Source organism: Ananas comosus, linkage group 1 (genome assembly GCF_001540865.1).
Source record: "Ananas comosus cultivar F153 linkage group 1, ASM154086v1, whole genome shotgun sequence".
Lineage (NCBI taxonomy): Eukaryota > Viridiplantae > Streptophyta > Magnoliopsida > Poales > Bromeliaceae > Ananas > Ananas comosus.
Window position 1 is genome coordinate 20,147,024 of NC_033621.1, and position 72,089 is coordinate 20,219,112.

Below are 72,089 nucleotides of genomic sequence, written 5' to 3' on the forward strand. Positions count from 1 at the left end.
TTGTATAACAGTTGGTTGTAAATGGATACTCAGAAAGAAGTTGAAATCAAATGGGAGTATAAACAAATATAAAGTAAGACTTGTCGCAAAAAGTTATAAACAAAAAGAAGATCTAGATTTCTTTGATACTTTTTCTCCGGTTACTACAATGACATCCATCAGAGTTCTAATTGCTATTGCTATAATTTATGACATATAAATTCATTAGATTGATGTAAAAACTCCATGTCTGAATAGTGACCTAAATGAAGAAATTTATATGGATCAACCTATCGGGTTCATTGAGCCTGAGAAAGAAAGCAAAGTGTGCAAGCTAAATAAATCCATGTATGGCTTAAGGCAGGCACCTAGATAATGGCATGAAAAATTTGATTCTTACATGGTTGAGAATGACTTTAAATTAAACGAGTGTGATAAGTGCATCTATTACAAAATTTTGAAAAGTTGTATGTTATTTTTAGCCTTTATGTGGATAATTTGCTAATATTTTGATGTAACTTAAATGTTATCAATGAGACAAAAATTATGCTAAATCATTATTTTGAAATGAAGGATCTTAGTAAAGCTAACTTTATTTTGGGTATAAAAATTACCAAAACACTAGCTAAAATCTTTCTTGATCAGTCACATTATATTAAGAAAATTTTAAGAAAGTACAACTTTCTTAATTGCAAGAATGTGACTACCCTTTTTGATTCGAGTGTTCATTTATTTACTATTGAAAGTGAAAATATAATTTTGAGTCAAAATGAATATGGTAGTATGATTGCGGTTTGCGACTGATTGCACGAGACCTGATATTGTATATACAATAGGGATACTTAGTAGATTTACAAGCAAACTGGGTACAAAGCAATGGCATGCTATGGAACGTGTGATGAAATATTTTGTTGGTATCAAAACTTATGGCTTGTTTTATGGGAAGTATCCTGCTGTGATTTAGGGTTACAGTGATACTGACTAGAATATCCTATCAGTTGATTCTCTCTTTACTATTAATTATATTTTTACTTTAGTAGGTGGTGCTATATGTTGAAAATCTTAAAGGCAAACTATCATTGCTAACTCAACTATGGAAGCTGAGTTTATTGCCTTAGCTTCAGCTAGTGAGGAAGCTAGTTGGTTGAGAGACTTATTGTCTGAGATTTCATTTGTGGAAATATTAGTTTCATCTATGTTAATACACTGTGATAGCACTGCTGCAATCGATAGAGTAAAAACCTGTTATTATAACAATAAATTTAGATCCGTGAGAAGAAAATGAAGTACTGTGGATCATATATGAAAAATGGTATTAGCAGTGTAGATTATGTTAAATCTACTGATAATTTGGCAGATCTATTAGCCAAAGCCTTAGGAAGAGAAAGGATCTTATGCACATCGAGGGGGATAGGGTTGAAACCCACAACATCATGAACCACATATGAGAATATCCAACCCGATGATCAGAGATCCTAAAAATTAGGTTCAATGGAAAAAATGATCATATGGTGGTCGTAAAAAATGCACAATATATAGATTCATGTGATCACATCTTTATCTATCCATATGGTGTGGGTGCATTCATCCTGTAAAGAAAAGAAGGTTGAGTTTTTGCTCTTAATAAAATCTGTGGCTCATATGAGTAGGGTGTTAGAATTATAGAAGCACCCTTGGCGAATTTCACTTATGTGAGCATGGAAGTGGGGCCGCTCCCTATGAGAACGGGCTATTCTCAAATATGCTAATGAAAATTAGGGTCAGCACAAGGCCGTAACGTGCTAGCTAATAAAGCTCATGTCAACACCTGAATTATTATTTGTGAGCGGTGACTCCCTATTTTTTCTAAGCAGCCAAAATTTAAGTCTGACACCACTCTAGCTCTGGAGTAGAGATTACTATTTCACTAAGTGAATATTCAATGCAAAGCACACCTTCATTATGTATAGCGGTCCTTCTTTGGCCATCAAATTCTCATATATCTTTAATAATAAAAACGAGAGGGGGAATGTTGTTGCATTTTTATTATTAAATAAACCATTAATTTCATATTAATTCTTTGGAAACCTATGCATCTGCTATGAGCCGAATTCTCAAGCCATTGACCCGGTCAAAGATCTCCTTTGGGGTGCATGCAAGGAATTGATACGGCTTCACGTGATGACCCTTGAAGTCTGCGCCCTTCGCCTGATCAAGCGATTCGGCTGATAAGAGATCGGATCAGCCGAGTTCGAAAACTTATACTACAGAATCGGTTCCGCTAAATACACCGAATAGGATATTTTACAGTGCTTTGGGTCGGCTGATGAGTCGAATGGCCTTTATATATTGAAATTTAAAGTCGGAAACTCGTACAAAAGAGAGTGTACTTGTAAGGCATACAGACTCCAAAAATCTAACTTAAAGACTACTCCTAGACAAGGCAGTAAATGCAGGAAAAGAAAGATTGCAAATAGACTACTCCTAGCAAGGCAAGAAAAATGCATGGAAATAGAAAAGTAGTCATCTGTTCGCTGGGAAAAGACCTCTCTTCCAGGCGTTACTCGCATATTTATACTCTGCACATTGTTATTCGGTTATGTATGCGATCGGTCACTTCCCTAATTTCGTGGGCCATTACAAGCCAATCCTAACCGCTCAAACTGCTTGCGGTTATGCTGTGATTTATTTTGTGCTTCCAGCGCACCACATGTCAGGTTTTAAAATCCTTGGCGAGCCGAGCGTCAATTTTCCACGTGGTATTTTTATTGGCATCAACAATTGCCCTCTTGGCAGCTCCCGAACAGATGGTTCGATAGCTGACGTAATCTCTTTCAAAGGCGCAAATTTTGAAATCATTATTTCGAATTGCCTTGTACTGTTTTCTCTCAGCCGTCCTTTCACCTTTGACGCCCACGATCTCCCACACATTCCTTTTGTCTCTTATGTGGCATTTATTAGGTCATTTATTGCCGCCGTGTCGTTATCATTAAAGCCGTTTTCGGAATTCCATCCGGCGGTCTTATTTTTTTTGTCTTTTTTATTTTCTTCTTCCCTACGCTTCCCTTTTTCTCTCTTCTTCTTTCGCTTTTCTTTTTTCTTTGTCTTTGCCTAAGAATCCCTTTCTCCCTTTGTCTTCTACTTCTTCTTTCATCTTCTCTAATGGCTCCATTTCTTCCTTCTTCTCCATCTTTCGATTACACTTTACTTAGACAATATGTTGGGTCAGACCCTTCTCGATTTATTTTAGGTCTCTCGTTTACAGATGAGCCTATCCCCGAGGATTTTCCTTTCTCAAGTGAGGGTCTTTCTTTAATGGCTAATCCCATTCATCTTCACTCTTGGTATGCTTCAACTTCGACGGGAAAAAGCCTCTGGACTTGGCCGAGTATTTCAGAAGCATATCTCGCTCGGTTGGATCAGGTGGAAGCGTCGTATGCCGATCTCTGGCGCAAGATTGGGATTTATGAAGTCATTCAATTATCTCGAACACCTTCCATAGCCGATAACTTTCTTTTTGCTGCGGCTCTTTGTTTCTGGTCCCCTGTTTCCAACACCTTCTTTTTTAGAGCGGGACCCCTTACTCCTACTCTCCTTGATGTAGCAGCAATCGTTGGTTTGCGCCCTCATGGCATTACCCTCTCGATGGCCTATAATCCTTACGGCGTGACCGATTTTGAGGCCTATCTTGATCTAGCTGATCTAATTTATAGCAAGTTTATCCATCGGTTCGCAGGCCAATCCCCTGCTCCGGTTACTAGGAAGGGGCACACTGTTTTCCTTCTCTACTGGTTATGTCATAACCTCTTCTGTACTCGTTCACAGAAGATAAATCTAGATTTTGTTCTAATCGCCATAGGTTTAGCTAACGGCGAAAAATTAGCCTTAGGTGTATATTTTCTTGCCTTCGTACACAGAGAAATTTTTGATTCAATCAAACCACTGCCATCCGGAGAGGGTTTAGCAATTGGTTCTGGTTGCGGTATTCTCTGGTTTTTGCAAATGTGTTTACAAATTTATTTTCCTTCTCTGTGTCGAACCCCTTTAGATATAGATTCGGCTCCTCATTTTGATACTTATGGGTTGGCTCTCAGCTGTCCAAAACCTATATCCTCACGCCACCTATATGAATTCGGCAATTATTGCAAAGTTTTTTATGAATCGCGTCCTCATCGCCTTATCTCGTGGTCCCCATTTGCAGTACACGTCACTGGACCACCTTGGCTTCTTATTCGATATGAGGCCATTCAGGGTGAACTAGCTTCTTCTTGGGCCAGTGAATATTCAGATGTTTGGTTTTCTTTACTAGCTGCGCGAGATCTACACGTTGGACTGAAAACGCATTCTAAATTGATGCCCGGTACATAAGTTTATTCTCCTTAGTATGCTACGCATCAACTTGGATTTGTCCAAGCAATCCCGGCACCGGCCAAATTTTTTACGGCCAATACTGTTGTTAACCGTCCTCCCACTAAGAGCACAGCCGAAATTGATCGGCTTTCGGCCATGAGGAATTGTCTTCGACGCTTCTTCAAATTAGTAAGTTTTGGGCCGAATCACATGGGAGTAATGGATTTTCATTTTACGGCGTCTTGTGACGCCTTTTGTGAGCGAATCTTTGTTCCGATAGCATCACACGCGCTTTGTAAGGTTCTTCATCTGGAAGGTATGCTGCTTACTAATTGAGCTATTTCCATATTTAATTTTCATCTTCGGCTCATTTTATTTATTTGTAGCAGTCTCTTTTTCGAACAAGGATATCTCACTCGATCCCCCTGCACAAAAAGAATCAAGGGAAAACTCCGATCTAGATTCTGATGATTTATCCCGCCCCTCTGTAGTGAGTCTTGCTTTTTCATTTTTGCCATCTTTTCTGTACGTAGTTCATTTGACTCACATATATATATATATAGAGTGAGGCTACTATGCTATCGGAAGCACGGAGCCTTCCGTGCTTCCAGCTCGTTTTCGATGTTGCTACTTTCGAATCGTCGATCAGCTCCGTTAAACTTGATCTAGAGTATTTGAAGTACATAGAAAATAAATTTTATGATTTTACGATATCATTTGCCTAGTGAACAAAGGGGCTCAAAATCAACGGCTGAAAATAAAAATCTTACAAAATGTAATAATATGACATTAAAATTTTAAATCAAAGATATTGATTTTGTTTTATATAGTATAANATTTTACGATATCATTTGCCTAGTGAACGAAGGGGCTCAAAATCAATGGCTGAAAATAAAAATCTTACAAAATGTAATAATATGACATTAAAATTTTAAATCAAAGATATTGATTTTGTTTTATATAGTATAAAGAATTTTCTATCAAAATTTCACGTGATTTGGATATTTCTACACCGTTAAACTTGCAAACGGCTCACTACGACCATTGAAATTTATTGATTTTGAGCCCATTCAATCACTAGGCAAATGATATCGAAAAATAATAAAATTTATTTTCTAGGTACTCCAAATACTCTAGATCAAGTTTAACGGAGCCGATCGATGATTCGAAAGTCGCAATATCAAAAACGAGCTGGAAGCACGGAAGGCTCCGTGCTTCCGATAGCATAGTAGCCTCACTATATATATATATATATATATATATATATATTCTTATATATAGTCTGTCACGCCCCGGGACCGGCGGAGGCCCTCCCGGTAGCGTGCCCAGACCCGCCATATGTCTACACATATAAGGCGTCTACAATAAAAGCGGAAGTAAAGGCAAGAGATAGAACAAATATAAGAAATGAAATAACTAGCAACTAGAGATATCAGAGCAAGTAAAGTTCTATCATCTACACCAAAGTAAAGGAATAAAGCTAGTCAAACAAAAATAACCATAAGTAGTACAATAACTGTCTCTAGTACAAAAATGGTGGTCTCTATACATATACGGGTACAACTCTCAACCTCTCACCAAAAAGAAAACACGAGAGGTAGACCACCTATCGAACGATCCCTCGGTAAGCGCGCTAGCCCGAGGCGATACCCTTTCCGCGATCCCTGGCCTCACCCTGAGTGGAAGGCTCTGAAAAACATCGAGAAAAAGAGGGCGTGAGAACTATAATTTATAATTCCCAGTGGGCAATTACTGACCTCAGCTCAATGCACCACTAGGCCCCAAAAGGAAAGGGTAAGTACAATAATAAAAGCAATAATAACAGCAATATGGAAGCATACTTAAAAGGTTAAGTTATTAAACTCAAGTATACACGATGTCATGGTGATGTACATCTACGAAATTACAGTAGTATGTCCAATGGCAATAGGTAAGTGTCATTATCCTTTATCAATACATTATGCATAAGTTCTGTCATGGCAACCAAGTATACTGTGATGAAATAGGTAACTGTCAAATATACTACATGTCTCAACACTATGCTATAAGCATGTAAATGTAATCCAACTACTAAACCTATCTAGTAGTGATTGTTCATATACAACACCGTGTCGATTTCCATTTCCAATTAAGGACCTACCCAAGGTAGTCCAGCTTGTGCCGCCTAAGTGCCTGTGGTAGCCCAACATCCCTACTCTTGGAATGTGTCTGTCCCACTCGACCCCGTAGGCTTCTCAATACCGCACGAGCGAACATAAGTCGCGTAGGCTAACTCCGGAGTGCCGGCTTGTAGGGAGCGACCCTCACAAGCATGTGCGAATGAGCACAAATGGCAAACAAGCGTAGTCCGAGTCTCAAGTACCCAATCCTCATGTCTCTAACATGGTATAGTTACTAGCATCCCAAAGATCTAGTTTAAGTCACAATGTGAAGTTTCAATATTCTCTAGGTCTAGTGCCCCTTTATGACACTTAGACATTTGATGTTCAACATGTATTCCAAATCCCTCAATGGCCCTATCCTCTATGTTCCCACATGTCCTGAGCTCAATGCCGCTTGATGACATTAGCTCTCTAGTTCACATACCTACTAATGGCAATTTTATCACTTTCATGACACAAGTAAACTTAGGTTTAAATGCATGAATCCGAACTCACTTACACTATAGTAGCATGAAACCAAGTCTCATGAAGAATGCGAAATGCAACTATAGATCCCTCAAGCAACTCTCTATTACATAGAGGTCCAAAATTTCATCATACATAACATATGCATTTTAAGCATTCTAAAAATCACAATAAATACATTTAGTATGAATATGCATGCTTTTCCATTTTACGGAACATATTAAAACCATATATGAGAATTTCTCATATGTAGGCTAGGTCAAACCCACCGAACCGTCGCGTAGGGTCTCGTTTCGCCGAACAAAGTTGTCCCCGAGTCTCAAAATACCCTAAAAGTAATGAGCGACAAGATACACGGGCATTACGATCATCGCATAATATCAAACTTTAACAAATTTAGCAAAAGGGCTAAAACTCACCCAACGCGTGGAAAAACTCTCTCAAGCTCCAAATGAGAGCTAAATCCCTTCCAATCCAAGCCCAAGGAAGGTTCTAATCCAACCAATTTGGCCCCAAAAGCCCTAGTTTCAAAATACCCAAAAACAAGCCCTAAGTCTCAAAACTAGGGTTTCATCTTGAATCCATCAATAAAACTCAAATCTAGAGGAAAGAACATGATGCTTACCTCTTAGAAGCTTCAACTCAAGCTTTGAATCCTTTAAATCCCAAGATCTATCCTCCACTTAGCTCCAAATCCAAGCTCTAATGGTGGAAAAGCCTCCAATACCCAAAAAGGAGCAAAAAGATGTGTTTAAACTCTAAAAATCCAAGCAAAATCAAAGAAAAGGAATAAGGAGGTGTGGAGAGCTCCCTTACCTTCCTCCTTGCTGGTGCCAAGCTCAGGGAAGACCCCTAGGGCGTGGGGGTACTAATAGAGATGCCACAATTGCGAAAAACCCCCTGCAGAACAAACTGCTCAGATTCTGCCAAAGTGTTCCGGTACACGGGGAAGTGTACCGGTACACATCCTGCGAAAATGCAAACCCGAGGCTCGGGTTCGTAATCTGCCACAAGTGTACCGGTACAACCATCAAGCGTGTACCGGTACAAAGTGTGTACCGGTACGGCCATCAAGAGTGTACCGGTACACTTTGTGCAGACTGCAATCCGAGAGTAGCCTAAGTCCTACTCTTTAGTGACCTTAGCGCTACATAAAATACTACAATTCTCGGGATGCGAGCCATAGGTCGGAACACTGTCAACGACCCACCAGAAAGTCTGGAAAAACTCGGGACACTGTCCAAACACTCGGACCTCGCAATTTGCAAAGGTCCAGTGCGTCACATAGTCCATTCCCGCTATTTCATCGGTCCCTTGTTCGGATAAACGATCGATTGAAGCCAAACAATCTACTCCTCCGCCGCCCCCAAAGCGGCGCAAATCAGTTGTGAAGAAGATCCATTCTTCAGCTCCTACAGTCGTCAAAGATGCATCTTCGATTGATGTTCCACCAATATCAAAGAAAAATCTTCCTCAACCATCTCCAAATGAACCAATCAGCCGAGATAAATCCTCAGCCTATTTTGATTGACTCCTCTTATTCTAATGCTTCAAACGGATCACCTCCACTTTCTCCGTTGGTAAAACAGACGCCTTCGGGAAGACGCTCTAGCGTCCGTTTCGCCTCGTCCTTGGAAAAGAAAATGTCTGATACTGAAAGATAGGCTCGCCGAGAAGCTCGTATTGACAAGAAGCGAGAAGCGGAACGAACGTAGGCAGAAGTTGAGAAAAATATGGAGAAGGCAAGAAAGAAGAATGAAATAGAAAATATGTCAACTCTAAAGAAAATAGAAGAAGACAGAGGTGAGGGAGAAAGAAGTGGAAAAGAAGAAGAACTAAAAAGAAGAGAAGAAGAGGAACAAGGAAAAGAGAAAGAGAGTGAAGAGCAACAGAGAGAAGGGGATGGCAACGAAAAAGAAATAGGTACCTTTCCTTCTTCCGAACCTTCAACCGAAGCTTCAACATCAGCTCCTTTACCAGTGTCTGAACCAACAGACTCGTTGACTATTTCTCTTCAAGACTTATTGACTTCAAGCCGAATTCAAATGAAGAGGAAAACCTCTCTGCCTTTATGTCGGCTGACACTCAACAAAGATTAAATGAGTGTCCAAAATTGTATAGTAGTGGTCTTCCTTCTTTGGCTCAAAATACGGAACAATTCAATCGGCTTGGGGTGCTCCTGCTTGACCTAGTAGACCAGCCGGGTCTTTCTCCCACAGGTAAATATTTTGCAGAAACTTTATCTTCTCAACTGTCTTCCTTTTTGACTCGGCAACAAACCCTTTCTGCCGAGTTCTTATCTTTGGATCACCATTTCAACCGGGTTAATTATTTCAAGACGAAAATTTCTAAAGTGGCAATTCCAATTACTGATTTGGGTCAACAAGATAATTATCTAGAAAACCAAGAATCGGCTCTTCAGCAGCGTATCTCCAATCTTAAAGAAGAACTTGCTGCAGTCGAGTCGGGCCTTGCCCAAACATCTTAGCAACGCATGCTTGTACAAGCTCAACTGAAAGCCAAGAAGGATGAAGGTGCGAAGCTTCATGATCAGCTCTCCCAGTTTTATAAACTTCATCCTTTGATGAAACGTAGAAAACGAGCAGCTGATTCCGCACAAGTACACTTAGAAACTGAATGAAATCAACTTAAAAACTTATTATCTTGGTTCTATATTCCTTATTTTGATTCGGCTGTTGGCTGTACTATATTTCAAATTACATGTACCTTACTCTAACTTTATTCACTTTCCAACATGGATGGGTAGTATTTTCTCAGATATTTTCCATTAATTGGTTTGTTATACTCTGATCCATCCATATTTTTTAAGAAGTATGCATTACCTCTTGTGATTCTGCAAACCTGAAATGGTCCTTCCCAATTTAGGGACCATTTTTCATACACTCGGTCTTTTCGACCGATTGAAAGTATTAGTCTTAGAACTAAGTCCCCAATAGAAAAGGAGTTGGCTTTGACTCTTTTATTATATGCATTACTTGGCTCTGAAAAGCTTGTAGATGGTCAAGTGCTAATAACCGAGTCTCATTTATTTCTTCTAATTTTTCATTCATCAAAGTCTTGTCCTCGCTTGTCGTCAGTTCCTTTTGCCTTTCAACTCGTAAGGAAAGAACTGCTATCTCTGCTGGAACTATGGCCTCATGGCCATATACTAATTGAAACGGTGTCACTCCCGTCGCTATTTTCACTGTTGTTCGACACGCCCATAACACTTCGGAAAGCTCTTCATTCCATTTTCTCGGGTGTCTTCCAATATGTCGTTTCATAAGATTTACAATAACTTTATTCGCCGCTTCAGCTTGCCCATTGGCTTGAGCGTAATAGGGTGATGAATGAACCAGCTTGATTTTCCTTGACTCCATGAACCGAGCAAATTGTTCCCCAATAAACATTATCCCTTGATCGGTTGTAATCGTTTCGAGGATTCCAAAATGATGGATTGTAAAATTTTCTACAAAATCTATAATATCTTTATGAGTGACCAGTCTAGTAGGTTTTACTTTTACCCACTTAGTAAAATAATCGACAGCCACTATCAAGAACTTATGACCAGCCGAGGAGTTCGGCTGAATTTCTCCAATCTAATCCATAGCCCATTCTCGAAAAGGTCAAAGTTTAATGATTGTATGCATCTCAGAAGCGGGGACCTTTTGTATGGAGTTATGAAACTGACAATCTTGACATCCTTTAGCGTATTTTATACAATCTGCATGCATAGTCAGCCAATAGTACCCGAGGTGCCGAATTGTCCATCTCAATCTTTTTCCTGCTAGATGAGCTCTGCATAATCCTTCATGGATTTCGCCCATAATTAACAAAATTTCTTTAAGTCCTAAACATTTCAATAGCACTTCTTCGGCTGTCCTCTTATAGAGCTGCCCATTTAATAGACAATAGTCGAGTGCTCTTTTTCGAACATAATATTCAACCCATTTATTAGGGTTAACCAACAACTCAATCAAAGGCTTTCTCCAGTCTTCCTGAATTTCGATAAGAGCAATCATCATCGGTTCTCGTATATGAACCGATGGAAGAAGCCTTCTCTCTATTTTCACTTGATCTCTTTTCGGCTCTTTGTACCTTGAAGCCGATTGAGCCAAATCATTGGCTTGCTCGTTTTCTTCTCTCAACAAATGCACCAACTCTGCTTCCCGAAACTACAAAGTAACTTTATTGTTTTCTTTAAATACTCTTGCAGATTTTGATTTTCACATTAGTACTACCCATTTATTTATTTAATCACTAGTTGTGAATCACCGATAATTTTAAGTGATCATGCTTCTAATTCTCGTAAAACTTCAAGCCCGATTATCAGGGCCTCATATTCAGCTTGATTGTTTGAGCAGCCAAAATTCAGTTCAAAAGCGAACGGATGAGTATAACCTTCGGGAGACTGTATTACTACTCCAGCTCCCGCAGATTCGGCTGTTCTTAAACCATCGAAGTAAAGTGTCCAAGGTTGACAATTGACCAAACTTTGTTTCGACTCTTCAACCTTGACACAAGGATGATCAGCCAAGAAATCGGCTATTGCTTATCCCTTGACTGATTTTGCCGGGACGTAGTTAAGAGAGAACTCAGACAATGCTAACATCTATCGTCCAATTCGCCCTCTTAATACTGTGAGTTATGCAGAAACTCTAGGATCTTTTATCTAGATACTATCAAACACCTAGAGGGGAGGAATAGGTGTATAGGCCAAAAACCACTGCCTAACAAGTTTTAAATCACAATCAAATCTAATAAAATCAAACAAAAGGTTGATCGAGCAGCCATCTACATGATAGGCTTGACACGATCAAACCCCTCGCATTTGGACAATTAAAAAAATAAAATAAAATAAAATAAAATATGTAAAAAATAATGAATATATTTTGATTTGCCTTCTTCGTGATAAGCATTGTTCGAATGAAAAGAGTATCTAGCTCTGTATAGGGCAAATTTTTCAGTGTAACATATGCATATGTCTTCAAAACTGGATGGGAGGGAGAGGGAGGGGCGCTTGCTCTCCAAAACTTTTCAGTGTGACATATGCGTATATCCTCAAAATGGGATGGGAGTGAGAGGGGTATCTTCACATGTAGTTAAGCGGAACCATCTAAGATGTCTTTTATTTTCTTTCTTTTTTTATTTTTTTTTTTACATCTTAAACAACCTGATATGTCGTCGTTGTCGTGCACGACTGACGTAAGGACGAATCAGCATTTCACAGGTAATAATTAATTGGAGGACCAAAAAAAAGCAAAAAAAAAAAGACCAAAAAAAGCAAAAAGAAATTAAAAAAAAAAGCAAAAAAAAAGAAAGAAAAAAAAAGAATAAAAATCTCCCAGATGCAATGAAGATCTCGCTAGCAAAAATAGGATCCCCGCTGTGATAAAACCTACTTTAGGCTCACAAGAAAAAATGAGCTGAATGCTTGTGGCGAAAACTCTCGCGGGCGCTTGATGTCATAATAAAATAATAAAAATTTCGCAAACGATGAAATACTGATTCATCCCTACATCAGTCATGCACGACAACAACGACACATCAAGTTGTTTCAAGATGCCCAAAAAAAAAAAAAAGGTTATCTTAGAGGGTTCTGCCTAACTGTATGTGAAGACACCGCTCTCCCTCCCATCCCATTTTGAGGACATACGCATATGTCCCATTGAAAAGTTTTGGAAAACTCTATCAACTACATGAGAGGAGCACCCCTTTCCCTTCCATTCTGTTTTAAAATCCTACAAATTTGTCATTTTAAGGAGATCTTTATGCGTAAACTGAACAAATGGTTATCAAGTCGTTAAACTTTTCATTTTAAGGAGATCTTATAGATGGCGAATGATTTGAACAATACCTATCACGAAGATGGCAAATTAAATATGTTCATTATTTTTAAAAAATTTTATTTTTATTATTTTTATTATTTGTCCAAATGCGAGGGTTTGATCACAAAGATGGCCGCTCGATCAACCCTTTAATCGTATCGAACCTATCGCGAAGATGGTTGCTCGGTATAGGTATTAGCAATGCATACGCGGGTTTGATCGTGTTGAGCCTATCACGAAAATGGCCGCTCGATCAAATCTTTAACCATGTGGAGCCTATCACGAAGATGGTCGTTCGGTATAGGGATTAGCAATATATATGCACGATAAAAGTGGCGATTTAATGTCGAATTTGATCGGTTCGAACTTATCGCAAAGATGGTCGTGTTGATCAAACCGATAAAAAAATCGCACTTATACTATTTGTATGCATGCGTTACCCTTTGTCATTGGGGAAGTTGCCATTATCGTCGTTGTCATTGTCGTCGAAATCATCGCAGCCGTCACCATCGTTAATTTGCTTCAACTCTTTTTTTCTTCTTTTTTTTTTTTACTTTCTTTTTCTCTTGTTTTTTTCTTCTTTTTTTTTTTTTTTGTTGGCCTGAGAGAGGAGGGACCCCAAAACCCCCTCTCTCTCTCTCTCTCTCTCTCTGTACGAACGAGAGAGAGAGGGAGAGAGAGGAAGAGGCGGCCCCCTCCTAATGCCCTTTCTTTTTCTCTTTTTTTTTTGCTTTTTTTTGTTTTTATTCCTTTTTTTTTTAAAAAATTTATTTTTTTAATCTCATGTTCCTCTTTATAGTGATTTTTTGACCTTTTTATTATGGAAAATAATTCAAAATTTTTTGAAGAAAAGCTAATAATATTTTTCTTTATCTCTTTCTTTGTTAATATCTAGTCCCCTAAGAAAAGTAGCAATCAAATCACAATTCATTTTTTTTTCTTCTATATCTTCAATTTTGAATTTGAATTTTTTTTTTATCTCAAACAAAAATTTTCATAATTTAGCCCCTATTAAACCAAAGATAATGAAAACCAACAACTTGATAAACCAATTGTTTGAAGTTTGACCGACCGCTCCCGGCACAAGTAGCAAAGGGCTTGATGGTTGGTACCCGAGATCCCAAGTTCGAATCTTAACTGATTCACATTTCCAACTAAGTTTATTTCTAAATGAAATAAACGAAGTGAGAAGCATGCTACCTATCTCTCAAAAGAAGAAGAAAAAAAAAAAAAAAAAAAAAAAAAAAAAAAGAAAAAAGGTTTGAAGTCTGGATGCCACAAAGACTTCACAAGAAATATGCTTGTAACAATCCACAGCCCACAAGCATAAAATCTCACATTTCTCCTTGGAAGCCTTGAAAGCTACACCAAACCCAACTCTACTACAAGCATAATAATGAAACCTTGTAGTCTATTTAAAGAGATACTAACTAACAAGGTTTCAAAACACAACCTTATACAGGATTTCCTTCAATTTAAACATTTACTTTGCACCGATTGCGCTATTTGATTCTCTTACAAGCTTTGTTGCCATTCTTGTTTTCTAACAATAATATTAGCGACAACCTTCACAATGTTAAAGCCTTTGGCAGCTTATGTGTGGAATCAACAACAGTTACATGAGAGGGTGGCGAAATCTAATGAGCCAAACCTGCGGCGATGGATGCCGAATCCATTTTCTCTCTCTTCTCAAGGATCGAAGACAATGCCTTGTCAATCTCCGCAAACACGTCTTCCTTGCGGGCATTGCCATTTACCTGAATTGAATAGTGAAAGAGGACCAAAACTTAATGCAGTGTGATAAAACACAGTATGGTAAACGAGTTGGTGGGCTAGAATACTCTTAAGAGTAAACGGGTTGTTTTAACACAGAATCATCCTCGAAGATGGAGATTTTGAATTGATGATCGGCATCATAAAAAGTGATCTAGAGTATTTGAAATACTTGGGAACCAAATTTCGTGTTTTTTAAAAAATTATTTGCCTAGTGACTGAAGGGGTTCAAAATAAACAATTCTTTATAGCCTATATGAGTCTTTTGCTCGTTTAACACTGCAAAACAATTTAAATCTATTGAAATTTTTTATAGAATTTTTTTTTTTTTAACTATTCAGATCACGCTTGACAACTCTGATATTGAAATGAAAAATCATAACCACTACTTTCACAATGTTATTCATTTGCGATCATTTGTTTTGTAATCACATAATGGACATGGTAGCGATTTAAAAAAAAAAAACACGAAATTCAATATCTAGATGCTGAAAATACTCTAGATTGTCAATTCGAATGCCCCATCTTTGAAAACAAGTTGATAGTATGGTGGCCTGTTTACTTTTAAGAGTATTCTAACCCAACTCATAATAAAAATAAACAATGCTTGAGCTAACATAACATTGTAGAGTAAATCAATGTATATATAAATGACAAAAAAATTGCTCAGCGAGTCGTTATTAGACAAAGCAGTGAATTCAGAGAGTTATGGTTTTAACCACCAGACATTCAAAAGCTTAAGCAGCGTCTAACCTTAACCAAAAACTAGCAACAAAATCGTGAAATCAACAATAGTTTTTGAGTTCTTTTGACTAACTGCTATCTGAATCCCCAATTTCTTTGCTTAAACATATTAGAGCCTGCCGTTATTTGATTTTTACAGTTGGATCCTTTATGTGCTAAGGATCGTCAATCACACGTGGCCATTAACACATTTAGTGACCTCTTTACTCTTCGCTATAAACAAATAACATGTAAATGACGGATACAGAGCAATTAACATAATGCATAGTCCCGTGTAGAGTTCATGTAACAACTGAAATCAATGAAGACAGGAATAAACGAAATCCAGGAAGCATATGATAATCCATTACGTTTCATTAGAACAATAGATCTAGCAGATATTCCTATTACGTTTGATTAAAATAAAGGATAATTTGATTTCCATTGGAATAGAAGTATTCTAACATAAAATTGGTTAGCCCCATCAATTGGGCAGCTCATCGGGATATTTGGGCTAACCCAAATCTAAGAAAAAACTTCGCTTTTTTGAGGTGTGTTTGGTCGAATAGCGGGATGCATGCTACTTCTTTGGGGGTGCTTCCAGCAAGAAAGTAGAAACCAGTTCACTAGTCCGCACGCATTTCAAGACCAAGTGAAAGAACGTTATTGGACTTTAAAGAAAGATGATAGTCAGATCTCAAGAGATGTATCCCGAAAAATAACCAAGTATGAACAACAAACGATTAACCAGTTAATCAATATATAAGTCCCCAGATTTATGGTGCAGAAAAGAAAGTGATAGTCTTTACAACTGAATTAATTGTTCAGAACCGATAATTCCTCTTAATGTGTTCTTGCACGTCGACTACAAAGTGTACATGAAATCAAAGATTTTGATCATATGAAATCAATTTAAAGAAAAGTCAAATTATGAAACCCATATAAACAAATTAAGTACAAGGTCATTAGTACAAGGTCATTATCAATGATTTTTGTTCATATGAAATCAATGATATCGGTAAATATGAAATCAATATAAACAAAGGTTATGGAATCAATGATTTTGATCCCATTAAATCAATATAAACAAAGGTCAAAATATTGTGTTTGAGAGGGCTTTCTTTGTAAGCTGAAGGTGACCTGACCCTCTCAAGCATATAGAGTGAACATTCCCAACAATACTTTGGAACCTAAACCTAAGATCCTAGTTTTAGTCCTTTTGATCTTCAATCCACTTAGTCTACCAATTTTCTTCAATAACAGAAGGTTAAACCCAAAGTAAATAAGAAGCAAAAGCACCAAAGTATAATCCTGGGGAAATTATCACCCAGATTGCAGTTGTGTCTCTACAACCAAGAAACTTTATATAAAAGCCGCCTAAAGAGTGAACAAAGTTGTTGGAAGCTAGAATCAAGAATTTGCTCGTGGACATAATCCCATAAATTTGAGTATACAAAGATCATGCATTTCTTTCATCTCCTTTTTATTAGAAATTTATAATGTTTATGAACGTCCACCCTTCTTAAGGAAAATTGGAAGAGAGAGAGAGAGAGAGAGAGAGAGAGAGAGAGAGAGAGAACCAACAGGTTACTCTTCTCTGGACCCCATATTGGCAGGATCTTTGCTTTATGGGATACTTGTAATCAAGGAAAGTACTACTTTGCTATCCACTCATTTTTAGCACCCTATCTCAAAAATAGCTAATTCCTTAATTTATTAGTTATACTTTCACTCATATAAATTTCATTAATAAGACCATAGTTGTTCATAGGTTAGACAGTTAGAAACCGAGACGTCATGCAAGTGTTCTTGGCAATCTGAAGTCCATGTAATACATATATAAATGCATTGCATCACAGTATTACATTCGCAAACAAAAGTCCTGTTAGATATAATAGAGAGAGAGAGGGGGAGAGTAGTTATGTACCTTGTATATTATGTCATCATATATTGAAAGTACAGAGTCGACATTTTGATAATGAGTCTGCAACCTCAACCTTACCTATGAATAAAGAAAAGAAATAGAAAGCATAAATAGGAGATCTATCTCAAATAAACCATGTTGTTTGTCTATATCAGATAAAAAAAAATGCGCATTAACTAACTGACAAGAAAAACAGAAACCTTAGGGCTCGTTTAGGATCATGTTTGTTTATTATTTTTTTTAAACACTAAGTCTATATAATTTGATATGTTGGAGGAAAGACTTTCTTTTGTTGACTAGCTTACAATACATCCGGCTAAGTAATAGATGATAACTTGTTTTAAAAAAATTTGGAAGCAAAAAAAAAGTTGCTTTCAAATCTTTATTTTTCTTTTGCCAAGTAAACACTTCGGATGAAATTGTTGCAATCAATCCACTATCCAATTCTGCATTTTTTTTTTATACACAAATTATATTTAAAAAAATAAAAGACAAACACAATGTCAAACGAGGCCTTAGTAAGCATTGTTTCAATTATAACATAATCATAGTTATATCTGTGCAAAGAAATGTCAAATTAGCACCCACCTTACAATTTTTGCATTTGAGGCCCCTGCTGTGCCAAGTAATTATTACAGGTAATGTGAGTAGATTTAGTGTTTAATACAGAATAATTCTTGGAAACCATAAAAGGTGAATACATTGTTTTGTAAACTTGAAACAGAATCAATAGAATTTTGTAACTAAAGAAAGTATAGTACCTTTTCTTCTGTATCGTCAAAGCGTTGAGTAAGCCTTGAAGCGATTTCCTCATTCTCAGGTGGAGAGTACTTTAAATGATATATTCTTCCAGTAACAGGATCAAGTCTCCGTCCGACCACTCTCTCAATAAGAATTTCATCGGAAACCTGCAAGAACAATTTAGTAATAAAAAGCGAAACAAAGTCCACAAATTGATTACTCTTTGAAACAAAATTCTTACTTCTAGAAGAATGAAAAGATCAGGTCGAATTCCAAGATCCTCAAGTGCCATTGTCTGAGATAAGCTTCTCGGATATCCATCCAACAGCCAACCATTTTCTTCAGCATCAGGTTGCATGAGCCGTTCCTTCACCATCTGAGCACCAAGAAGATATGTTGAAAACAGTTCGACAAAATTCATGAGTCTAAAAAAGAAAGCTAGATATGCGTATTAATTATATACCAAAACAACGATTTCATCAGGGACCAACTTGCCCTTCTCCATGTATTCTTTGGCCCGCTTCCCATTATCAGTCCCAGCGGCAATTTCCGCCCTAAGCAAATCCCCAGCAGAAATGTGTACCAGCCCAAACTGCATATCGGAATTCATTCTGTCGCTATTCAGAAAGGATCCACCGCACATCGATCCATAATGCAAATGAGTCACGAAGGCAATATAGAACTACAACTAGGACACCGTAAATGCAAAGTATGGAACTACTACTAAGACACTGGATAAGCAAAAGGCGAAACTACAACTATTATGGGAATCAGAAAGTTAAACTTCGCTTCCTTCACTATATGTATTTCAAACAGCATATTAAACCTCACGACATCACATGGTGATATAAATAAGAGAATAAAAAAAATCTAAAACAAAGCATGAAAGAGTTACATTACAGCAAATGACCCACAGAAAGGCAATTGCTCCGAATATAAATAAAGAGAATTGATGTTAAAAAAACACATAATTCAAATGGAATAACTGAAAGGAGAAAAAGTCTAAGGGATCCATATACACAAGCAATAGAACATTAATGTTATGTATATGCATCTGCCCAGAATGCGCATTCAAAACAAAAGAGCTACCTTTTTTTTTATGAGCTCACATTGTGTTCCTTTTCCAGAAGCCGGCGCCCCCGAAATCATTATCCGCAGTGGTGCCGGTTTTGCCTCAGCTACAACCTGTTTGAGATGATAATCAGAAAGAAAGCCTAAACAAATCAATTACATTCTAGTGAAACTAAGTAATGGAACAAAAAGAAAGATCCAAGTTTACTGAAAAATCACCAACAATTTTATGAAACTACGTAGTTCACACACAATTGAAACTACGTAGCAATTTAAGATAATGAAGCAATACCCAGATTTTTTTGAAAAAAATAATTTGATTTGAAGCAAGATCAACACATTGTTTCTACATTTTCTCACAACTTATAGATAAAAGAGTAAGAACAAGCAATCAAAAGTATAGACTCATTTGTGTAGCTTGCAAATAAACTCTCAGTGATCAACAAAAAGGAAAAGGGTGCGGAAAGAAAGATCTAAACATGCTAAAATTTATCTTTTAAGACAAATAAGTAAAACCTAAATAAAAAAAAAAAAAAAAAAAAAAATCCAATTTTTAGCCGGACTAATATGCTCTCCTCCACAATTTAAACAATTCAAGTTAAAAAGCATGATAGTCAGCCTTCAAAAACATCATACTCATTGGTGAATTCGCAAAGAAACGCAATGATACTCATGGTGGAGGAAACAATTAACCACGTCTACTCAGAAGGAATAAGGAATGGAGAAGAAGCTCTAAATACACAAAAACTAGTTCTTTTAAGCTAATTAAGCAAAACCCACATCAAAATTAACAAAAAAAAAAATCCAATTTTTAGCAAAACCAAATGCTCTCCTCCACAAATTTCGCCAATTTAAGGACCTCAAAACCAATATACTCACGGCCAAAGCTTGTAAACAAACCAAAAAGGAGACCAAATCAAAGGGGGGTGAAGCAACTAACCGGGGATGCACGAGAGGTCGATTTGGACGGAGCGTTCCATTTGAGCCCAACGGAGATGCGCTTAAGGTGTTTGTGCTCGTGCCAAAGAGAGGCGTTTGAGGCCACGAACGAGTGAGGCGAGGAGAGAGAAGTGGTGGGCTTATGGCTTCGGGGAGAAGCCAAAATCGGGCTCGGCTTCGCCGCCGCCATTGGAGAGCCCTCTCGCTCTCTCTCTCTCTCTCTCTCTCTCTCTCTAAGAAGAATACGGGGGAGGGGGGAGAGAGCTCAGATGCCGTGGTCGCTCAAAACCATCCAACGGTTGTAATAACGCCGTTATCGTCGAACAAAACGGCGCGGTCTACGCTGTTACAGTCATATTTTCTTGCACCGGGTGCATACGTGCAACTTACGGACCACACCCAAACTTTGACAATTTGTTCATGAATAATTATCTTATAATTAAAATGTGATTACTCCCATTCGTTTGTATAAATTAAAAAATTTAAAATGCATGGAACACAACATAATTATGATTCATTTTGATTTGACTATTTAATATTTTATAATTCTAATTTTACTATCTAATCCATAAATTTGTTTGTTTTAAGCTATTTTATAACTCTTCTATTTTGACTTGTTGGAGCATTTTAATGTGATTTAAGCAACTATATTTTGATTGAAGTAATTAATCTATCTAAATTTTATAACAAGAGAGTTATTAAAAGACTTAAATTAAACAAGTATAGTAGCCAAATACCAACATAAAACTTTTGAAAGATTAGATAATTATATAAAAATGAGTCAAATTAAGTTGTGATAACTTCTATATATTTTTACCTAAACAAATTATAAGCATTAAAAAAATTATTAAATAAGCATCAGGTAGTCCCAGAAAAACTATAATAGAAAAGAATATTATTTATAACAAAATATTATTTAATTCATAAATAATAGGTGTCAGAAAATTATAGTTATTGAATCACAGACCTTGTGTGTTATAAAAATGCATCTAATTAATTAAATTGTAGAATATTTTGTTTATAAAAAGGAAAAGTTTTAGGTGGACCTGGTCTATGGAGCAGATTAGACAAAAAAAAAATAATTACTTATATATTCCTGAAAAGTTTTCGACTTTTTTATTTACCATACTTAGAAGACTAATATTTTTTTAAAAAAAAAAGGTAGCATGGTACCCGCTTCATTCATTTAGGAAATAAATTTAGCTACATGGATTGAAGTAAGGATGCAAACGGATCCGGATTGGTGAAGCTTCCGCCCCGAATAGGGTAGTAAATAGAGAAAATAAACGGACTCAGAGCGAAAAACGGAATAATTTTTATGATCCGAGACGGATTTGGGGCAGAAAACGGGAGAAATTTTAACCCGCCCCAAATCCGTCCCGCCATGATCCACCACAAATCCGCCTCGACTTATATTTTTAAAAAATATCTCTAAAAAATAATGTATTTACAAAAAAGTCCAATATACAAATAAGTTAGTGCTCTCATTTCTCATATATTTAAATTTTTTGAATTTTGCTTTGCATTGTGATTGATATTTTTAATTTTTATAATTAATTTCGTTAATTTTATATATATTATTATTAAAAATTATTATTTTATATTTTATAAAATATTAATAATATTATAATTTTACAAAAAATATTAGTTGGCCGGGTGGATTCGGAGTGCCGGCGGGAGGTGGGTTACGAAGCGGGGCGGATTATGGGATATATTTTTTAACTCATCACGGATTCGGGACAGAAAACAGTGCAGGATTTTGATAGTTGGGGCGGGAGGCGGGGCCGGGCTCCCACCCCTAAATCCACCAAGTTTGCATCCCTAGGTTGAGGCAACGCGGCCTCAAAAAACATTCAAGGCAACCAAATAAAAAAGACAAATAAAAATAAAAAAGAAAAATCGTAGATAAAATTAATAATTTTACTCCTCGCTCAAATCTAAGTCACTATAAGCTGCAAAACTTTGCCCAATATTAAAAATATTTTTTTAATATTTCAAGTTATTTCAAATATACCCCTAAAGATGGATTCTGTTAGTGAAACAACCATTATCTCTATAAAATTACTCTTTTGCCCTTTTAAATATATCATTCTACTTTCACAAACTTTTCTTATTTGATTTTAAGTTCGGAAAAAAAAATTATTTTGATTTCTTTCCTTTCAAATATATCCTTCTACCACCGCTAACTTTTTTTATTTGCTCTTAAGTTATGGGCAAAAATAAATATTTTGACTGCTTTTTAACTCTAGTAATAATTTAATCTGAAATAACTTAACAGGTACTAATAGCGAGGGTATTTTTAAATAACAAAGAATTAATACGATGGATCTATTTAACAACAAAACTTATGGATAAATAACATATTTCAGAAATATTAAGAGATAAATAGATAATTATCCCAAAACAAATTATCTTGTCTCCTTTATGGGGAGAAAATACATTAGACCAGTGGTTTGCAATTTAAATTTTCCGGTTCACCGATTGTATGGTACTCTTGGTTTAGGTAATAATTCCCCTCATAAATTTGACAAGTAATAGTGTTTGAGAGAAAATGAGTACTACCACAGGTCTCGATTTAGCGATAAGTTTAATTTATATGACATTTGCAATGGTGTAAGCTTTAATTTTCTATGGAGCTTAACTTTGAAATTGAATTTTATGATCGATCATTAGACCAAGTTCTATTTTGCATTTTTAAAAAACAACCACTTTGATGCTCAGGAGCTTTATAAAACGATGTGTGCATAAATGGACACTTTAAGATGTGCCGAAAGAGAATATATTCTAAAGTATTCTTACAGTTAGTAATTGATTTATCTTTATATTATAATATGACTAAGCGAAAATTATAGACTAACTAAGAAAATAATAGAATATTATAAGTTATATAATTTCCTAATGTAATAATATTGAACAAAACAATAAAAAAAAAATTGAAAAAGAAGAGGTGGATTAATCAACTGCACATACTCATGCACACAAATCATTCACCAGTTAACCACACATAACAAGGATAAACAACACACTAAATTTTATTCACATCTTCCAAAACATCCTCAGAAATGTTCAAATTTTTTCTAAAAACACATCATTTGATCCAACTGGTCAGAGAGTTGCATAGAGCTTTAGCTAGAGTATGTTGCACCCAAATGGCAGCAACTCTTCAACAAAAACCACATGGCTCAGACCATGTGACCTGCAAGTGCTGCAGCATGGAGGCAGAAGCTTGCTGGTTCCTGATGCTTCCTTCTCTTCTTTCTTCTCCTCTCTTTTCGGTTCGACGCTCACGACCTCCACCGCCTTCCCTGCCTTCTTCAGCTCCTTCCCGACCCGCAACACGTCCACGTCCCCCACCACCGTCAGCGTGCTCTTCTCCGCGTCCAACGCCAGCGATTGTATCCCTAAGTAATCATCAACCATCCAAGAAAATCGACACAGTGATATACATACGCATAAACATATATGCGCGCATTTATATATACGTATATATCTTTTCGTGATCTTAGTTTAGGGTAAAATGTATGGATAGTCGCTGTACTATCCTGATATTGCAAATTGTCAGTACTCGAACGTTAAGAAAAATAAAAAATAAAAACTAAAATTTTGCAATAAAATAGATTACTTAATCATAGCTGATTAAACCAAAATAAGCCAGACAGTTTGCAGCAGAAACAAAATAGTTCTTTCATCAAAAACATTTAACTTTTGAGCTCAAGTTTCATGCGTGCGCGCACACTCGCAAGTAGAGATGAAGAGAGAAAGGCGGTTTACTAACCGTTGAGCCGTGCGACTGATTTCATAATGCTGGTTTGGCACCTGTCACAGTTGATGCACACTTTCAACACAATCTTCTGCAAATCATTTCAAAGAACAAAAGAAGATCAGAAGTTACTTCGAATAAAAAGAAAAACACAAATTAACAGATCAAAGAACTGAAGAAGAATAGAGGAAGATCTTTAATATTTAGCTAGCAATTAGTCCGTAGGTACTAACCTTCATATTTACTTGCTACACAAACAGGGGATTAATATCGGATAGATGATTACTCGAGGCCGGTTCGAAGCAAATAGATAGATAGATAGTTCCCAATTACACCATGAAATGGTTGGAGCTCTGAATATGAAGCCTCAGACTAAATCATGAGGAATTAGTTGCTGTAATCATCTTACAAGTCATCACAAGAAACTTGCTTTAAATATTTATAGTAATACATGTGATCATGAGAAGCATTTAAGGGAACTCTCTCAGTTACACTTAGAAATTTTCATGTTAATGTAGGAAGCAATGAGGACCACATTTCCCCAAAGGGCCCTTTGAGGCAGGTGAGGATGAGTAGTACTAATTCAGATACTCCAGTAATATTGCTGAATCTGAGTATATAATTTTCATTTATGTCCTTCTAAACACAGTTATTTTGATTTACGAATTGAGTACTATATGCATACGAGGTAAATTACATTATAATCCTTCCATCGACAACTCCTGTTGATTTATTCTCTATGGATAAAGATTCTCTTACATTGTTACGGTTCTCTCCTTTTCTTGGTAATTTTTCGGTAAAATTGCATGATAGACCCTGTGATATCCTGGAATTGAGACACAGTCCATACGCTTTTTGCTTGAAGATTTAGTCCCCGAACTTTTAGATATATGGCATTTTAGTCCCTGACTGTACAAAATATCTAATTTTTCTTGCAAAGGATAATTTCGCCCGTTTCTATAAAATGACTTATTCATCGTAGTTTAAACGTCGTTAAAACAAAGGTAACTAAGTTTTAACAATCAAGGACTAAAAGTATAATATATGTGAAAGTTCAAGGAATAAAGTGTTTGAGCTAAAACTTGAAAAGTATAGAGAGCCAGTCGCAAAATCAGGATAGCAGACGATCCATGCATTTTGCCCTAGATTATATTCCTTGACTTATTCCTCGCTTGATTCAGTTTGTTCACTCTCTACAGGCGCATTTGCTTCAATTTCTGCTGCAGGAACATCATCCATTGTTGCAGGTTGTGATTCAACATGTGCTTCTGATGCGGCGGTTGGAGCTGAAGCTGATTCAGCAGGAAAAGGGAATGGCGAGTCTGGAGTGAACGCCTCTGCATTGAACTTGCCATTTTGCGGCACCGTGGGATCCATCACAGCCTTGAATGCTTCTCGAATCGCCTTTCTCTGCAAGAAGCAAAGATGAAATGTCTTCGAAGAAAGAAGATGATTTGTTTAGACGACGAAGGTCTTGAGCTCGAAATATTTGTTGAATTCGATTAGATACCTCATCCCTTGTGGGATATTTTCATCTACAATCCTTCTGAAATTAGATAACTCTTTGAAACATGTATACTAAGATATAAATCAGGGGATGGGATAACCTCACCTTAAATTTCGTCGCCACCTGCCATATGTATGCCATTTACAGCATCAGAAAAACTGGCAGCAGGAGGCTTGTAAAACCAACATTTAGAGAAAAGCCTTACCACTGAAAATGTTGCTGATACCCCAACTCCAACTCCAATCCACAGAAGAGGTGAGCCTCTTCAAGAGTCGCGAGAAACAAATTTCAAGAAGTGAGAATCTCAGTAAGTGCATGAAATGAATAGCCCCTGAACTTTTTGTGAACTGCTTTTAGAATTCAGACCCTCATTATTTTTCACTTAAAAACGATTTTAGATATTAAATATGTTCAGCTCCAAGCAGATGTTGGTTGGAGATTTTGGATGGAAAATGCACCAATATATGAATGAGACACTGCGAGGAATTCAAAAAGTTCCTGGAGTAATTTGTTTAGGTGTCACAAAGTAAAAGATCAATTCCCCTACATTTTACCGATAATTATATTGAATCAGATGCATTAACTTCGAAAAATGAAAACACCGACAAGGTATCTAACTTACATGCAGCTTGCTGCGTATGGCTCCAAAAATCGAGGAGTTTGACAAGCAATAGATGCCTCATTGTCAGCTGACGACGGAATGCTCGTGTAGCTCTGCATTTCCGGTTTCTCTGCAACTACAGAAAATCAACAACAATTTTTGAAAAAGAAAAACAATTATCAATTAAATGAACTACGGAAAATTAAGAATATAGAGTAGCATGAGGCAGATACACAACTACAGAAACCAAATTAAGCATTTTGATTAATTCGTAGACGATTACGGCACAATAAACGGAGCAGCAATTTGAGCCACATAAATAAGTAATTTGCAAGAACTAACTAATTAACTACAAATTTTGCAAGCTTGAATGTACCGCCAAAGAGGTGAGCAGAAACAGCTAAACATGTTTACTTGTAAGAGCAGAATAGATTGAGTTGAAACTTTAGATATAAATTTTGATATGATAGTTGAAATTTTAGATATAAATAGACTTTTTTATAATTGAGTTGGGTTTTATATTTAGAATGGGCAAAAAATCAAATAATAAAAATCTGTATTTTATATATATATATATATATATATATATATATATATATATATATAGAATTAGGCTGGAATACTATTAATAGTAAAACGCTCTTTTTACTATCAAGTTTTTAACCCTTGGATGAAAAATTGTAGGGTCAGGATGATATTAGTCAGTTAGAGTTGAGTGGTCCCCCTAGGGTTGAGTGCCGTCCCCACTGGTAATAGTATTTAATCCAATGGTTAGAAATAATGAAAAGAGTTGATCCAAAGGCTAAAAAACTGGTAGCAATAATAGGATTTTGCTACTAATAGTAGTCCAGTCCAACTCTATATATATATATATAATATATATTATATATATATATATATATATATATATATATATATAAATTTGAGTTGCCTATACTATAGTGTTTTAAATCATTAGATCCTCTTTGAGATCCGTGTACAGATTTGGAAGATTAAGTATAATGAAGGGAGATGCAGCTAGTACACCGGTTAACAGAAAAAATAAAAAGGAAAGAAAATCCCACTTCAAACCTTACTCTCTCTCTCTCTCTCTCTTCTGACCTCAACTCCACATCTCTCCTCCCTCACCCGCTCCTCCCCCCCCCCCCCACCTCGGGAAAACTCCCACAAATCACAAATCTTGTATTTTTTTTACATAATTTTTTATTTTTATAAAAATCAGTAAAAAAATATAAAATTGTACGAAGAATCGTGTATTTAAATAATTTTTTTACAGAAAATATAAAAATTTATTTAGTACCAATCTTGTAGAATTTTTTTAATAAAAATATAAATAAAATACGTAGAAAAAAAAGAAAATACAAGTATCTTGTATTTTTTTAAAAGATCCATACCTCATGACTGTTTTTTTTATAAATTTTTACAAAATTACATTAAAATATAAATTTTAATTCAATAAAAAAAATATTAGAAAAAATAAAAAAAATTATCATTTTTTATAATTGTAAAAAATTGCATATGCTCATTATTTTATTTTTTAAATAATTTTAAAAAAATAAAAAAATTCAGCTAAAAATAGAAATAAATATGTGGAAAAAAATTTGTAAGGTTTGAAGTAGGATTCTCTCTCCTCTTTAATTTTCCTATTAACGGAGGGAGAGAGAGGTTTGAAGTGGGATTATCTCTCCTCTTTTATTTCTCTGTTAACGGTGTTACTAGCTGCATCCCACTTCATCCCACTTAATCTCCCAAATCTATGCACGGATCTCAAAGAGGATCCAACGGTTTAAAACACTATAGTATAAGAGCTTCTATACTATTGATAGTATAGAAGCACAACTCTATATAATTATTTATATATATAAAAATATAAATTATATAAATTATATTAAATATAAAATATATGTATTCGAGTTATTATAGGGCCGAACACAAGCGAGCTGACCCCAACTCGTGTTCGGCTTGTTTATTAAACGAGCTGAAAAATTCAACTCGTTTAGTAAACAAACGATTCGATCTCGAGCTCATTTCAAGCCGAACGGGAGCTGACTCGTGAACAGCGAGCTCAATTACCACCCTACATCTTATTTTGAGTACATTGATCAATCTAAGGGCATTTGTGTCATTTTACTCACGTAATACTAGTTGTTCGCGTGGTTAATGTTAACTTTCTAAAGTTGAGGGGGTCATCCGCAAATTTGCGATTGTTCAGATGAGTCTAATGCATTTATTCCAAAAAAAAACCAAAACAATATGATACCAAAATTGAACTAGTGAGCTAAAAACCCATTGTTCTTGGAGAATTACCACCACTTAAGAGAAATAATGGTCTAATTATGCGAACTTGGTCCCTATACGTGAATCGAAAGATGAAAATCGATATAAAGAAGCCATTGATTTAAGATTTCTTCGTAGAAACATCACCTTTATCTCCATCGGTGAGAGAGGAGGCGAAGCACCCGATTCTCCTCCTAATTGGAGCGGGGAATTTGGGGAAAAGCTTATTGGGGATCGGAGAACACGGGATTGATGCGAATTTGGGGGAGATTAGGGTAATTCGATCCATTCGGAAACCCTAGGGCTTCTTCGTTGTGGGCTTCGAGAGTAGGGTTATAGAGCGAGTTATAGAGAGGAGGGGAGGGGACGAGAGGGGCAAAATGGGAATTTGCGTGAACGCGTTTATTTCGTGTGAGCGTGGGGTACGGCAGTGGCGGGAAATTAGGTAAATATGTAAAGAGACCCCTCAACTATAGACTTTTTCAAATGAAGGACCCTAAAAATTTTATTAAATTTTTCAGAATTTAAATTAATTTGACTAATTAAAATGATTTATGCATTTTATTGGTGATTCCATTCAATTTAATAGTTATATCTATCTTTTAGAAAGTAAAATAGAAAGAATTAATGGCTAATAACAAGAAGATTCACGAAATTTTATAAATATTTTAGCTTCACTAACTAGAAAAACTAAAATTTAAAAATTAAAAAATTAAAAATTAAAAATGTTAGTAAAATGGGAAAAGTTGAGGGGCTTTTACCAGCATATTATTGGAGAGAGGAATGGTAATTGATAAGTCCAAATAATTGTAGTTATTATTGATTTTTCATTTCTTTTTTTTTTTTACCGAAATGCCCTTATCACATTTATTGGATGCAAAATCACGGCATCTTGAAGGTCGGAAAAATTGCATTCTAGCCCCCTACATTTTAATTTAGTTTTAGTGCAGTGCTTGAACTTTTGTGCTTGGATGTTCAACGTTTTAAAACTTTTAGAAGTGTTTTATGATAGATTTGTATCAGTACGTAAAACAATAATAAAAATAAATAGATATTAAAATTCAGGATCATTAACAAAATTATAATGACTCACGGAGCATCATAGCCCATACAGAAAAAATTTTTGATTGATCTCCGGAAGCGAGAAGTCTGGCTATAATCTGAACGTCAACAACCGAATTTAGATAATTTGGTTTCTCCTTCTATCCCAGACATTTTCCTTTATGTATGGAGCCAATGATAATTCTTTATCAGAATGCGTATGAGAAAGGTAGCATGACCAATACTCTTTTATATAGAATCAGATCAACTTCCCATCAAAATCTAGGATTCTATTTAATTTAAATGGATAGAAAAAGGATAAGATATATCATATCAAGTAGTTCTATATCTATTAAGAATGATTTTTATTTATAATAAATTCAAATTTAATTATGATTAATTGGGGCAATTATGAAAATTCTAACATTTTACACTATAATAATCTTTAGCAAAAATACATTTTTCAATATTTAGGTGGAGAAAAGAGGAGAACTAACGCCATGTCTAGTTTTATTTGAGAAAATAATTTCTCAAATTTGATTTTTTTTTAAAGAAAAAATCTTAATCTAGCATCATTTAGCTAGACTGATTAGAAAAGAGAAAATACCCGACCCCATTGATTTATAATAATAGATTTATTACAAAATGGTTATAGTTAATAGTGGAAGTAGTAGTAGTAGTAGTAGTAGAAGGTAGTAGTATTTAAATAATTAACTAATTGTAGTTGATAATCACTACTAATTAGGGCCGGCAATCTAGTTCGTTGTTTGCAAACTAACTTGCGTTCGGCTCAAAATGAGCTCGAAATCGATCGTTTATTTAAATAAATAAATAGCGAGCTGGATTGGCTCACTCGTGTTCGGCTCAATATAATGTGTATGTGTGTACTACAATTTTTTACTAATTGAATCTAGGCTAACCAAATATAAAGAGACCTATATTTTATAAAGGCTAAATTAAAGAAAACCCTCCGGCCAATATCTTTTTTTCACTTTCTCCTCCTGTCATTCAAAAACCCACGCATTGCCCTTTTAAAAAAATATATTCATTTTGATCCCCGCCGTCAGTGTTTCGTTACGGTTCCGTTTATATCCTATTTTTTATACCCAAAATAACCCCAAAACCCTCCTCCTTATTACTTATCCTCGGCCGCACCGTCTCACCCTCCGCCGCCTTGCCCTCGCCCATCTCTCCGTCCATGCCCACACACACCCTCGCCCACCTCCGCCACCTCACCCTCGCCCTCGCCCATCTCTCCGTCCACGCCCACCCGAAAGAAAATGANCCTCACCCTCACCCACCTCTCCGTCCACGCCCACCCGGAAGAAAATGAGAGGTAATTTGGTTATTTTGTCATAGCGTGCCCCGCTATGAATATTTTTATTTTTTAAGAGAGTAAAGTGTAGATTTTTTAACGACATAGGGGGAAAGCGAAAAAACGGGTATTAATATGGAAGTTTTCTATAAGTTAGCTTTTTATATATTTTAATTTTTAAATTTTCTTTCAATTTTCTCGCTAGTAGTAGTGCTGGTAATTTAACTTATTATTCGCAGGTTAACTCATATTTGACTCGCTAATAAACAAGTCAAACACGAGCTGAAATTTTCAACTCGATTTTTTAACAAACCCGCTCATGTTCGACTTATTCAATAAATGAACGAACACGAGCCAGTCCTAGCTCACTCATATTCAGCTTGTTGACAACCCTACTAATAATAATTAGTTTGTAATAATAATAAATAATAATAATCAAATAATTATAGTTAATAGTTAATAATCACTAATTTTTAGATATTAATAATATTTAAAAATAATTATTTTTTAATAATAATAACATTATTATTAATTTATTTTTATTAGCATTATTATTATTATTGTTGTTATTCTTCTATTTCTTCTTCTTATTAAATCATAATGATTGTAATAATAAATTATTATTATTATTCAATCATGATATTATTTACACCACTAGATATGAACATGATTATCACTCGACATAACAGTTAGCACAACTAAAAAATCTACAAGATCTAAGGATAATATGACTATACACTATATATAAATAAATGTGATATAATTATTATTATTATCTATACCTAAACATTATTTCTCCTAATTTTTTGCCACGTGGCAAATTCTCCTTCACTCTTTTCTCTTCTCTCTTTCCACTCTCATTTTCACCCAATGTTTCATCTTCCTAAACCCCCACTCAATTAATATGTTTACATAATACCATCTCCACCCAATGCTTCATCTTCCTAACCCCCCTATCTCTCAATTAATATGTTTATATGGTTTCATCTCCATTTCTTCATATCTTTTTTTTCATATTGTTTTTTTTTCTCCCCCTTATCTCTCAATTAATATGTTTACATGATTTAATCTCTATTTCTTCATATCTTTTTTTTCTTTTTTTCTTGGCGCACAAAAAGGGCTCATGTTTTGTAACTTTTTAAAATTTTTTATTGTGTGTGGATTGAAATTAGGGTTTCGAGGATCGCGACGGAGCGCTGCAGAAAAAAACGGTGATGGATTTGGAGTCAATGATAGAGAAGAAGCAGTGGATGTGGATACAGGATTGATATGGTCGTGACTAAAGAGGAGCTAGACACTAGCGGCGAACGCGATGTAAAGATCAGAATTTGCCTCTCCGATGTCGATAGTGCAATGAAGATGTGTATGGGGTAAAAAAAATTTTATTGCTTATTTTATTATTATTATGTGTGATTTATTTATCGAAATTATAAATTTTGTTATATCTATACCTATATCTATTTTATATTTTATATTTGTGTTTATTGAAGTCCCATATCAAATCAAAAAATTTAAAATTTTTATTTTATTTATATTTTATATTCTATAGTATCATTCCGCCGCAATGCGCGGGTAACTTCACTAGTTATACTTTATTTGACAATACACTCAATATAATTAAATATCTAATATGGTTATACATTTGACAAAATAGTTGACATTACTTAAAACATCGATATGATATTAAAACGATATGACTCCACATTACATGTAAATAAAGGTGATATAACACTATACTAAATGTACGTAAAGGAGACGGTACACTTGACTTGATTACATATTAAATACAGTGACATAAAAATTTGACATGATTATATGCTACACAAAACTACAAAAATAATATGACTATATTCCTACAAACTTTGATTTTAATATTAAAAAAGGGAAAAAAAATTCTATATAAACAGTTGGATATTCATTGCTTTCCACCTCATTTTTATTCCTCTTATACAAACTTGGCCAATTTGTATAAAAAATTTATTAGTTTTGAGTTTTATGCAAAAGTAGGCTAATTTTTTAAATTTTGCGGATTCGGGTCGAATTTTTAGAAAATTAATCAAAATACCCTTATTTCTTTTTTTCTTTTTATTTTTTTCTCGTTCTTTTTTTCTTTCTCTTTGAACAGGGCTGCGGAGGCAGTGGCAGCGCACCTCGCCTCTGTTCCACGTGCTCTCGCCCTCACCCGCTCACCCTTCCTCTGCCTTCCTTGCCTCCAATCCTACCAAGGCCGCACCACGACCCTCTTTTTTTTTCTCTCCGATCCTCCTCCACCGCCTTCCCAATTTTTTATAACAGTAAAGAGGGCAACGTCACATCCTCTTGCTCTCATTTTTTTCTCTCGTTCTTTTTTTTCTCTTCAAGCCCCCTCTACCACCTTTGCGACCCTCCACAACGATAACGAGGACAACGTGCATCCTCCTCCTCCACTTTCACCTGCGCCGGTACCGACGCCAGCGCCGAAGAAGGAGAACTCAGAGCGAGTATGGGTGAAAGTGGAGCCGAGAAAAAAGATACAGAAAATAAAACAAATAAAAAGAATAAATAACAAAATATAAAGAAAAATACTTTTTTCTACAAAAAAAAAAATGAAGAATCAAAGAAAAAAGAATAAAGATGATGAAGTTGCACCGTTTCAAGGAAACATTGCACTATTTCAGAAAAAGGTTACACTATTTTAGAAGAAAATTACACTCTTTAAGAAAAAAATTATTCTTTTTTGGACGAAAATTGCACTATTTGAATAAAAATTACAGTCTTTGGGCAAAAATTATACTGTTTCTCCTCTTCCTCCTCTTTCTTCTCTTTCCTCTTTGTTTTCGTTCATTTTTTCTGTACCCATCTCTTCTTCGTCCTCCACCTCCATCGACAGATCCTCCTCCCTCGCCTGTCCCACGCGCCCTCACTCCTGCCCGCCCACAACCCGCCTATCTCTCTCTGATCCTCTTTTTTTTTCCCCTCTCCGGCGGTGGAGGAGGGTCGAAAAAAAAAAGAAAACCGCGACCTCGGTGGGGTTGGAGGCAAGGAGGGCGGAGTATGGGCCGGCACGGGCGAGGGCGCGCGAGGCAGAAGGCGAGGGTGAAGTATCTGCCAACGGAGGTGGGGAGTGAAGAAGAGATAGGCACAAAAGAAACACACGAAAATGAAAATGAAGGATAAAAAAGAGAGGAAGAGAAGAAACAGTATAATTTTTGTTCAAAGAGTGCAACTTTCTTTCAAAGAATGCAACTTTTGCTAATAGGGTCACTGACTATTTAGCACGTCATGTGCTTAATTCAGGAACTAAACTGGTTTTTGATTCTAGCAGTGACCTTCCCACAGACTTTTTTTGGATACTTTTTGAAAACTCTGTAAGTAGAGTCTTTTTACGCAAAGTGTAATCAGTTTTTACTTTTAATCAATTAGCCTGTTGTCTCTTTTGACCCAAAAAAAAAATTAGGGGGCTAGAATGTAATTTACCCGACTATCTAGATGCCGTGACTCCGCATCCAATAAACGTGATTGGGGCATTTTAGGGCCAAAAAAAAACAAAAGAAATATCAATAGTAACTACCATTATTTGAACTCACCACATTATCACTCCTCTCTTCAATAATTTTATTTTCTGGTAAACATATACTCCAAGTCTCCAACTATAGCCTATTTTCAAAATAGCCCCTCAACTTTACTTTTTTTTATTTAGGACTAAATACTAGTGGATCGTTCTAAAGTTTAAAAATAACTTATATATCTCTCCAAATTTAAGTTTACTTGCATACCTTTCTAAACTTCTAATACCTACAAAAATATCTTCCGAGTAAAGTTTTATCAATTTCTGTTAAAGAAAATTTAATTTCTTCTCTTCTTTCTCTCTTTTCTTTCTTTTCTTTTATTCGTCTAAAAAATTACTTCATCTTCTTTTTTTTTTCTTCCAAACTGACCGTTTATTTTATCTCTTTTATAGCCTTAAAATTTGATAGACAGCATAACATTTTGGTAGAAGATGAACTTATCATTTGAATTTATTTTATTTTTTTTTTGGTCTGCTAGATTGGAAGCTAAAAAAAGTTTAACAAAATTTGGTAAAAATTTAATTGAATTGGTATATATTGACTTAAATTTTGGAAGGATATATAAGTTATTTTTAAATTTTAAAATTGATATATTAGTATATAATCCTTTTACAACATCTTAAATTTTTAAATTCTTAAAATTTATTTAAGTTATTCTTATATTACAACATCGAAGCGCCGCCACCTCCGCCGTGACCGCTCTGCTCCGCATATTTCAAGAGGTTGCCGTCATCCTCGAGGTCATTTTAAAAAATGGTCAAAATTAACAACATCTCTATTCTCAGCCGCCACGATACGGTTGAAACCCTATGCCTCCCTCGTCTATTACACCACGCTCTTCGAGACCTCAATGGACCCTCGTCTATTACACCACGCTCTTGGAGACCTCAAAGGACGCCAACAAGATCGCGCACTCAAATTCATCCCAACTTCCACTGGGTAAATGATAAATTTCCTCTTCTTTCTCTCTTTTTTTGGTTGGTGAATGAAAAATTTTTCTGTGCATATTTTGGATTCCATTTTTTTTTTTTCTTTAAATTTTTACAAGTCATATTCTAACTACTTATCATCGTATATTTTTATCAAATTCTTTGCACTTTCATTAGCAGCTACTAGCTAATTTGATACAAAATAAGGGAATGTCTTGAGCCATGCTATCAGCATAAAAATCATATCGTGATGATACTTTATCGACACGGTACGAGACCGTAGGCACAGACTGTGCCGATGGGCACTTAAATCCTTGCAGCAGAAATATTTTTCCGCAAATTTGCTACCAGAACGGATTTTGAAACTCTGCACCGGAAAACAAAAAGGCTGATAGCATGCTGAAACTCCAGCCTTGATGGAAGATACAAACTGATTTACTCTTCCAACTGAATTCCGTTCGTCGGAACTGGAAAAACAGGAGGATAAAATGGAGCTCTCACTTCTGCTTGAGTGGGCTTTGAACATTTATCTTCTGCAGGTTCAACAGCAATTCACTGGAGTCCAAGAAAACCTTGTTGGTGGAGTTGGAAAGCATGTGGGATATTTCTCGCGCAGCTTCGATCTGCCTCAGAGCGAGAAACGCCGGGTTGTTTGCGATAGCCTTGCCGATAAGCTCGGCACTTTTTGCCTCGCCCTGTAAGCACAAGAGAGAACAGTCATCGAAACGTAGCACCAGGTCCTTCATCAAAGTATAAAAATATCATACAGGGCATTATGTTTTGGCGACAACTGCATTGAAGAGGTGGGAAATTACAGTGCTTTTCTCAATAGCAGAAGGCACAAATCCCACTTGGTTTCATCATACGTACCAACAATTCGGGATAATTTTCTCTCTCTTTTCTATTTCCGCTTCGTTTAGTCGAATGCAGGGAAACAATTGGTGTCTTCCCCTTAGACCCACAAGGGAAAAGTGCCTACTTACGGAACAAGAACCTCACAAATACTGAGAATGTAATCACATGGTCACCAATTTCAGTGTAAATCGGGATCTCACAAGAGTAAACAACGTAATAATTTTAACCTTTGCTGCCAAATTAGGTCTATTGCTACCTATTTATTCTCACCAATGTTTTCTCTGTTCCTGTATGCCCCTTTTAGCCCTTCACTTTGATAGGGAATGAGAACTACTCAGACAAAGAATGAATAACTTGCCGCAATGAAAATTTTCCAATTAACAAGCAAACTCGGAACATATTTCTTGGCTAATTAAGTGATTCAGATGCTCCTAAAATCATATTTTACCAACCTAAGCAAGCAAAGTAACCATATGGATTGATGAAAAACTAAAAAAAAGAAATTGACATATATTAGGTGCAGCAAGAGAAAAGAAACTTAAGAACTAAACCAGAGCAATAGAAGTTTTATACTTCCGATGTTAGAGACAGAAGGTACATCACTTCCAACAAATCCTACGTTACAGTTCGAGTAATAAATAAATAAGCTCACCTGAGCCCTGATAACTGCACTTTTCTTGTCTTGCTCTGCTTTCTCAACAATGAACTTGGCACGCTCAGCGTCTTGTGCAGCAACCTGTTTAGCTTCAATTGCATGAGTAAATTCCTTCCCAAAGCTAAGGCTCGTGATGGACACATCATCCAGCGCAATATTGAAGTTATGGGCCCTCTCTGTCAATATTTTCCGTATTTCCCTGCTAACAGTCTACAGAAAGATGAGGGAAAAAAGAACTCAGTTTTCCTCAATCAATGCCTATCCCATCCAGCTATGCATACTAATGATTTCAAACCTATCTTTCCAAAGCTTGGCAATATACATAATATAAAGAAGAGGGTTTCATACAAATATCTATCCCTGAAAACTATTTTACATATATACACGTCTAAAATCATAATTCCCATGTGCGCACATCAAACTGCGGTTCTATCTTAATCTGCGGAGTCATTCATCTTGCGGTGGTAAATAGGCTTCACATTAGAAAAAGTTTTCTGAGGAGAAATTTCATGAGTAATAGTGCATATGCGGCAACAAATTAAGTCTGGCATATATGAAAATTGATATTTTGAACGGGGCATACAAAAATTGATAAATTTGCAGGAATAGATATGTAAATATTTCTATAAATAAATGGGAAACATGTAAATATTTCTATAAATAAATGGGAAGATGATCACCTCTCTTTGCGTGATGAGCTGGCTGGCATTGTATTGAGCAACAACAGCTTTCAACGTCTCGTGAATAATAGAAGGCAGGACTCTCTCATTATAGTTCTGGCCAAGGGTTCTGTATATAGTAGGCAGCCTCTCTGGTAGAGGTCTTGTAAGGACTCTAAGGCCAATTTTCACCTGTTCATATATGAAAGCTTCACAACCAGTTCTTCTCATATGTCTAAGTCCATATTTGGAGAATGAGAATTTTGACTTTCTAAGAGTCTAGTAATAGAATAATCGAGCATGCAGGTACATATGAAAGTAAAAGTAAACAGCATCATGTAATAATGGAATCAGTGAATCACATGTTGCCAGATTAAATTACCATCACAAGAAAAAAGAAACAGAAGTCTAACTAAAATATATCAAAATATGTGTCTTCCCATATGAGAAAGAGGCTAAAGGGCATAAATCAAAATTGTACAGAGAAAAATAAATCCAGAAACATGAATGCAACAAAAAGAAAAAAAAGAATAGAAGCCCTATCAAATTGAAAATGAGAAGAGCAAACATTAAATATAGCTGCCAATATACCTGGTACTATGACTACATTGTAACAAACTAACAATATAGATGGTTATATAAGGATTGAACTTGTAGAAGAGATGCAACAAGCAAATTTTCTAAGGCAGGCTCAGATCATTCTATGCTTGAACTCGCAAATTCAGGAGTTGATTAGAAAAAGCTACAGGTAAAAACAGTCCATGTCTTTTCCAGCATAGGCGGTTAAAGGCTAAACAAAACAGCTAGAGTTTTATCCACCAGGTCCAAGCTGTACAAATATTGTTCTGAGAATTTAATATTGCATAACCATATTATATAGAAGAGTTGGCATCTGTAAATGGGCCTCAACTAACAGATGTTACGAGAAAGACAAGGCCATGGAGAAGTGGAAATAAAAAATCATGATTCACTTAGTGCTACTTAACGAAGAGATACAGTTACAATTTAGACATAAAAAACCTAAAAATAGCAGCCTCTGTTGAGAACAAAATGAGGGACCATTGCTAAATGAGGAATGGTATACTTACTTGTTTATGGAAGGGCCGCATGAAACAAAGGGATGCATCACAACTAACAGAATAGTAAGGTAACCAAAGTAATAAAAAGGAAGTAAAGGAATATCAAAATGACATGGCTAGAGATAATAAAGGAAACATATATGGTAGAGAGAAAAGATGGCTGTAGTATTCAGAGGACAAGGAGGATTTACATGATAGATCCCACTAAATTCTTTGAGGATTCAAACAGACGACCAAATTTCACATGAATTTATGATAGTTTTAGGTTTGTTTAGTTGATTTCAACTAAGAGAAGTTTTGAGGCTTGTTTAGTTGATTTGAAATCACGGGGACAGTAGATTAGCTACCACAAAGATTATGCTACAAATTACTGGATTAGATGCATTCCATGTTTCAACATGTGCACAATGTTAAATGTCTAGAGATATTTCACTGTCGTAATTTCTCGATTCCAAATGCTGTTTTCTGGGGTCAGATATTAGTCCGAGGAATCGGTCCAACCAAGACAAAAAAGAAATCAAGGAGCTAAGGGAATTAGTGTAGCAATCAAAATGTAAAATACAGTTCACAAATTTTCATAACGATAATTCTAGTTGACAAACCCGTAAAAAAAAAATTTTGTAGCATTGACAAATACAGATCCTCTTTAATTTCCAATCTATTCTAGCAAACATATGTAAGTAACAAGAATTTGTTGTGCAACCAGCCTTTCTCGACCACATGCCAATTCACAAAACCGTCAAAAGCACTCCGCCAAATTAGAAGCTTATTATAGAGACGAGGTAAATACCATCTGCAGGTCACGACTTCCAGAAGTACTCTCAACAAGATGGGGACGAGCACGAACATCATATATGATTGGCCTCTCAAACCACGGTATCATCAAATGCGTTCCTTCGGGGTACACCTGCACACACAGTAGATTTCAGGCATCAGCCAACAGGGTAATAACACTAAACAAAAATCAGAAAACAAGTATATGAAGGAGCTTAAATCTCTCCAGTATAAGTCATAAAAGAACACGAAAACTGTCTTGAACTGTTGAACAATTACACGAAAGAAGCTTCCCCTTCTGCTTTCAGCTGCAGTCACCTCTAATATAACATTTGTGAATTAGAAATTTTGCTGTAGCTTTGATTTGGAGCTTTTAAGCATGTGATAGAGAAAAGCTGAGTGAAAGGATTTAACAGTGCTTCTCCTAAGAGCGCTTCATCACACCACACTACAAGATGCCACCTTTAGCAAAGTAGCCTAAAAACCTACTGCATGAAACATGTGTGAACACATCTAACAGCCTAATCATACATAAAAACGCCGCAGATCCAAGTAATTAGAACAAAAAGAAGAAGAGATGATCGGGAAAGATGATCAAAGATAGGGTGGGTAATGTAGATGGACCTTGTCCTTGATGCCCTGGATGCGGTTGAAGACGATGGCGCGGTGGCCTCCCTCGACGTTGAAGAGGCTGTTGAGGGCGGCGTACACGGCGGAGCCGCCGAAGAGCGCCACCTTGAGCAGCGTCGCCGCACCCCCCGATCCCGGGACATTGGGTGCCCTAACGTTCCTAAAGTTCATCGTCCACCTCTCCTCTTCCCCCCTTGCTTAAAAACCACCACCCTTAAAACCCTAGAGAAACACGGAGACGATGGGGGATTGAGCTCCAATGGAGATCGACGAGAGGGGTGGAGCGATTAGGGTTTTGGGGGCAGGGTTTTGAAGAGCGGGGTAAAGGAAGCTCGCCAGGGGTGGCAATCCAGCCGCGAGCCAGCCCGTTCGGCTCGAAATGAGCTCGAAAACGGCTCCCTAAACAAGCACTAAACGAGCCGACCACAAGTTAGATTTTCCAGCTCGTTAATAAACGAGCCAAACACGAGCTAGGGTGAGCTCGCTCGTGCTCGGCTCGATAACAGCTCGATTATATTTATTTTATATTAATATAATTTTATTTTATATTATATATGTATAATTATATTTGTATTCTAAATATATAATACAGATTATTAATTTTAAATTTTTAATTCAATTTTTTTTAAAAAAATTCAACTTATTTATAAAAGAGACCCATAGGCCTATTTATATTTAAAATTTTTCTTTTCACTCATGGTCCATAGGCCTATGAAATAAGTTTCACCCTTTCCATTCTTAACCCTAATTATCTTTTCGCATATTTTTTTTTCACACTGCCGCACACACAGCCACCTCTCTCTCTTTCTCTCTCTCCGCCGCTCTCTCTTTCTCTCTCTCTGTTTCGCAAAGGCACACATCCGCCTCCTCTCTCTCTTTCTCTCTCTCTCTCTCTCTCTCTCTCTCTCTCTCGCACAGGCACACATCTGCCTCCTCTCTCACAGTCTCGCACAGGCACACATCTGCCTTCTCTCTCTCAGTCTCACACAGGCACACACATCCGCCTCTTTCTTTCTCTCTCTCAGTCTCTCACACAACCACACGGCACACCCTTGGCTGGTGACACTCTCGGCAGTGAACTTCGGCGGCGACACTTTCAACCGGTTCATCCAATTGATCTTCATCTTTCTTTCTTTTTTTTTTTCTTTTTCTTATGATTTTTTTTAGGGGAATGGGAGGGGATTATATAATCAAGCTAACGAGCCGAACACGAGCCAGCTCGAATAAGTTTCAAGCCGATCACGAGCCGGAGTTTTCGAGCTCGTCACGAGCTCGAGCCGAACATGAGTCGACCTTGAAGACATTCGAGCCGAGTTCAAGCTAGCTCCAGCTCGCTCGAGTTCGGCTCGTTTACAGCCCTAAAGCTTGGTGGTAGTTTTGGTACGCATTCCATGAAACGTGTGTGCGCGAGCGAGCACGCGTGCGTATTTGGTGTGTTTTTGGGTTCACTTTTGGGTGCGCATAAACGTGTCTACCCTCGAGTCGATTTGCTACGGACACGTGTCGATTCTTTTTGCATGGACAAGTAATTGCGAGCCCCGCCCCCTTTTTCAAAAATTTGATCAAATTACTTTTAATTTTTGACTTTTTTTATAGCTAAATTACACAAAATCCTTATAAATATTTACTTATTTGCTTTTCCTTTCTAGTTTTTAATAATCTATATTTTACCTCCATCGATATTTTTAATTATTGCATCTAGCCCCCCTCCGCCAGGATTTCATCACTATCCCGCCAATTTCTTATTATTTGTACCGAAAATACCCTTTAAAATAATAAAAATATATTAAAATATTATTTTTTATAAAAATAAAATAATTTAGTCATTTTGCCCTCTCTATTAACGGCATACCCTCCTAAAAATATTTTCAAAACTTAAGGAGGAAAAATATAAATTTTTGAAAGTCGGAAAGGAAAAGTAAAATAGTGGATATTTACAGAAGAATTTTTTGTAATTTAATCTTTTTCATAAAAATTTTAAATAAAAATGTATAAAATTTATCTATACTATCTTTCAAAATGTTTATTTACTATTCAACCTTTCATTTTGTTTGATTTAATTTAGTCAACTAAATATTGACTTTAAAATTTTAATACATTCCTTATCTATGTAAATTTAATTATATATTTTATATAATTTTTCGTAACTATAAATTTATTAGAGTTAATAATTAGCTTATATTTTGAAGTCAAAGTGTAGTTGATAGACTCAAATCAAATAAATTAAAAATTGAATAGTAAAATTAAAATTTTAAAAGTTTATCTAACCAGTTAAAATTATTCATAGCTCAGATAAATTTTATATATTTTTACCTAAATTTTACTTATTTATATTTTTTTGTAAAAATAAATAATTTTTTGAATGTTTTTGTCCCGTTTAAATTTTAGAAATGTGACCAAGATATATCCATTCTTTTCTTTCTTTACACTCTGCTTCCTATCTCTGTTTCCTATGGGATCATTGACACTAATAATTAATATTAAAAATCTAAGCTGTTAAAAATACGCAATCAATTTATTTAAAAGTTATAGACATAGCGTCTACAGATCTCGACTGTGACTCGATCCAACCAGCCACGCGCTATTTCAAATATAATTCTTTTCAATCTGATGGCTCATCATTTCGAACATGACTCGGGCCAACTAGGTCTCTCGCCATAAACAATAGCATATATATGTCTCGATTGTGACTCGATCAAACCAGCCACGCGCGCATTTTGTACATGATTCGATCCAATCTAACCTCTCGCCATTTTAAGCGTAACTCGACCCAACTTAGCCTCTCACCACAACAAAAGATGATCGCCCCTTTAAACCAAACACTCTCCGCCATTGTCATCCCTCCCACATCGCTGCAGCACTCCTCCTTGCCCGCTGAAAACGTCTTTGCCCCCGCACGGACGCTGAAAGCTCCCGCATCCTGCTCCAGAACGAGGCTCCTGAAAGCCTCGATGTGGTGGTCGGGATTGCCAGCGAGGCAACCGGGGTCTAGAACGGCAGCAACCTCAGCCTCGACGAGGCGACGCTCGAGTCAAGATAGGGGGGAGTGGGGATCATGGAGACCCGCTTTGAAGACGATGAGGCCGGGGAGGAGAAGGCAGAGTTGTATTATGAGAATTGATTTTGGTTAAAAACCATAAAGTTCAGGATAAATAATTTTTCCGAACTAATTTTATAAATTAAATTATTTGACAGAAAAAATTACTATTTTTAAAAAATTTTAAATTTTAAATTTAAATATATAAAATTTAAACTTAAAATTTTAATTTTTTAAAATATAAATTTAAATTTTACGTTGGATTCAAAATCAGAATCAGATTTTAAGAAACAAATTTTAGTTGCTTCTGATTTTAAACCTCTAAAATCAGAAAACTGATTCTAAAATCAGAGTTAGAATTTTAAAAATAGGTTATCCAATACTCTATTGAAGGAAAAAATTATTTTTGACTCTAAACCCACTTTTAATTTAAGCTAAACATCCTCCAAAGTTTTTTGTATACAAGTACAAAGAAGCTTCCTCTCACCGTATTTGAGTCTTCCAAAGTAGGGATGTCAATGAGTTGGATTTGGGCCGGCTTTTCAAAAATTCGAATCCGAATCTGAAAATTAAATTAAAATTCAAACCCAAACCCAAATCCGGCGGATTTTAAAATCCATACCCATATTCGCCCTCGACCAAAAACCAGAAACCTGAACCCAGACCCGAACCCGGCGGATTTTAAAAATCCATACCGTTGGATGAAGATCTAATAAATAAAAATTATTAAATATTTTATATATTATATAAATAAATAAAAATAAATTATGTATATATATAATTTATTCGGGTTCAGGTTCGGTTTCGGGTTCGGATCTGGTTCGGGTCCGGATCAGGTAAATATAAAATCTATACCCATATTCGTATCCGTCAGGTTTTTATTTTCTATATCTTTAACCGAATTCATATCCGTTTAGCTCGAGTAAACCCGCCCCATTCGGGTTCGGGTTCGGGTTCGGGTTCGGATTCGGATAATATTTTGGGTATCCATACCGGCCCATTAACATTCCTATTCCACAGTGAAGAGAGAACTTCTCTCTTCATTGCTGAACTTTTTCATCTTCCTTTTATTTCTTTATTTTTTATTAAAAGTAAAAATATAATACCATTTCAAACTATATTACAATGTTTAATAAATTATTACACAATTAAAAACTATATTTTGTACTATTTTATATAATTTAAAAAAGTTTTACACTATTTAATAAGTTATTGCACAATTAGAATATCTTACTAAAACATGTTGCATAATTAAAATGCATAATTAAAATATGTTGCACAATTAAATTACTTCTTCTTCTTCTTCTCATTTTGCCGAGTAGAAAATATTTTTTTTCCCCTTTATTATTGCCAGATGACGATGGACCGCTCCCGAGGTCGTGGAGCTCCCAGCGATTCATCTCCTCTTTCTCTTACCGGAACCTCGAACCTACCTGTTGCTAACATATGTTTCTGAATCTATTTTCTACTACATTGATCTTTTGGATAATAGTCTATTAGAGCCAATTCTAAGCTTTTTATTATATGAGGTCGTGGGTTCAACCCCGCCCATGTCTTGCTAGAGCTTTGGATGAATTTAATTTATAGTGAGTCAGATAACAGAAGTAAAATTTACGATCAAAAACAACTTCATTAACAACTTCTACACTCTCAGTGGAAGGAAACGAACATGGTTTTAGCAGATCACACAAGAATTAGGGTATTCCTCGGTCCTTTCTACATAATACGGTATGACGATATACGGATTATTTCCGTATATTTTGACGTGCTCGGCGATTTGGTTGTTCGGATCCTTCTTCTTCTCGCCGTCTTTCTTGGGCTCCTTCTTGGGCTCCTCTTTCTTCTTCTCCGGCTCCTTAGCCGGACCGACGTAGGAAATCCGAGCGTCCCAAAACTTTCTGACCCTGCCGACGACATCCACCGGGTCAACACACCCGACGACAGTGAGCTTGTTCTCCTTCATGTCCATGGAGATGGAATCAATCCCTGTGTTGAATATAAAAATTAAAAATATCATTTCTAACCGATTAAATTTTTGGAGAATAAAGATTCACATTATACAATATAATATCAGAGTAAGATGTACTGAATTCAAGTCACACTAGAGTTCTATAATTATTGATTGATTTTCTTCTATTTAATTCAAGTCCATACCGTTAAATAAAAACATCTTTCTTTAGAAAAAGTGCTAAATATAAAAAACATAACCGTTCTTTAGTAGTTCAAATTTTGAAGAACAATAGTTATTTTATATAATTTAACACACTAGCTTAGCTGCACTTTCCGTCCTCGAACTAGCCTAGACTAGACTAGAAGGTGTACTATTTAACCAGGAAACCATTAGGTTTAATAAAAAATCTTAACGAGGGACCTATTTGAAGCAAATAAAAAAATATATAAATGATATTGTTTAAATCTTTCATATATGTACTTGTACTTTAAGTATTGCAAAATGCAAAAACTTACTCAGGAAATCTATATAAATGTTTCATAAAAGTTTCAAAGGGCTAAATCTCAGCATTGCAAAAGTCCAGGATCTCCACGTACTTTTCACCCTAAATTCTATTGATATTTGTAAATTCATAAGAAAAGTATAAATTTTACACCTTATATTGGGCTTGTGTTATTAATTTATTTTTAATACTAAAAATTTAAACAACTTTAAAATCACTGGATGGGGGTTGTAAGATCTAGTACCACAAGCATTTTCTTTTCCAACTGTAGGAAATGAGATGGCTAAATTGCATTGATGGTCCTTAAATTATGAAGCCTCTGACTTTTTAGTCCTCCAACTTTAATAAGTGGTTATGAGTTCCGCCTAATTATAAATATTTAAAAAATTCGAACAAAAAATTATCATATAATAAATAAATAAATAATATGATATCGTACTTTTTTATCCTAAAAAATTTCTAAAAATATAGCTATAAAAAAATTTTCTACTTGCATGTACATACATCCAAAAAGGTACAGATACTATATCCTTCATTCTAGAGCTCACGAAAATTTAAATAATTGTTTTAAAAAGTTTGAGATCAGTACATTAATAACTCTTAAATGGAATGGATATAAGATGTTATTGCTCACTATAAAAACGTTTGAGATCAGTACATTAATTGCTATGGATAAAAAAAAAAAGAAAATAATAAATAAATAAATAAATGAAGGATGTTAAGTGGGGAAGGTGAGATGAAGATCGATACCATGAAGTTTGGAGACTGCTTTCAATGCCTTTTGCTTCTCCACATCGTCATGCAAGTCCAACTTCACAATTACCTTCTGCGCAATTTGTTTTTAACAAGAAGCGGAATCAGAATCGCAATAAATTCAAATTAAATTTATCGGAAAAGCAAATTTTAAAAAATAAGATCACTAAATTGTTTTAGGAGGGAAAACAAAAGAAAAAATTAACCTTCTTATTATCTCCGGACATTTTTGTACTCGCGGAGGCTTCAAAAGGAAGCGAGAAAGAAAAGATGATGACGTTGTAATTAAGACCCAATATTCTATTATATATATATATATAGAGAGAGAGAGAGGGGTGTGGGGAAATTATTGCTTACACCTACTCCACCAAATCATAGTGTGAACCAGACGCGCTCAAAAGCCTAATTTGGTAATACCAAGGCTGAAAGGAGTAGGGCTACTGTGTTATTAGAAGTACAGTAGTTCTTGTGCTTCTAAGTTCGTAATTATTCATCAATTTTGATGGGTGGTTAGAGTTAATTAATATCTCATTTCTCTCATTTCTTTTCTTAATTTTTTCGCTCTTCGAATTTCTCCATAGTTTTTTTCTTTCTCTTTCACCATAACCAGCTATCAAAATTAATAGACACTTACGAACTTAAGAGCTCAAGGACTGCTATCCTTCGAATAGTACAGTAGCCCTACTAATACATATTATGTAAAATTCAAAAATTATAAAAGTAATTTTATTTTCATTTCTTTCACACTATTAAATTATAATTGCAACCGCCACTGAAGAAGTATGAAAAAAATTTAAATGTTTTTAATTTTTTGAATCTTATATATTATAGAATAATATTTTTAGCCACCACGTTATCAAACTAGGTATATTTAGCTGCAATAAAAGCTCATGTTGGTGGAAAAAAGAGTTAAAGTTTATAGATATGCTGCTACAGTGCTCAGAAAGCTCGTCTATAACTTGGCTCAATCTGGTCTTATCATGCGGCGGAATGGGATCGATCCTAATTGCCCTTCTCACTCAACATCTATACCCGACACTTAATTTAAGTCTTTGTTTAGCCTAACGGTGCAGTTCGCTCGTAACCGCACTGTATTGTATTTTTAAAAAGCTTTGATTCACAGTTTTCTCGAAATCACTTTTATTTATCGTTATGTATGGAAACCACAAGTGCCAAGTGGTGCGCTTAAGATAACAGGCCGTAACATGGACGACACTGCGCAGCAAAACACCTAAAAAACTATTTATAATTATTTTTTAGTTTTTTTTTCTGAAAATTTTAAAATTTTTTTTGTGAGGTGGCCAGCATGTATAAGGAGTGAAATAAACAACAGATGGTTAGCTAGGCAATCCATGACAGATATAGTGAACCTGGTCCAGGGAAAGAAAAAAAAAACTCTCAAGAGTAAAGCTTGGGAACGAAGGAAGGTGGGGGAGAGAGAGAGTCTCAAAAAAAAAACAAAGGACAGGGACAAAATAGTAAGAAATTATTACTTACACCAAGTGCATCCCTATCTCTCGTACACCACAAATTGTGATGATTAATATTTTAAAATTAAAAATTGAATAAATAATCATGACAAATTTATGCTACGTGAAGGCATTAACTAATCCCCAAAATCAACAACAGAGAATTTATTTATTTGATTTGTCATAAAATATATATCTATTAAATTAGATTTTGATTCTGAGATCGAGTTTATGACGAGACTTAAGAATGCGGTCAATGGAACACCGGGCGCATGCAATAATTTCTCCAATGTGGTCGCTTTCGTTTGGGCGATTTAGTCTATGCAGTCTATGGACTTATTATTTATTAATTAGCTAAATTAAAAAAAAATATTTTACGTTTATATTAAATAAATTCAAAATAAGAGATTTCATTTGTCTAAATTTAATTTTTTTTAAAAAAAATAGAAATTAGATAGATATTGAAATGTAGAATAAAGTGGTATGGCGACTTATTTTAATAAAATTTTATAATTTTAAAAATTATTAGATCTATTTAAAATAGTGGAAAAGTATGGGAAGTTAATTGTTACAATTTTTAAGATAAATAAGAAATGATCAAAAATGCGAAGGAGAATTTTGTAATTAAGCCTTGTTTATACAAAGTCGGTCAACCAAGACTTTTGCTATTGCTCGGTCGGCAAAGACTTTCTGTTCATTTCTTTGCGCCAAGTGGAAGACTGTCATCCATAGTTTAATGCGGGCGAATTTTTTATTAATTAATTTTTATAGGAAGTCCGCATTCAAATAGCAATGCTACTGATATATTCTAAAATAAAATAAAAAAATTAACGGGAAGCTTCCCATCAACGCCTCGTTACAAAGTCTTAATCGGTCGCCACGTATTATTTTTTTTTTTTATCTCTACCAGAGGATTATAATCCTTCACTCTTGTAAGATTTAAATTTTTTTTTAGATTCTAGTATTAAAAAAAATATCAATGAATTATTGGATCGAGGCAAAACTAATACGTGTCAGCAGATGGGACTCCCCAGTGAGATGTCATTGGAAAGCTCTGGACTGAAATTTTATCCAAAGTGAGGCATATGTATCTTACATCCTCTTCATCCAAAAGTCATTATTTTCTATTTTCCATGTCAATTCTTTCTTCTTAAACTTATTTGAATTTTTACGAACTTTGGGATGAAGGTTGTAGGACCAAGCAATCCATTTCGTTCATATTTTAAAAATAAACTTTACTAAAAATGTGAAGCAAATGTTGAACTTTAAACCTTTGAATACCAACCGTCAAGTTCTTAACCAATTACCGACCGTCCCTAGAGCAAGTGGCAAAGGGCTTGATGGTTGGTACCCGAGATCCAAGTTCGAATCCTAGTTGATTCACATTTCTAGCTAAGTTTATTTCTAAATGAAATAAACGAAGCGGGTAGCGTGTTACCTATCTCTCAAAAAAAAAAAAAAAATTCTTAACCAATTGCAATAGAAACGGTCGGTATCTATATTTATAACAGGGGTATAAATTTTGCATCCTAATTAATCGTTAAAAAACTAAAATTTACGCACTTGTCTTATTATTATTATTTTTTTTAGAAACAATTGCCTATATACAACTATGCACAAACCTGCTTTTAAACTAACCCTTCAAAAAATCCAAATTCTTTCAAATAAACCTTAAAAATAGGGGCTATGTAAGGGGAATAAAAAAGATAAATTTTTTAGAAGTACAATTGAAACAAAGGATAAATAAAAAAAATAGAAATGTTACAAGAATACAAAGATAATTTTCTTTTTTTTTTTTCAATGTTAAAAACTCAAAAGAAGTTTGTAACTCCTAGAATGATAAGATGTGAGATATACACTCCATAATAGAGTGTATAGATAGCATTTTACTTCCAATAAAATTGAACCAATTGTAGATTTTTATTTTATCGATTTATTTATTACTTTGGAGTCCTCACAAGAGAATTAATTTTGAGTAGATTTGGATGATGGTATTTTGCGAAACATAGTAATTTACTTTAGTGAAAGATTCAACCACTAATTAAGGACTCATTTCGTATTGAACACTGCTGCATTGTGGAATGAAAAAATGTTAGAACGAAATCATATAAATTTTATGTTGCTATGTTTGTTAGTTAAATCATAAAAATATATTTTAAATATTACTTATGAAAAAAAAAAAGCATATATCCTTTGTACTTCTACTGTATTTCAATAACGTTCGAATCTATCAAAGTCTGAGATATAATATTTATATTAGAGCGATACAAAACTCTCTTTTTTTTAGAGAGCGAACATATGTATACAATTTTGAAAAATGTGTTGGATCGTCAAAAAGAATTTTCTGTATATTTTTGACATTGCAAATTCATATGGCATTTTGGAGTACAATTATAAACAAATTTAAAATTTTCATGCTGAATGTCAACTCATTAACAACATATAAAAATAATATTCATTAATTACAATAAATAAAAGAAAAAACTTCAAATATCACCCATGTGGTTTCACACGATCTCACTTTAGTGCCCTGTGGTTTAAAGTGTATCAATTTAGTGCTCTATGATTTCCTTTTTATCTTTTCATTATCGGTTCCACTAATTTTCTTCATTAAATTAGTGACAAAGTTAAAACTAAAGAGTACTAAAATGAATATTCAATAAATCTAGATGGGGTATCTGAAGTTTTTTGTATATAATTTAACGAAATATTAACGAAAAAACTGACGAAAAGATAAAAATGAAACCACATGATACATTTTAAACCACAGGATACTAAAGTAAGAAAGTGTGAAACTACAGGGGTGGCATTTGAAGTTTACTCTAAATAAAATTGTTCAGGTAGGAAAACTAAGCATTCTAAATTTCGGATGGTGAAGTACAAATTGGTTTCGAATGGTTTAAACTCTTTTTTTTTTTCGTTTGGTATAAAATTCGTATAAGCATTTTTCTAACATTTGCTCATACGAATCAAAAATCAGATCTTCTATATTTTTTTTTTTTGAGGGAAAGCACGCTCGAAGGCGAATTTATTTATCAAACGGGAGGTACAACTTGAGAGAAATCATCTACCGAGGACCAAAAAGGCAGTTTGTTGCTAGTGAGCCCCCAGTTGGCCAATCGATCTGCAACTACAGCATTTTTAGAGAATCTTGAAGACCATCTATAGCTAAATTGATTGGAACTTTCAAAAAAAAGTCCGAAGATCCGTGATTCTTGTTCGAGCTTCAACTGTTAGCGAATTTGAATGATAGCTCCTAAGGTACAAGGCTTTAATAATGGGCGCTGAATCTGAGTAGATATGAAAAGTTTCTCCTGAATACCTTTGCAACAAAAGATTTGTCGCTCGGGAAATTGCTCCAATTTCCGCAGAGCAAGCGTCATAGACATCCTTTAGTACATTGGATATACACATAATAATTCCATGCTGATTGGCGATTAGGCCTCCTACTCCACCTGTAGTGCCACCTTTCCAACTCCCATCCACCCATACATGTAAGGAAAATGTCGCAGGTTCTTGAATCAAAGTTGGGTCTTGAATGCTAATCCTCATCATATTCTCTTTAGAATATAAGGTCGTCCAGCTGCGAGCCCGTGAAATGATGGTAGTAATACTGAAAATTTTTCCTTCAAAAATCGTCTCATTCCTTCCTTTCCATAAGCTCCATAACAGATGAACACAGAAAGCTCTATTGATCGTCATGACTTTATTAGTTAGGATAAAGAAAATCCAAAAAGACAGAGGCCTATCCGCATTATCAATTATAAGGCCGATACTGGATGCGAACTAGACACGTCGTATTTGCTCACAATTAAAGAATAAATGTACCAACGTCTCAACATTTTGGAAAAGTAAAACGTCAGCATCAAAGAATTAATGAGAATTTGGAATGCTTCTTGGATACAATTATATGTTCACTAGTTGAAAATGAAACCACATATATGATTATGGAGAAAAAAGAATATTTCGGGTTTAATGCAAGAAAAAAAAAAAAAGGTGAGAGAGAAAATAAATGAAAAACAAAGGAGAAATACAATAACATACCTCTATTGATATTTATAATTTATAATCTATAATCAATAACAGGAGTGAGGCTACTATGCTATCGGAAGCACGGAGCCTTCCGTGCTTCCAGCTCGTTTTTGATGTTGCGACTTTCGAATCGTCGATCGGCTCCGTTAAACTTGATCTAGAGTATTTAAAGTAGCTAGAAAATAAATTTTATGATTTTACGATATCATTTGCCTAGTGAACGAAGGGGCTCAAAATCAACGGCTGAAAATAAAAATCTTACAAAATGTAATAATATGACATTAAAATTTTAAATCAAAGATATTGATCTTTTTTTATATAGTATAAAGAATTTTCTATCAAAATTTCACGTGATTTGGATATTTCTACACCGTTAAACTTGCAAACGGCTCACTACGGCCATTGAAATTTGTTGATTTTGAGCACATTCGATCACTAGGCAAATGATATCGTAAAATCATAAAATTTATTTTCTAGGTACTCCAAATACTCCAGATCAAGTTTAACGGAGCCGATCGACGATTCGAAAGTCGCAACATCGAAAACGAGCTAAAAATATGAAAGGCTCCGTGCTTCCGATAGCATAGTAGCCTCACTCTAATAACAGTATGTGAATTCTCAGTAATCTATACAGTTGGCGCCACCTGCTTTAACGATGGATGTGAAGTCTATCTCAAGTGCAGCAATAATGGGTGTGGGGTCCACCTCCCCTATTCTAAGTTAGACTAAAAATAAAAATCCTTTTCAAATTAATAATTTTTTGATTTTTTCTTTTTTTCCTCTCCTTGGTCTTTCCTTCACAATTATTGTCTTTTTTTTAGCATTTCCTCTTCTTTCCTCTCTATTCCGTCTTTCCTTCATAATTAATATTTTTCATCCGCTACAATATTTAGATATCGTTTGTTTCGAGTATAAACAAAAATTGCCTATTCCGGATATAGGTATAAATTTAGGAATAAGCAAAACTAAACTAATTTTGCGTTTGGATGAANTAAATTTGAAAATATAAAATATCAAATTTAAAATTTAAAAATTTAAAAATATCAAATTTAAAATTTAAAATTTAGAATTTAACATTATAAACTTTAATTCTGAGATTAAAAATTATAAATTTTAAAATTTTAAATTTTAATTTTTAATTTTTAAAATTTTATATTTTAAAAATAATAATAGGAGTGGGAACAGCGGGTCCCAATAGCTATTTCGGCCTAATTACCCGAGATTAGATTAATTTATAATTTAAATATATTAATTAGATTAATTAATAATTTAAAATTATAAATTAGATTAATAATAATTTAATACTATAATTAAAATTATTTTTTAGAGTTTAATTAATCTTATTCTCTGTTGTTCCCGGAATAACGGTGGAATAACGATTATAGACTTATATCGGGTTATACGAGCTTATTTCAGGTAACCGTCTTCTCCATTTTATTGTTCCCATCCTCTCTCTCTCTCTTTTTCTCTCTCTTGTTAGAACAAATACCGCAACGAAAATCTGATTATGATTTAAATCTAACTAAATTTTATTATAAATACAACTTACAGATAATTGCTATATCCAAATAAATACTTAATTGATCCGGAAGCGTGCGAGGCACTGCCCTAAGACGTATTCCCGTCCTTAAGTGCGGGATTAACGGGAAACAACACCCCAAGGTACGACCGGAATTCCTCCTCCTGCGAGCACGATCGTGAAGAAGGTTGACGGAGACTCTTTCAACACCCGATGACAAAGAGATTGATCAAAATAGAATCTAAAATAAAATTTAAATCATTCTTTGCAATGTTCATGTATCTCAAAAGAACAGCATGCAAAGCTAAAATATATATATAGAGGGGTTATATGGTGTAACATTGGAATCAACCCCAACGTACAAACCTTATTATGCACCCTTAATTCATGCTTTAATGTGAAATAAATGAGGAATAAATTAAATTTAATACATCCAATTAATTAACATAATAAAAGACAATAAATGTAAATAATTATAAAATTAAATGATATTTAGAAATTTTGAATTTTTTCACCAACATCTCTCTCTCTCTCTCTCTAAGTGGCGCCCTGAGCAAGGACGGTGACGCCGCTAATACAATCTCCAACCACTCTATCCCCCATCTCTCTCTCTCTCTCTTCTTCTTCCTCTTCCTTTTCCCTAAGGTTTTGTCATTCTCTATGGTTGACGTTGAAGCCCGACAGGATCACCGCCTCCGTCGCTATCCTCACGTCTCGAGAAGTGGATGCCATCGTCAAGTTATTTGGAAGAAAGTAAACCAACACATCATCAAGATCAACGACATATCAATCCTCGACTATCGCAATGCCGTCGAAATCCTAGGCTCCTCCTCCATTGCCTTCGACATCACGCTCTTCTAGGCCTTAATGGAGGTCACGACGAGATCGAACACTTAGATTCGTTGGACTATCACTACGTATTGTTATTTTTCTTCATTTCCTCTTATCTCTTCTTTTTGGGTCGATAAATAGTGAAATTTTTTTGTGCATATTTTATAGGTTCTTTTTTCTCTTTAAATATATATCCGTCGTATCGCAGAGTCCTTCCACTATTATTAATTAATGTTGAAAACTCTACAAGTGATAATTAGCCAATGCTGTTGTTTTATGCCGTGCAAATATCTAGACTAACACATACTACAACAAATTTATGATTTAGCGGCATTTACTCTGCAGCATTTATAAAAATAACGCTAATTAATATATTTAACGGCAATATTTGATAAGTGCTGCTAGATTTAATAATTTAGCAGTAATTTACTATTAATATTGCAAAATAGATAAATTAGTAGCATAAATTAATGAATACCGCTGAAGTTTTCAGCACTTTATACAAAATGACACTAAATGTAATAAAGTAGCAGCACTTATAGCTAAATGCCGCAATATTTACTCGGCAACATTTATTTAAATCATGCCAAGTAATATATTTAGCAGCATTACTTGATAATTGCCGCAATATTTAATTATTTAGCAGTAATTTACTATTAATATTGCAAAATAGGATAAATTAGCAGCATAAATTAGTGAATGCCGCTAAATATAATAAATTAGTAGCACTTATTACTAAATATCATTACGAATTAATATATAATTATTAATNTTTTAATTTTTAAATTTTAAATTCTTAATTTTTTATTTTTAAATTTATTTTAAATTTAAAATTTCAAATAGAAAACTGTTAATTTTGAAACATAAAATTTTTTATTTGAAAATTAAAAATTTAAATTTAATATCTAAATTTAAAAATTTAAAATTTAAATTTTAAAATTTTAAAATTTTAAAATAGAAGACTTAAAAGTTAAAAAAATTAAAATATACATAATTAATAGTTGCTAGCGCAAGTGGCAAAGGGCTTAATGGTTGGTACTTGAGATCTCAAGTTCGAATCCTAGTTGATTTACATTTTCAATAAAGAAGAAATAAAAAAAAGCGGGTAGCATCTCAAAAATATTTAAAATAAAATTAAAATTTTAAAATTTTAATTTCTAAAATCGGATATTTGTATTAGCGGCATTATATTTATGTGCCACTAATAAACAATTTAAAATTAGCATTTAATTACTCTTAGCGGCATGTTTCTAATGACACTAATTGATTTACATTGGCGGCATTTATAATTAATGCTGCTAATACTTTTAGCAACATTGATATCAGCAGCATTTGGTGTCATATGCTGCTAAAACTTTTAGCAGCATTTGTTGATCATTTAGCAGCATAAATAAATACCACTAATGACTAATTTTCTAATAGTGACAATAATATATAACAGTTACATAATTGCATGCATTAGCGCATAATAAGAGATTTTTACAAATACCCTCGCAAGGCTGTTTGGTATAGATTCTGAAAAAGTGATTTTTGTTTGAAAAATTGATTTTGATTATAAGTTGTAGAGCGTTGGCTAAGTTTAGCAAGAAAGTGAATTTTTTAAAGTAATTTTATAAAGCTATTTGGCAAAACTTTTTATTGTTTGCAAATAAATTTTTTTTTATTTTAAAATTTGAATTCAAAATTTAATTTGATTCTAAAAGTTTAAATTTTTGAATATAAAAAATATGAATCAAAAATTAAAATTTGACATTTGAATTCAAAATCTAAATTTTAAATTTTACATATAAATTTAAATTTCAAACTTAAAATTAAAATATTAAACTTTAAATTTTTGTAAGTTTGAAAGTTTGAAATTTAAAATATAAATATAAATTTTAAATTTAATATTTACATTTAATTTTAATTTTAAATTTTTTAAAATTAAAATATTTAAACTAGAAATCTGAAATTTAAAATTTAAAATTTGCCAAACAACTTTACAAAATTCCTCTTGGAAAATTATTTATCTACTACACTCAGCTAAACGCTCGATAGGCGATAGCCATGTTAACCAAAACCAATTTTCCAAATCAAAATTAATTCTATAGAAATTTCTCCCCCAACTGCTGGGCCCCAAACAAGTGGTAAATGGGCTATTGGGCCAAGTCTAGTGGGACCCACTATCTCCCACTTTGAGACCAATTGAAAATTCAGATAGTAATGCTCTGAACATTAACACTAAACCCCCGAAGACAATGTATCAAAATAATGCCAGGGGGACTGACTGTCCCTAGAGCAAGTGACAAAGGGCTTGGTGGTTGGTACCCGAGACTCAAGTTCGAATCCTAGTTGATTCACATTTCTAGCTAAGTTTACTTCTAAATGAAATAAACGAAGCAGGTAGCGTGCTATCTATCTCTAAAAAAATAAAAATAAAAAAAATAATGCAAGGGGGCAAAAAATATATAATATATTTATCTTATTATGTTTTTTCAAAAAAACTTCAAATATTATCTCTATAGTTTCACGCTTTATCACTTTACTATCGTATGATTTAAAATGTATCACTTCCGTACCATGTGCTCTTATTTTTTTTCTTTTTTTTATTCCCTTCATAAATTCTTTTGTTAAATCAATGATAAAGTTAAAACCACATAGTAGTAAAGTGAATATTTGATAAATCCTAGGTGGGATATCTGAAGTTTTTTATATATGATTTAACGGAGAGTTAAAGAAATAACTGACGAAAAGAGAAAAATGAAACCATATGATACTAAAATGATGTAATTTAAATCACAGAGTATTAAAGTAAGAAAGCGCGAAACCACAACGGTGATATTTGAAATTTACCCTTTCTTTTATAAAGTAAGTTATAGCAAAACTCCACTGTATAAGTGACAATCTTTTTACCAAACACTTTACTTCCGCTCCTAGAATTTGTAATATTTTAATTCTCGCTATATAATAAATAGGGATCTATATGTAATTTTCAAAAAATTGAGAAAAGTCATGGCCACTCTTGGTCCCTCAATAGCTCCTTTTCCGTTAATAATCCATTAATCCAAGAATGAACTAATTTAAAAAAGGGATAATATGTAATGTATCATTTAAAAATTTTAAAAATATCTAATATACTCTTGGTATGTCAAATGCCCTCACCGATTTCCAAAAAGCCTTTCAAATATCCTCACACCGTAGGATTCACTAATAGAAATTAAAAATTAGAATAATATTTTGCTAATTTCAGAATAAATTTAAAAATTTTGAATAATAATCAGGAATAAATAAACAAAAGCTCTTAAAAAAGGGTAGGGTGTGTGGTTTTATCATTGAAGAAGATGTGCATATTTGGGAGAAATTAAGGGAACATTTGATTCCGCGTAAAATCAACCGAAAATTATTTTCAACATGAAAAATACTTTTCCGCTTGTTTGATTCGGCGTAAACATATTTTTTCCGTAAAAGTATTTTCACATATTGCGGAAAAAATCGTTTTTCGACAGAAAATATAAATTCAAGCCGTGCAAAAAATTTTTCCATTCACTTTGTTCTACTAAACCAACAAATATTGATTTTTTCCTTTCCTTCCAACTGAACAAAAGTTGCTGGAAAACCAATTTTTTCTCTATAAATCAAATACTACTAAACATAAAAAAAATTTTCTACTAAATTTTTTTTTTCAGAAAGATTATTTTTTTTGATTTTACGTTGAACAAAATGAACCCAAAAAGTAACTTGAAAGCTGCACAGTAGAACCCAGGTGCCAACTGCTCAGAAGTCCATTAGTCAAAGTTTCTTTGGTGGGCCAGTGATCTTGCTTTGCCGATGAATGAAACTGTCGCACGAAATTTTTTGTGGTGTTCCATTTGAGAGAAAATAATAATTATTTATATAACTTAGAATAGTATTAAAGCAAAGGGTTACGAGATATTTAAAAACTTAATTTTTTGAAAAAATTAAGAATTGTTTCATACAATTCAGCACGTGAGATTGGGCGGCATTGCAAAAAGGTGTCAATCTGTAGATCATGTCAAATGCAGTTTGTTTCGAAACTTAGATTTAGGGCTGGCAAACGAGCGAGCTGGCTCACGTTCGACTCGCGTTCGGCTCGATATTTGGCTCGCTCGAGCTCGACTCGAAATTAAATGAGCCGAGCTTGAACAAAATAAAAGGCTCGAAATTCATTTCAAGCCGAATTTGAGCTGACATAAGCTCGCTCGAGCTCGGCTCGTTTTTGTTGGGAATCCGGTACTTGCTCCGGTACCGGATCTCGTGAATCCGCAATCCGCTCCGATACCGACTGCTGTGGATCCGGTATCGATTGTTGGGATTCCGCAACGGAAACGTTAAATCGGGTTTTTACCATAAACCCGTCTCAGCAAAAGCTGATACAATCATAAAAGAGAAAAATATGCAGGTAAAATAAGATTCATTAAATAAGAGAAGATTACACCTGACTCCTCTTCTACACAGAGTAGCTACAACCCGAGCCCTCTTTCTGAATCTCTTCTACCCTTCTCTCGTCTTCTATAAACCCATAAAGAAGACAATCCTTCACATGCACCCGTACACTAGGTGCACTCAAAGCATAATTAAATAACTCTCTCTCTCTCTCTTTTTTTTTCTCTCTCTGGTACGGCACCCAAGAGGCATTTTCTCTCTCTCCGGTACTCACCTCAAAAAGCAAACCCACAAAGAGCTATTTATAAGGCTCCACCAAAACGTACCCCAATCCTAATATATTTAGGATTTCTACTCCAATTAATATCTAAATCTATCTTAATCAATCTCTAATAGATTTAAATATTAATCCTAATCTAGTTAGGTTTATCCTCTAATTAATATTTAAATCTTAATTTACTTCAACAAATTTAAATATTAATTCTTATCTAAATAGGATTCAACTACAAATCTAACCAAAATCCTAACAGTTTCCACCCCTACTTAGATTTGGTTTTTCTCGATGTACGAGGCAGTTAATTGGAAAAATAAAAAGGTTTAGAATCTATGTGTAGGCCTGACAAACAGGCGGATTGGATAACCACAGGGTGGGCCATTGTATCCGGGGGTTAGCTGGGTATGGAGAAAATTTATCTATAAATTTTTGGATAATCAACATCTTTATCCATACTCGCCCACAAGCTGGCGGGTAGGTATGCGGGTTACTGTTAAGTTATTTTTTTACTCTTATACTTTCCAAATGCAAAATACGTATATAAGATTTTTAAAACCACAACATAACTTTTTATTTAAAATATCATAATATATAATAAACAATATAAAATCTTAAAAATACATACATCACATAATATAAAAATACTTTATTATCCTAACTTTTCATGATACAAAACTAATAAAATTTTTATCATTATAGAGTTAATATTATAAAGATTACATATTTTTTAATTTAAAAAATATATATGCTGGTATCAATGGGTACCCACCAGTTGTCCAAAATGTCCACCACTCAACGGGTACCCATCCATTTTATCAATAAATTTTTACGTAAAAAAATTAATATCCATATCTGCAAATTTGCGAATAACCCATGAGTATTCACGAATATGGGTGGAGATTGACAAGTCTATCAGTGGGTCCTTCCGGAGAATTGTTTATTGGACAGAGCGTGAAAACTTTTTTTCTTTTTTTTTTTTTAGTGTGAAGGTTTTGAAGTTGATGGGATATAAGATGCTATCTACAGGAATTGGAGGGTAAAAAGTGTGCAGTTTGGCCGAAATGCGGCTCTTTAGCATAGTTAGTTAATTCGGATTCGGCAAAAATTCGATACAGATATAATTCGAATAAAATTCGTCTTTTAATTCTAAAATTTATTGAAAAATACGGCTAAAAAACGGATTCGCCAATTATTCGGATACGTGATTTATACGGATTTTATACGTTCACCAATTAAAAATTCGGGATCAAAAATTCGGCTATTAAATTAAATTTTTTTCTCTCAAGATTTATGCTATTAACATCAATTAATACTCATATTTTTAAAAAATATAAGAATAAAAAGATACAAAATTAAGCTAATTAAATAAAAAAAAATATATCAGACTATATTATGCCTTAAAATAGATAAATAATTAAGTAAATAAAAGATTAAAATAATGTATAAAAGATTAAATTTTTTTGATCGAGTTTTTTTTTAATTTTTAGAAGAGAGGAGGGTGAATGATTGGAAAGTTTTTTTTTTTTTTTTTTTTTTTTTTTTTTTGGACTTTTGGACGAGCCGAAAGTCTCGCGAGTAGCGCTCATGCGAGAGCCGGGGCGGCTCGCGTGCGAGAGCGGGGTCACGCGCGTGAGCGAGCGCTGGCTCTCGCGTGCGTGCGCGAGAGTAGGCGCGCGCGCAGCGCGGACATCGGGGGCCGTTTTTTCGGCCGAATTATTCGCGAATCGCGAATAATTCTCGAATAATTCGCGAATAATTATTTTTTTTTCAAAAATTCATTTTTTTTTTTTCGAATTTTTTGAAAAAATATGTATACGGCCTTTTAATTCAGTTTTTCAAAAATTCGTGAATAATTCGCGAATAATTCGCGAATTTACTAACTATGCTCTTTAGTGAATAATAAAAGCAATATCGTTAATAATACCTAATTATTGTACCTAGCTATGAATAGGGTTAATTTCATACAAAGTTTAAAATGCCGTGGTACGAGGGTGTGCCGTTGTTTGTCTGGCACGGTACGGTATCGGCACGCTTTCGTACCTACATATGGTACGCTTGCGTGCCGATGGATAAACACGACCTCATATTTGCACGCTTTGACACAAACTTATTTTAATTTTTTTGGTTCCAATAATCTTTTATAATGTTATTTTAAAATTTTTAATCAAATAATTATCAATATTTGCTATATATAGCTTATTATGCTCATCAATTAATATATTTATAAATTTTTCTGTATGCAAAATACAATTATAACTGATGTAGAATAAAAATTTTTACAAGTTATAATTTTTAAAATGCAAAGATATCTTTTTTTTTTTACTATATTACAATCTTTCTTTTATAAAATACAAAAAAAATAATTTTAAAAATTATTTGAAAATTTTATTTTAAAAAGTATTTTAAAAAAATATTTGTTAATTAATTTTTTTTAAAAATTAGTAGATCTATCCAAAAAATTAAGCAATAAATTATATGACAAATAAATTAAACAAATTTAAGTATCAATCGATTTAATTTAGATTTTAATTTTATCAGTATTTTCAATCTTTTAGCACAAAAATAAAATTATATTTGATGTAGCTTAAAATTTATCTATTGAGCTCAATTTTGCTCACTTAATTTGTCAAAAAATTCGCGGTGCGATAAATTTTGATAAAATAATTTGTGAAGAAAAAATAGATGTCTGTGATGAAAGCAAAAAGTTCGGACAAATCTTTTGTCCACATATTGATAAACAAAAAAATTAAATTATAATTTTTTTGACTTACCCAATAAGTAAATTTTCGATTTGCAATGTCTTTGCGGAGGGTCATGGGGTATTTATAATATTTTGGATACCCCAAAGAACAGAATAAAAATAAAAAAATAAAAAGTAAAAAAAAAAAGCAAAAAAAAATTAGTACAGTGCCGGCACGGCACTGTGTTGTGGCACGCTGCGCCATGTCGCTCTTTTTCCTGTGGCACAGCGCTGAGTGCCGCGGCACGGAGGGAGGTCCGAGACCCTCCCTGTACCGTGCCACCTTCTTGGTGGTACGATACGTACCGCCCAGTGCCGTATGGTACGGAACAACACTTTAAATCTTAATTTCAGACATGTTCCTACAAATATAGTGAATAACAAATATATTCTTAGAAAGTTCAACTTTCATATGTTGTTCTTATAAAAGTTATAATGTTTTTAAATATATTCCTCTAATTTGTTACCGTTAGAGAACTATTAGAAAACCGTTTATATTTTTAATTTTGCCATCACAAATTTATCCCTCCAAAAGTCATACTAATATAATTAAAGAGATAAAAATGTCAAAAACTAATTAGGGTTAACTATTTAACCTATGGTTAACTAACTTTTTCTAACGGATTCCAACGGTAGTAACATCTTGATATTAACTATAAACAAATATATTTGGTAGGTTTTCCTCACACCCTCCTACCAAGGGTATCTTGGTAATTTATTATTAGTTGAATATTAACAATAAATTTATATAATTAAATTAAAAATAATAATATAAATTTTAAAACTTCATATGAATAGATGAACGCCCTACTATCAACAAGAATTAAAATTTATTATTAGGTCTCAGAACTTTTCAAAAAAAATTTATAGTATAACAAAATTTTTCAAATTTTTTTAAGAAAAAGCAGTACTTTTTCTCTTTTCATACCAAAATTCATTTATTCGCAAAATTTTAAAAAACTTATAGTCAACTAATTATTATCTAGATATTAATTATAATGTTATATAATTAACTTATAAATAACTATAATGTTGAAAATTATTTTAAATTAGTGCAATTCTTATTTTTAATTTAAANGACATTACTATTTAAATATAATATTATTTATTCACTAATTTATTAATTTATTTAATTATATTAGAAAAATCTATACGTGCAACGCACGTGCACTGACTAGTATTTGAAAACATAAGAATTTTTGCAGGAACAATATATGAAAGTTGAACTTTGTAGGGATATATTTGTTATTCACTATATCTGTAAAGACATGTATGAAATTAACCCCTTATAAATAGTTGTAAAGTTTTATTCGGTGCCTAAACTTTATTTTTTATTCAAAAAGGATTTAGTTTTTGTTTATTATTTAGTTTATGAATACCTTTTTTGTCTGCTTAATTTTATTAATCAAATATCGCATTGTTTTAATTCTGACTTTAGTTAATAATTACTTCTTAAAACTAAAGATATTTTACATTTTTTGTGAATTTATTTTCTATTTCGTCTAGGATGTGTTTGGTTCCTCGTAAAATCACCCCGAAAGTTTTTTTCGGTTGAAAAATGGGATTCCAGTGTTTGGTGGCTCATAAATTTACAGATTCTAAGGAAAAGAAAGGTTTTTGTTTTCCGCTCGAATCGGGCGGAAAATAAAAACGCGCGGCATTGCGCGTAGAGATGCAAACGGGGTGGATCTGGGGGTGGGAGCCCCGCTCCGCCTTCCACCCCGAATCCGTGACAGGTTAAAAAATACATCCCAAATCCGCCCTGTAGTGACTCTGGAATTCAGTATTTGAAGCTTGTCGACAGCTCTGGAGAGTGTTGGAACAAGTCCGAGTCCTGTTGGTGCGAAATAGAAGCAAACTGGACTCAGCAGGACGCGAGAGCTGGAAGTTAGCATTGGAATCTGCAAATTGCAGATTTTCAGCAATTGGTACTGGTACCCAGTGCATTTTCTGCGCAGACTGCTCTCGGGTTGGCCATTCTGCTGCGTGGTACCAGTATGACATCGCGATGGTACCGGTACACCAGGGTAGGTAAGGAGCTTTTTGGTCTTTTTTTGTCTCATTTGTGTCACCTTATCCCCTCTACTCTATAGGATAAAGAGAGAGACTGAGGAGGGTTTTTGCTGTGCTCTCTCTCTCTTCCTCTTGTGCTCGGCCGTACGCAAGGAGGAGCTCGGGTAGAGTCGGATTGTCGTCGACGTCATGCCATGGTGCCGTTCGAGCGTGCATTCGTCGTGGTAGCGCCGTGGGGAGGCCGGACGAGCGTGTGGTTCCGCTTCTGTCGACTTCTCGCCGTGGTTAGACGTGCTTTCGAGGTGGGTTAAAATGATGCTTACCGGATTCTACGGGTTTCCTTCTAATTCTACATATGTCGACAGTATATGTTTTTAGCTTTGTTTAGTACATTGTTTAGCTCGATTCTTGAAATTGCATGTTTTTTAACTTGAATTGAAGCGTAGAAAATTAGCTAAAATATGCATGTTGGACTTGGATTTGACTTAGGAGAAAACTGATGTTTCTACACCGCCATTTGAACAAACTACCAAATTTAGCTCTAGGAGCCGTAATTTGTTTGTATCGCCGCAGTTTGTGGGCGGTGGATACTCAGAATAGTGTAGAATAATTTTACCCTCGTACTGGGATGTCGAGCTTATTTTTACAGTATTGTTCAGACTGTTCCGGATTGTCGGGTGCCGTTGGGGTTGACGATGGACCTAGATTACTGTTCTTGCATCAGATTGTGCCGAGGGCACGTGTGTTTTGGTTTTAGACCAGTTAGGCCCTATTTACTTGACTATAGCCTATGAGAGCCTGATTGAGCTCGACAGAGACACGCTTGCATACTCGGTTGGGTAGCGCCCGCTAGTGCCACTCCGGAGTTGGGTTTTGTGCTTTTGCGTTAGTGTCATTTTGTCCTGATTAGACTTGCTCTCCACTGATGACCTGGTTTGGTGTCAGATTGTGTAGCTTCGACAGGCGGGACGGGTGTGTTCACAGTCCCTAGTGAGATTGGGTAACGATTTTCATTTTCTACAAATTGTTGGTGTTAGACCGTGATAGTATAGGTGCATATAACTGTAGATTTATTTTAGCTTTCTTACTATACTTGTTTACATCTGTAGACTTAGTGGGTCAGCCGTTGAGGTCGATAAAAGTACCCACTGAGGACTACTTCTTTTTGTAGTAGTTCTCACGCTTAGTTGTTGGAATTTTTTGTAGAGCTTTCTTCTTCGGCTGCTGCTGCTGCTGGGTCTGATCGTGGAAAGAGTGTTGCGAGTTAGAGCCCTTCCTGATAAATTGATGAGCTAGAGGAGTACCAGCTACAGGTAGTTGCAGTTTTTGAGTTCTTATACATACTTTTGTTGTATCTTGCTGAGCGAGCGTTTTGTTCACCTGGATTTGATGTATGTATAGTGAACTTCTGTTTTTATATTTTTCATTTCTTCTAGCAGCTCTATATTACTGGTTGTAGTATTGTATGATTACAGGTACAGCTATCGTTTCGTATACAGAAATTTTTTTTTTTTGTATATGGCGAATTTGTCGGTGCATCCGGAAAAACGAGTAATCCGGGGCGTGACACGCTCCACCTTATAACCCGCCTCCCGTCGGCGCCCCGAATCTGCCCCGCCAACTAATATCTTTTATAAAATTATAATATTATTAATATTTTGTAAAATATAAAATAATAAATTTTAATAATATTATATATATAATTTAACAATATCAATTATAAAAATTAAAAATATCAATCACAATTCAAAATAAAATTCAAAAGTTTCAAATACATTAGAAATGAGAGTACTAATTTATTTGCATTTTAAACTTTTTTGTAAATATATTATTTTTTAGGAATATTTTTTTAAAATATAAATAATTTTCGGGGTAGATTCGGGGCGGGTCAAAATTTCTCTCGTTTCCTGCCCAAATTTACCTTGTTTTCCGCCCCGAATCCGTTTATTTTCTCCAATTTACCCCATTTTCCGCCCCGAATCCGTTTATTTTTTCCCATTTACTACCCCGTCGGGGTGGATTGGGGCGGGAGCTCCACAACCAGGATCCGTTTGCATCCTTAGTTGCGCATACCGCGCGGGGGAAGAAAGGGCACGGTCCAAGAGGTCCGCTCTACCTCGTGGACCGCATGAGGAAGGTTCATGATGGACCTCACGCGGCATTGCGCAAACCTCGCGGGAGAAAAACTGGCGCGGTCCACGAGGTCTGCTCTACCTCGTGGACCGCATGAGGTGATGGACCTCTCTCTCTGCCCCTCTTATATATATATATATATATATATATATATATAGTGCGTCTCTTGTGCTTTCCAAAGTACGGAGACCTCCGTGCTTGTCACGCCCCGGATTACACGTTCCCCGGGCACGCCTACAGATCCGCCGTATACAAAGAAAGTTTTCCTGTATACGAAGCGTCACTGGTACCTGTAGAAACAACAATACTACAAACAGTAGTATAGAGCAGAAGAAATAACTAAAGTAAACGAGCTTTTTATACATAGTCACAAATCCCAAGTACAAAACCACTCGCACTGGCGAGTTCAACTGCTATGTACAAAAGCTCCAAAAGAAAAATCACTACCTGCTGTAAGGGGAGGACGCCTCTAACTCGATCAGTCTGGTAGGGCTCTAACTCGCGACGCCCTTGCCTCGATCCTGATCTGCGGAAGGCGCAGCAGCCGAAACCTGTGGCTCTGCAAAACAGGGGTAACAACTGGGCGTGAGAACTACTGTAAAAACAAGTAGTCCTCAGTGGGTACCGCCCAAAACAACTCGGTCCACCCACTAAGTCTACAGAAGGGAGCAAGAATAGTAGGAAAAGCAGGAAATAACTCGACCGCTACAAATCACTATACTATCATGCTCTACACTAACCAACTGTAGGAAACGTCAAATCTGACCCAATCCGATCGGGACTGTAGACATACCCGTCCCTGGGACTGTGAACACACCCGTCCCTGCCCTTGGATATACAGGCCTCTATCCACACTAGCTGTCGTCCGTGGAGAGCAAGTCAACTGCATGAGCGACACCAACGCAAAAGCCACAAGCCTGACTCCGGAGTGGCACTCCGTGGGCGCTACCCAACCGAGTATGCAGCGTATCTCTGTCGAGCTCAATCAGGCTCCAAACTAGCCAAGTCAAGTATCGACTCAAAATGGTCTAACAACCAACAGGTAACGTGCCCTCGGGCACATCTGACGCCAAAAAGGCGATAGGGTCCACGTCACTTGACAGCACCCAACAGTCCGAAACACTGAACGAACTTTAAAAATTCCACTCGCGCGAACCAGCACGAGTGTAAAATACATTCTAAACTACCTGGCAGTATCGCTCTCGAAGAAACAGCGACAGTACAATTTTCTAACGGCTCCTAGAGCTAAATCAGGTAGTTAAAACTGGTGACAGCGTCCAAATCGCAGGGTTTTCTCTATTCAATTCCAAGTCCAAACATGTATAAATCTATTATTGATAATAATATGCTGAAAATTTAGATTTTACATATTCTAACAACAATCCATGAATTTGACTAACATTAATTACCGAAATCAAATCATTACGTGTCGACATAAAAATTAGGAGTAAAGCCGATGAACCACCTAAAGTGCTATCTCTGGCAGCAAACGAAGCACTCGGCTAAAAGGAACTCTGCTGGATCATCGAGTATCTCCAAAGCGGCGCCAAGCCAACGCCAAGCTAAACACAAAAGGTCACAAATCAGTCCCCGTTCACAGAGCTGAGAGATATGATTTCGACCATGCTAACCTTGACCAAAAATTACAAGTGAGGGTCTTGTGTGATTCCTCTCGAAGTCCGAACCAACGAGCAAGTCTCGTCACAATCCGATGCTCTACGTCGAGAACGAGCCAAATACCAACAGTCGACAGTGGTGAAATTCTGCGATAACAGAACTTAGCTCGAAATGTCATACTTGAAGCAACGCACGGAACGCTCATCCTCAACGGCTAATCGATCAGCGACACGGCGTCGAGAACGGCAACAACGCCACCCTCGCTAGCTTCCTCGCAGCGCTACGATCTCAACGTATCCCGAACGGCTTCGCGGCGCGACGCCGTGTCGAATCCGAGCTCAACCGAACTCCACCTATTCGATCAATCTAGGGAGAGAGAAAGGAAAAGGCAGCAAATAGCTCTCTCTCTCTCTGCTCCTACAGTATAAAGCAAGGGATGGAAGGGTATAACAAACAAGGCAAGGTGATATTACTTAAAAAGCCTCACCTACCCTGGCGTACGCGTACACGGGATCGCGTACGGTACAGGAAGCTAACCGAGAGCAGTACGCGCGCGATCAGCCAATATTGTGAATCTTAAAAGCGACATAAGTGAATATAATATATGTATGCTTACTCGGTAATTGTGTCAAGTATGAAATTTTTAGTTGATCCTAATTATAATGACTTAAATATTAATTTTATTTGTAATTTTCAATTCAATTTTGTCATCATTTACTTATTCGCACATCATATTATTATTTGTAAATTATTTTGCATACCAATCATAGATAATAACAAGGATTGAATTTTTGATTTTGTGAATATTACTTTGGTCCAAATTTTTTTTACTTCTAGCTTGTGTATTAATTGTACTATAACATTAAGATTTGGATAGTGTAATTTTTTATTTGTTAAAAAATATTAAAATAATTAGAAAATCTTTTGTATATCAGCATAATATATTTTTATTATTCTATATTATTAATACGTTGGCATCGCGACGTGAAAATCGATTTAATGAAATATTTAATAAAAAAATTTTATTCTACTTAATTAGACTAAAACAAATTATTTCTGATTTGAAATTTGATCTTTTATCATTTTATTTTTATAAGATTTTATTTTTAGCCGTCATTTTGAGCTACTCGTCACCTAGGCAAACAAATCAAAAAATTAATGTAAATTTGGTTTCTAATTGTTCCATATACGTAGATCACTATTTAACCGGGACGATCGTCCGATGAAAGTCTCATCATCGAAACAACAACTTACAAGTACCGGAGGCCTCCGTACTCGAAAGCATAGGAGGCCTATCTCTCTCTTCTCTCTCTCCCTCTATATAATATATATAGAAATATACTATATAGTATTATATATTATAATGAGTCCTATGCCTTTTAAAAGTACAAGCAGGTGCTATAATAGTATTCCAGCTATTATAATATATATATATATATAATTATATATATATTATATATATATATATATAATGTATTATATAATATTGTATATATATATATATATAATAGTATACAGGCTGCTGTGCTCGTCAGAGCAGCACGGAGGCTCCATGCTCCTAGCCGGTTTTCCGATGAACTGGAATTTCCGAATCGACGATCTGGCTCCATTAGATTTGACTAGCATATTTGAAGATTCTAGAAAATAATTTTTGGGATTTTGATATCATTTACCTAGGTGATCGAAAGGATTCAAAATCATATAATTTAATGTTGATATCTGCCGTCTTTCAAGTTTAACGGGTAGAATGTTCAAACAATTAAATTTTGATAAAAATTCTTGTATACTATCTATAACAAGATCAATCATTTTTGACTCGACAAATTCTAGTGCATATCACCACCTTTTATAGGATTTCTATTTTCGTACTTAAAAATTATTGATTTTGAATCTTTTCGATTGCTAAGTAAAATGATATCAAAATCGCAAATTATTTTCTAAATCTTATAATATACGCTAGATCAAGTCTAACGTAAGCAGATCATCGTTTTGAATTTTCATCATCGAAAAACCGGCTTCAGGAGCACGGAGGCCATCGTGCTCCTGAGAACACTCAGCAGTCTTGCTCTCTCTCTCTCATCTGCTCCTCCTCGCTCTTCTCTCTCTATACTATATATGTAACTATATATCTATATATATATATATATATATTATATATTATATCATATTTATTTTTATAAATATATTTATAATTATTTTATATATTAAATATATATATACTATTCTATTATATATCTATATATATATATTATTAATAATATATTTTAATATATTTATTATAAAATATAAATATAACATTAATATATGGTAATATAATAATTATTATATATAAATATAATATTACAAATAAAAAAATATATATAATAATTTTTTATGGTATAACTAACTTTGTTTTATCTTCTTCTTTCTTTTTCCTTTCAACAAACAACACGTAACAAAAAACTATCCTTTTTTCTACAATACAACTAAGACGCAAAATTTTTCCTCCAAAATTTTTTTCCATAGAAATTTTTTCTGCAAGTTTTACAAGGAACCAAACAGCCCCTAAATGGAGTATGATTTTTTGTTTCCTTATTTGTATAATTTAGTGATGTCTAAGATATACATATTAAATTTAGTATCATTCAATTATTATGTTGTATAAATTTTCATAGCAAAACATTTCAAGTAATTTAACAAAATAAGATAATAGATAATAGCCGCACATGTAAAAATTTGCATTAATTTTTCGGTGGTGTGTTATAAATATGGATATTTATAACTAGTTCCTGTCTGAAATTAGAGAAACATTTTGGACATTGCCCCATTCAAAGATTTTATAGTAAACCAGCTCTAAATAAATACTTGTGAAATTTTTTTTAAAATAATTGTGAGACTTATTTGGTTCACCGATTTTAGAGTCTATGAGGGCCCCGACCAGAATTCATCACAAGGGAGGGCCAAAATTATGTACAAATAAAAAGTTTATAGATAAATAAAATTTTACTAACTCAATTTTTTAATAAAAAAATTAGTAATTAGAAATTAATGTTAAAATGTATTAAATTATTTTTAATTTACACTGCGCTTAACTTCTAAATTATTTTATTTGCTATTTCATTCAAATAATTTCAAGAATTTTACTAATCTAATACAATTTAGTTAGATTTAATTTTTCTTAACACTTTTTGTAATAATAATAATTAATAACAATGACTAATATCTAACAGAGCTATAATGTGGAGATCCTCAGTGTATCAGCTGTGAGGCTTGTCGACAGCTCTGTAGAGTTGGGAAAGTCCGAGTCCCGTTGGCGTCAATAGCACGCACAACGACTCCGTGCGATCGCGTGGAGACAGCCATCTCAGCGAAAGAAATCTGAACAATAGAAGTTTTTTCTGGCTTGTCTGTACGGTACAGCACAAGTGTACCGGTACACTTCGCAGATTGTCGCGTCGCGATTGCTCTCAGGTTGGCCATGTGTAAAACCGGACAGAGGCCCGTGTACGCGTACACTGGGTTAGGTGAGGGCTTCTTTATAATAATCACCCTTGCCTTGTTGTTACACCATCCACCCCTTGCTTTTATCGTGTAGGAGCAGAGAGAAGAAGAGAGCTATTTGCCTCTTTTTCCTCTTCTCTCTCTCCTTATGCATATGACAAAGGTGGAGTTCGGTGGTAGCTCGGATTCGACACGACGTCGCGCGCGAGCCATTCGGATTACGGTGTGGGATCGTAGCGCTGCGAGGAAGCAGGCGACGGGTGTTTGTTGCCGTTTCTCGGACGCGGTGTCGCTGATCGATTAGCCTGTGAGGTGAGCGTTCCGTTGCGTTGCTTCAAGTATTCATTTCCGAGCTAAGGTGCTGCTTTACGCGATAATTCCACCTGTCGACTGTATGTACATTTGTGTTCATTCTGCACGTAGGAGTATCGGATTGTGGACGAGACTTGCCTCCGTTGGATTCGGGCACTTCGAAGGATCACAGAAGCCCTCACTTCAATTTTGCCGTCAAGGTTAGCCATATGTCGATAATCATGCTCTCTCTCAGCTGCTGTGAACGGAGCTGAATTGGACTTTGTCGTTTTAGCTTGGCGTTGGCTTTGCGACGTCGACTTGGAGATCCCCGATTGATCATCGCAGAGTTCTTCTTAGCCGGAGGCTTCGTTGTGCTGCGCAGGAATTACACTTTAAGGGGTTACAATCGACGTTACTCCTAAGGTTCTTATTGGGTTCGGCATGTATAGATCTGATTTTCGTAAATTATGTTAGCTCAAATTCCATGGACTTATGTAGATTGTGAAATCATGAATTTTGGCAGGATGTTTTATAATTAATTGTAGTTATACATGTGGGACTTGAAAATTGAATTAGAGAAAACCTGCGATTTGGACCTGTCACCAGTTTAACTACCTGATTTAGCTCTAGGAGCCGTCAGAAATTTGTACTGTCGCAGTTCCTTCGCAGACGAGTACTCCAGGTAGTTTAGAATGTATTTACACTCGTGCTGGTTCGCCGAGTGGATTTTTACAGGGTCGTTTCAGGCTGTTCCGGACTGTGGGTGCCGTCAGAGTTGACGGTGGACACCGTATCGCCTTTTTGGCGTCAGCATTGTGCCGAGGGCACGTTACCTGTTGGTTGTTAGACCAGTTTGAGTCTCGATTACTTGACTTTGGTAGTTGGAGCCTGATTGAGCTCGAGCAGAGATACGCTGCATACTCGCGGGGTAGCGCCACGAGTGCCACTCCGGAGTCAGGCTTGTGCTTTTGCTTGGTGTCGCTCATGCCAGTTGCACTTGCTCTCACGGACGTTAGAGTGGATAGACCCCGATAGTCGCACGGGGCAGGGACGGTGTATTCACAGTCCGGGGACGGGTATGCTTACAGTCCGATTGGATTGGCGCAATTTGACATTTCCTACAGTTGGTTAGTGTAGCAGCATGATAGTGTAGTGGATGATAGCGGTAGAGCATGATAGTGTAGTGGATGATAGCGTAGAGTATGCTTCCTGCTTCCTTCTATCTCTTGTCCTTCTGTAGATTAGTGGGTAGACTGTTGTTCTTGGAGCGGTACCACTGAGGACTACTGTGTTGACAAGTAGTTCTCGACGCCCAGTTGTTACCTATGTTTGAGAGCCACAGGTTCCGGCTGCTGCACCGTCTGCGGACCTGGATCGAGGCAAGGGCGTCGCGAGTTAGAGCCCTACCCGACGTGCTGAGCTAGAGGTGCCCTACTGCAGGTAGATGTTTTGTTTCGAGTTTATGTACATAGTTGACTTAACTCGCCAGTGCGAGTA

At 35.1% G+C, this 72,089-nt stretch overlaps 5 protein-coding genes across 7 annotated transcripts; all 5 read right to left on the bottom strand.

Moving 5' to 3' along the window:
* On the bottom strand, window positions 14,049-20,127 carry LOC109715807 (adenylate kinase, chloroplastic). Its single transcript, XM_020240997.1, has 7 exons — window positions 19,936-20,127; window positions 19,014-19,109; window positions 18,388-18,516; window positions 18,166-18,300; window positions 17,945-18,091; window positions 17,187-17,261; window positions 14,049-14,520 (listed from the first exon to the last, which is right to left on the bottom strand). The coding sequence occupies exons 1-7, from the start codon at window positions 20,122-20,124 to the stop codon at window positions 14,401-14,403; spliced, it is 891 nt and encodes a 296-aa protein (XP_020096586.1). The 5' UTR covers window positions 20,125-20,127; the 3' UTR covers window positions 14,049-14,400.
* LOC109715836 (heavy metal-associated isoprenylated plant protein 43-like) lies at window positions 22,920-24,042 on the bottom strand. Its single transcript, XM_020241034.1, has 3 exons — window positions 23,928-24,042; window positions 23,710-23,785; window positions 22,920-23,335 (listed from the first exon to the last, which is right to left on the bottom strand). Exons 1-3 carry the CDS (start codon window positions 23,931-23,933, stop codon window positions 23,064-23,066), a joined length of 354 nt encoding a protein of 117 aa, XP_020096623.1. The 5' UTR covers window positions 23,934-24,042; the 3' UTR covers window positions 22,920-23,063.
* On the bottom strand, window positions 24,402-28,458 carry LOC109715814 (protein TIC 40, chloroplastic-like). Of its 3 annotated transcripts, none has more exons than XM_020241015.1 (5): window positions 28,227-28,456; window positions 25,824-25,932; window positions 25,407-25,464; window positions 25,307-25,324; window positions 24,402-25,104 (listed from the first exon to the last, which is right to left on the bottom strand). In XM_020241015.1, exons 1-5 carry the CDS (start codon window positions 28,366-28,368, stop codon window positions 24,856-24,858), a joined length of 576 nt encoding a protein of 191 aa, XP_020096604.1. In that variant the 5' UTR covers window positions 28,369-28,456; the 3' UTR covers window positions 24,402-24,855. The 3 variants fall into 3 exon arrangements, with proteins under 3 accessions (XP_020096604.1, XP_020096596.1, XP_020096611.1); XM_020241007.1 differs by having other exon boundaries at window positions 25,824-25,938; XM_020241022.1 differs by lacking the exon at window positions 25,307-25,324 and having other exon boundaries at window positions 25,824-25,938; window positions 28,227-28,458.
* On the bottom strand, window positions 35,060-39,969 carry LOC109720300 (prohibitin-1, mitochondrial-like). The gene is made up of 5 exons (XM_020247324.1): window positions 39,559-39,969; window positions 38,951-39,067; window positions 37,103-37,273; window positions 36,420-36,632; window positions 35,060-35,607 (listed from the first exon to the last, which is right to left on the bottom strand). Exons 1-5 carry the CDS (start codon window positions 39,733-39,735, stop codon window positions 35,410-35,412), a joined length of 876 nt encoding a protein of 291 aa, XP_020102913.1. The 5' UTR covers window positions 39,736-39,969; the 3' UTR covers window positions 35,060-35,409.
* On the bottom strand, window positions 44,196-46,079 carry LOC109717488 (heavy metal-associated isoprenylated plant protein 39-like). Its single transcript, XM_020243308.1, has 3 exons — window positions 46,014-46,079; window positions 45,805-45,880; window positions 44,196-44,587 (listed from the first exon to the last, which is right to left on the bottom strand). The coding sequence occupies exons 1-3, from the start codon at window positions 46,032-46,034 to the stop codon at window positions 44,277-44,279; spliced, it is 408 nt and encodes a 135-aa protein (XP_020098897.1). The 5' UTR covers window positions 46,035-46,079; the 3' UTR covers window positions 44,196-44,276.

What these genes read in the sequence shown, in the direction of transcription:
- LOC109715807 (XM_020240997.1), bottom strand. Translation starts at nt 20,124, where the DNA reads ATGGCGGCGGCGAAGCCGAGCCCGATTTTGGCTTCTCCCCGAAGCCAT. An exon ending in GTGAGCTCATAAAAAAAAAG is followed by an intron (nt 18,517 to 19,013) that starts GTAGCTCTTTTG and finishes TCCGATATGCAG; the next exon opens with TTTGGGCTGGTACACATTTC. An exon ending in TTGACGATACAGAAGAAAAG is followed by an intron (nt 17,262 to 17,944) that starts GTACTATACTTT and finishes CTTTATTCATAG; the next exon opens with GTAAGGTTGAGGTTGCAGAC.
- LOC109715836 (XM_020241034.1), bottom strand. An exon ending in ATCAGTCGCACGGCTCAACG is followed by an intron (nt 23,336 to 23,709) that starts GTTAGTAAACCG and finishes ATGATTACTTAG; the next exon opens with GGATACAATCGCTGGCGTTG.
- LOC109715814 (XM_020241007.1), bottom strand. Translation starts at nt 28,368, where the DNA reads ATGGATCGAATTACCCTAATCTCCCCCAAATTCGCATCAATCCCGTGT. An exon ending in TCTCACCGATGGAGATAAAG is followed by an intron (nt 25,939 to 28,226) that starts GTGATGTTTCTA and finishes GATTTTCTGTAG; the next exon opens with TTGCAGAGAAACCGGAAATG. An exon ending in CCATACGCAGCAAGCTGCAT is followed by an intron (nt 25,465 to 25,823) that starts GTAAGTTAGATA and finishes CGACTCTTGAAG; the next exon opens with AGGCTCACCTCTTCTGTGGA.
- LOC109720300 (XM_020247324.1), bottom strand. Translation starts at nt 39,735, where the DNA reads ATGAACTTTAGGAACGTTAGGGCACCCAATGTCCCGGGATCGGGGGGT. An exon ending in TCCAGGGCATCAAGGACAAG is followed by an intron (nt 39,068 to 39,558) that starts GTCCATCTACAT and finishes CTGTGTGTGCAG; the next exon opens with GTGTACCCCGAAGGAACGCA. An exon ending in AGCTCATCACGCAAAGAGAG is followed by an intron (nt 36,633 to 37,102) that starts GTGATCATCTTC and finishes ATCTTTCTGTAG; the next exon opens with ACTGTTAGCAGGGAAATACG.
- LOC109717488 (XM_020243308.1), bottom strand. Translation starts at nt 46,034, where the DNA reads ATGTCCGGAGATAATAAGAAG. An exon ending in TGTCCGGAGATAATAAGAAG is followed by an intron (nt 45,881 to 46,013) that starts GTTAATTTTTTC and finishes CAAATTGCGCAG; the next exon opens with AAGGTAATTGTGAAGTTGGA. An exon ending in AGCAGTCTCCAAACTTCATG is followed by an intron (nt 44,588 to 45,804) that starts GTATCGATCTTC and finishes TATTCAACACAG; the next exon opens with GGATTGATTCCATCTCCATG.